This window comes from Lepeophtheirus salmonis, chromosome 10 (genome assembly GCF_016086655.4).
Source record: "Lepeophtheirus salmonis chromosome 10, UVic_Lsal_1.4, whole genome shotgun sequence".
In the NCBI taxonomy this organism is placed as follows: Eukaryota; Metazoa; Arthropoda; class Copepoda; order Siphonostomatoida; family Caligidae; genus Lepeophtheirus; species Lepeophtheirus salmonis.
The window spans coordinates 17,867,922-17,940,010 of NC_052140.2; the positions used below are offsets into that span (position 1 = coordinate 17,867,922).

At 31.1% G+C, this 72,089-nt stretch overlaps 5 protein-coding genes, 2 long non-coding RNA genes and 1 pseudogene across 7 annotated transcripts; 4 read left to right on the top strand and 4 right to left on the bottom strand.

The window, feature by feature from the left end:
• The first annotated feature begins 8,325 nt into the window (after positions 1-8,325).
• On the top strand, positions 8,326-10,124 carry LOC121125438 (low choriolytic enzyme). The gene is made up of 7 exons (XM_040720638.2): positions 8,326-8,456; positions 8,531-8,865; positions 8,924-9,207; positions 9,268-9,464; positions 9,531-9,671; positions 9,740-9,829; positions 9,881-10,124. The coding sequence occupies exons 1-6, from the start codon at positions 8,399-8,401 to the stop codon at positions 9,787-9,789; spliced, it is 1,065 nt and encodes a 354-aa protein (XP_040576572.1). The 5' UTR covers positions 8,326-8,398; the 3' UTR covers positions 9,790-9,829; positions 9,881-10,124.
• Positions 10,125-15,994: 5,870 nt separating this feature from the next.
• LOC121125437 (low choriolytic enzyme) lies at positions 15,995-17,769 on the top strand. Its single transcript, XM_040720637.2, has 7 exons — positions 15,995-16,143; positions 16,218-16,552; positions 16,611-16,894; positions 16,955-17,139; positions 17,211-17,375; positions 17,444-17,534; positions 17,594-17,769. The coding sequence occupies exons 1-6, from the start codon at positions 16,086-16,088 to the stop codon at positions 17,491-17,493; spliced, it is 1,077 nt and encodes a 358-aa protein (XP_040576571.1). The 5' UTR covers positions 15,995-16,085; the 3' UTR covers positions 17,494-17,534; positions 17,594-17,769.
• A 6,226-nt stretch (positions 17,770-23,995) lies between these two features.
• Positions 23,996-25,637, bottom strand: LOC121125552 (zinc metalloproteinase nas-15-like). The gene is made up of 5 exons (XM_071891479.1): positions 25,359-25,637; positions 25,128-25,303; positions 24,781-24,903; positions 24,289-24,441; positions 23,996-24,230 (listed from the first exon to the last, which is right to left on the bottom strand). The coding sequence occupies exons 1-5, from the start codon at positions 25,616-25,618 to the stop codon at positions 24,106-24,108; spliced, it is 837 nt and encodes a 278-aa protein (XP_071747580.1). The 5' UTR covers positions 25,619-25,637; the 3' UTR covers positions 23,996-24,105.
• A 6,837-nt stretch (positions 25,638-32,474) lies between these two features.
• On the top strand, positions 32,475-34,810 carry LOC121125313 (zinc metalloproteinase nas-15). The gene is made up of 7 exons (XM_071891389.1): positions 32,475-32,537; positions 32,598-32,932; positions 33,160-33,443; positions 33,499-33,674; positions 33,902-34,024; positions 34,365-34,517; positions 34,576-34,810. The coding sequence occupies exons 2-7, from the start codon at positions 32,885-32,887 to the stop codon at positions 34,698-34,700; spliced, it is 909 nt and encodes a 302-aa protein (XP_071747490.1). The 5' UTR covers positions 32,475-32,537; positions 32,598-32,884; the 3' UTR covers positions 34,701-34,810.
• A 4,773-nt stretch (positions 34,811-39,583) lies between these two features.
• On the top strand, positions 39,584-40,393 carry LOC121125551 (cytochrome c oxidase subunit 1-like; annotated as a pseudogene).
• Positions 40,394-45,839: 5,446 nt separating this feature from the next.
• LOC121125550 (uncharacterized) lies at positions 45,840-46,742 on the bottom strand. Its single transcript, XR_011782105.1, has 3 exons — positions 46,625-46,742; positions 46,133-46,285; positions 45,840-46,074 (listed from the first exon to the last, which is right to left on the bottom strand). It is a non-coding gene; the product is annotated as an uncharacterized lncRNA (long non-coding RNA).
• Positions 46,743-66,305: 19,563 nt separating this feature from the next.
• On the bottom strand, positions 66,306-68,379 carry LOC139904731 (uncharacterized). Its single transcript, XM_071891497.1, has 5 exons — positions 68,235-68,379; positions 67,992-68,179; positions 67,010-67,132; positions 66,519-66,670; positions 66,306-66,460 (listed from the first exon to the last, which is right to left on the bottom strand). Exons 1-5 carry the CDS (start codon positions 68,252-68,254, stop codon positions 66,398-66,400), a joined length of 546 nt encoding a protein of 181 aa, XP_071747598.1. The 5' UTR covers positions 68,255-68,379; the 3' UTR covers positions 66,306-66,397.
• Positions 68,380-68,479: 100 nt separating this feature from the next.
• Positions 68,480-69,203, bottom strand: LOC121125549 (uncharacterized). The gene is made up of 3 exons (XR_011782052.1): positions 69,141-69,203; positions 68,746-69,080; positions 68,480-68,517 (listed from the first exon to the last, which is right to left on the bottom strand). It is a non-coding gene; the product is annotated as an uncharacterized lncRNA (long non-coding RNA).
• Positions 69,204-72,089: the final 2,886 nt, after the last annotated feature.

A 72,089-nucleotide genomic window follows, 5' to 3' on the forward strand; every position in this document is an offset into this window, starting at 1 on the left:
CAGTCGATTGTTTTGTATACAAAATTATAAAAATAAACAAAAAATGGCCTATGCTCCAAATAATTTTGATAACGCCTTCTGTGTGAGTAACATTATTTTTTAGTTAATAATATTACCATTCAGGGAGTTGTATTATTTTGCTGCAAAATGATGCCACTCTCTGTCATTGTGACAAGACTACTTTCCATTGGTACTGCATTGACTTTGTAATGACGTAGTGATAATCACAAAGATTGAAAGAATAATGATGACAACTTTGGTAATTCAAAACATATATTCAGACAAGGGGTACTCTCCCAGATTCAGCTAACAACTGCAAAAAGTCGGGTCCTATATTAAATTAGCATTTTTTACATTTCTGGTTATGTATAATAATGAAAATTTGGTGTATTTTTAGGCTTGCCAGTTTTTTATTTTTTTTTTTTTTTTTTTTTTAAATGGTAATCTGAAGAAGAAATTTTCTTTTCTTCAGCTCTTGTAATTGTTACTATAGATATAACTCGTGAGTAATTAACTTCCTTATTTACTACATTCAATTATTTTAAAAACCTGATTGAACATTGGTCTATGCTCATAAAGGACTAGAGCAACCTGAAGGATTTGTTGTAGAGTTTATAAGTCCTTTTGGACTTAAAGTAAAATTGAAGATCGACATCGGAGTAGTATTTCTAGACATTGTTCTTGTTTATCCCCCCTCTTCCTTCGTCACAGCTGATTGTAGCTGATCTGTTCAAACGTCATGACAGCTAAGCTGCTCTCCTTCAAAACATTAATCAAGTTGTCAGGTTTACCATATTGATTTTCTGTTTCATTTTTTGACATGTCCAAAATACACACGATTTCATGTATCTATGCAGTCCTAAGATAAACTTATAAATGACACATACAAACAGATAGATTCGTTTATTTAATAAATAATATTAGAGGCATTAACGGTTAAAAATATAGATAAATCAACTCCAATCTCTCATAAATATAGACTCTAAGTGATATAATTACGTATTTTAACATTTGATAAACTAATGTACTTAAATAATACTATTGATATAATATGTTTTCACGTTGAGCACATCTTATTTTAAAAAAAATTATGTGATGACAATGTATACATACTAAAAGAGTACTCGTCATTCCTCATACAATATATATAGCTACCATATATTTATAATCAAGGACGCTGAATTTTCGAGCAAGAGTTATCACAATCAACATAACCGGACGGAGATTAGGGGATCATATATCATATATGAGTTGATTTGTATCCAGAGTAGATGCTTCAACTTTTCTTTTATTAATAAAATATTGTTTCCTTTTAAATATTTATTGTACAAATCCATATATAACATCAATATAACTTTGAATACTTAATATTTTGACTTACAAATTTTAAATTAACTGATATGATGAAACTCAATGCAATACTTGGAGATAATGAAAAAATACATTAATACTTTATAACAAGCTAAATACTATTTAAAAGGATAGTATGAAGTTATTTAAATTTATTGACTTCATAAATGAAGTTTTCTATTTACTTTGATAATACATTTTTTTAAAAGCTAAAATATATATTGGAAACTTCTTGTTAGTTATTTTATAAAAATATTTTATTTTTGAAATTTTACTACTATGATTTATAACAAAACATAATTATTACTTGCAATATGTTAAGTAAATTGTATTTTACTTGTATTGTTTTTAGTTATGAACAAAAATTAAACTTCATTTTTATGCCAAATAAATGAAATTCCTTTTTTAGGCTTCCAAAAAAGATAAATCAGTATCATGGTCTAAAAAAATTTCAGACATTTAATCATGATTATTCGTTATTTTCAAATTTGAGAAGAATAAAAATAAACGTACTAAAATGATAAACAAATATGCTTACAAGACCTCTTGTTACAATTTTCCTCTTGAAAAATTGAAAATATTAAAACGTTTACCCTTACATAAGATCAACTCTATAGTTATTTCACGTTCTTTTAATTCATTGAGATATTTCTAATACGTTTTTGTCAATTCATGTCTCTTTTTTTAATTTCATAACTCTTCTACTCATATAAAAAAGAGCTCATTTGTTCAAATAACAGATGGGGAATAAATAATACTAAACATACACAGCATTATTCATGCATTCACTCAAACATATAATTAGGACATCAATTTTACTAAAATGATAGTTTTTCCTCATTATTTGACATATGTATATGTATGATTTGAAGGCTAACATAGATAAATAACTCCTGCAGCGTGCCAATTATAGTATTGTAGCATATAATGTTAGTCATAAAGGTAAATAAAACGACTCAAGTTCATTAAACTTTTGTTACTGCACTTCCTATCCAATACACAAGTACTTCCTCTTTGGGTTGTTTAGCCACTCATACATAAAAATGGTTATTATTATTTCAGTTTGATCAATCACAGTAGTGTTACCTCACTAACACAAAGATACCCCTATGTATTTTGATCTCAGCTGTCGATTCACTCATCTCACTTGATATGTTTCATAATTTATTTTTTTCTTTGAAAAAAAAGACAAAATGATAACTTATTTTATGGCAATGCTCCGTTTACGCTTCTCTTATAAAATTACAAAGTACTATTATAAAACAGTATTGAAATCCTACAAAGTAGGATTTCAATATTATAAAATATTACATATGATAGTCTGGGAGTAGATAAGAGATACATGACAGCTGGTATGATTGACTTATAATGCTATCTACTAGATCACTATGACCTTTTTTGTGTTTCTTTTTGGAGGAAAAGTTGCATGATACAAAAAAGGTTATGGCGAGTAATATATAACTACTTTATTTGCCTTTAATATTTAGTTTCGCTGTAGTGTCTAACTTTTCGACTTTTGGTTGGTCTATCAAATGAATATATTTATAATGCTTAAAAATTGATCTCGACTAATATGATTGGCTAAAATATGAGGAACATCTTCAGAGTTGGATCAGTATCTTTTCTTATCCAGTGAAGATAATATGCTGTATAAAAAAAAAGGCCACCAATAAAGACAAAAAGCTCATCTTATGCCAAATCCAAGGTGGCTTTGTGTTAGATTGCGTACATATTACTTTCAAGAATGATGAGATCTCTCAGGTTCTGGTCAAAGAAAAAATAAATAATCTTATGGATTCTCCAATGTGAGGGATGTTTCGTCGATGTTGAAAGATGTAGGGATAAGAAAATCTGTTTATTTCTTTCTTCCATTTTAAATCTCTTTCATCTCTTGTGCGTTTTTTTTGTATTAGCAATTATTTCCTCTTAATTCCCATCACTTTGACGAAGAAAACAGGGAGCTGAAAGAATACCCCTTTCGAGACTGTATAAACCCCCATCGTCGTCTTCACAATTGTCCTGATCTGACCCATCCTTTTCAGGGAATCCAAGATTTATTACTTCCACATTGACATATGACAGAGTTTCCAGCAATCCCAACATCTTATCGGCTTTTAAACTGCAATTGAGACGATCAAAGCAAAAATGTAGGAGCTCAATGTTATAAAAAAGTATAGGAGTAGAATCATTTTTTTTGGATGAAGGGGTATTTTAATACGCATCGTACTTTATTGTTCAAAAAAATAAATATATATAATTATGCATGTAATTTTTTGTACACTAATTGAGAGATATACATCCTGTCGTTAGGGTTGTAGCATTTTAAAGTAGTTACTTATGACATTTGTACTAAAAAACCAAAAATGACTTACTTTTTACCCTTGAAAAAAAATTCTGGGACGTAATTACAAACTGACTGATAATGCAAGAACTATGCACCAAATCATATTCATTCTTTATAATTTTTTATTACCAACGTACTCAGGAACCACCACGTGTACACATCTCATCTATTTAATAAAACAAATTCCGAAGTAATGGTGAAATATTTCATTGGGTATTTTAATGTCCCTTGGTCATTAGTGGGTTATTGTTCCTTTGATTGATCAGATGGAATTGCACAGATTAAGTAAAAGTAAACATTATAGTATTATAATATTTACTCCATCTGACCTCAGAATTGTCTTAAAAGTCCCTAAAAACAATGGATACATAGTTTGTAATTGAAAGCTAGACATTTCGAATCTGTAATTTTATCCAGTTTAATTTGGGAAACTAGGAGTGATACATTAACTAAACTTTGTACAGAGGTTGGCATATCTGTTGTTATTTCTAATCTTCAATATAGCTTCTATCGACTTTCAAAGTGGTGAGAATAAAATCCTTTTTTTTTCTTTTTTTGGAAAAGTAAATAGCTTAGGCTAAAAAATGGTTTCTAATGATACAAAAAATATTGAAGAAAAGATTGAACAGTTCTGAAAAATATTTTTAGATGAAGCCCAATGGACCTAAAGTGTTGAAAATTTACATTTAAAATGGAAAAACTGAGTATTTGCTAAAATACTGTCCATATTCCTTAAATTAAAACTTTTTTTTGTAAAAACAATAAATTGAGATGACTAAATTTAAAATAAAATATATTTTTTTAATTATTTAAAATATTGTATATTTGATCAAATTACGTAGTGGAATATGTTACCTACGAAAAAATAAATCCTTTGGATACATTTTTGTTCTTTTTACTTGATGATGTATCAAATAAATTATGAGGGTGTTTTAAATTGAACAAAAAAAATAATTTGAGAATTTGTGAATAATTTAGAAAATAATCAAGTCTCATCCCTAAATAAATAAAACTCGGAAAGATATGGTAAATTAAGAAACTTGCATATTTGGAATTGGAAAGTTGTTGTTGTTCTTCTTTTTTTGGTAGGAAGCTCCATCCTTCTGTTATTCGGGGAAATTGGCTTTTAATCAGGACAAGCTATTGTATCTAAGCACATTGTAAAAGGCATCCGTGTCAAGAGAATGTCCTTTTTTGAAAAAGTAGGGGGGGGGGCATTCTCTTTCCGTCACTGCAGATTACTCCAAAGACCTTGATGGAGACAGAATGCATTGTCTGGTTATCCGATGAATTTCTGATTTTGTTCTTATGAATTAATTTTTCAAGCTATCTGAGCTAAACTTGTAGAAAAGAAGAAAAAATGATAGTACTTTATTATTTTACTTAAGCTAAACTGAATAAAGGTTTGCTGGATGTTGTAAATTAGCATCAAAAGCCATTTGAGTTTATTTTAGGCTACTCTAACTATAAAACCTAATATTTGATAGACATACTTTGATTTTTTCAGAGTTTTGCGCTCCTTTCATAACCCTGGTGTAACATATATATCACCATCAAAAAAAGTGCTTAATTAATAAATATTCTCTTGAATCACGTTGTATATTTAAAGCCGATCATCCATATACTAGTATAAATTTAATAACACAAACTAATTGTTAAAGTTCTCATTATCAAACTAATTTACTAACTATTAAACATAAGTATAATAAAAAAAATACAACTTTACCTAAAACCACATTAGTATAATGCACCATGAATGAGGACTCTTGATCCTTTTATAATTTTTTTTTTCATTTTCCGTTCTTCTATTTTTCTTCTTATCAGCCTACAACAGGGACATCTAAAGTTATAGTATAGTATTCTTTTTATTAATGGCTTCCTAAATTGACATCAAATAAAAAATGATTCACGTAATTATGTATAATATCTATTAATATGCATTAAACATTAAATGGATTAATAATTATTCGTTATTACTTAGTATTTAATCTGCCTACTTTATATAGCTATGTAATTCCTCAAACTTATGTTTGAAATAGTTTGCTTGATACCTAAACAATAATAATAGTTATATAATTTTATGTTCTTTTTTTTGAAAAGGTTACACTCGCTTTTATATTTTAAAAATAAATTAATTTAAAAAAATCAGGGACTTCTGCCAAAAAAATTCCCCGTTGTGATTGGAAAAACGATTCGTGAAAATATGATATATATATAGTACATCAACACAAAAGTAAGATTTAAATTTTTTTCTCGAAATTGAGCTTATAGTGTATCAACATAAAAACAATCTTGAACAAAAATTAAGATAAGAGGAAATTCTATTTTATTTTTTTAACTCATATTTATACAATGTTCAATATTTCATAGGTATATTGGAGTAAAGGTTTTGTTTTCACATTTGTGAGATGAGTTAAAATAAAGATACTTAAGAATTTTAGCTACAGGGATTTCCCTTTAGCTAAAAGAAAATCGGTAAGACCGGATCTAAAGATCAAAATCGGTCCGCACAGAGAGCGTCATTAGGAGTGAAAGATACACGCCAATCCTCCTTACAACATGGCTAGGAACCTCAGCAATTTCATCAATAATAAAAGATGACACTTCTTGTTATGATAGTTTTTTTTTTTTTGCATTAGTTACTTATTAGAAAATGGTTTTATTAGGCCAAAGGTGGATTTTGGAATGTGTAGACTTGCAACTTAAAAATTTTATTCGTTTTGAATTAAATACCGAAGAGAGGCGCATTTTTAAAGACTTAAACTATGATTCTGCGTCCCAAATTTTGACATTTTTCTCCTTCAACTTATTTTTTAATTCCTTTATTTCTGCTTCATAGGCTCCAAGTTGGATTTGTGTGATGGTACTTATTTCCTTTAGATGTTTTACTTCAGGATAAATATCTGCAATACATACAATTATTATTTTCTAATGATACAGTAACTTATGCAAAAAAAATATAAATATATATATATCACTGTAAGAAGTTTCATCTTCTATTGTTGATGAAATTAGATTCATGTCCACTAAGTCTATTTCTCTATTTTCGGAAGTAAGAGGCTCCAAATAAGGAGTAAAGTACGTATGATCCTGAAATTGTGGAGATCTTTTTTACCTGAAATTCGAAATAAAAAGTTGCTTGAGATTTACTTAATTATTAAATTGTCTTAGCATCAGCATTGTTCCCCCCAATGAAAATGGGATTGTTGGTATTCTTGGTGAGCTTTTAGGTTTTATATATTTAAACAATGTTGGAATGGCTTGAGAGTTGTAATTCCTTATTTCTTCAAAATGTTTAGAGCACAATCGAAAATAACATTATGGTTTCCAAAGATTCCAAATATTAATTCCTTCACTGAACCATTGGTTCAAACTATAGCTAAACGATAGGGCAAAAATTTGTGAAAATATGTGAAAAATGAATGCATAAGGCGTCCTAAAAGCATTAAGAATGACAGAATGTATGCAGAAAAATATAAAGGAGTACCTGGAGCAATAATTTTGGACGGTCACTGGATACTCATGACATGTTCGATGAAAAGAGAAAAAAAACCCAAAAAATTGTAGAAAGTTCTAATATACGATAATCATTATGGTCATTTTCCTTGGGCGGAAGCAATGAAGAACATAATTATAAATATAATTTACTTCATTATCGCTTAGAGTAATATTGAAGAGTTGAGAGGAAAAAAAGAATAAGGGCCATCGAGGAATTAATGGCATCAAATAATATAACTGATCCAGTCCTAGCACTACTTAAATTATAAATAAACTCTAGGCATTAAAAGGAGTTAAGAAATAAGGCAACAAATTATCCTAACCAATTTATGAGGAGTAAAATATTGGAGGGAAGGGAAAAAATAAGACGCATTTTCTACATCTTTGAAAAAGAACCGGAATTGAGGGAGGCCAGCTGATGAATTTATGTTATGGAATCTTTGACAAGGAAATAACTTCTAGCCACATGCTTACAAGATATAAAAGTGACAAATAATCACTTTATGTTGGAAACACACATCCTTTCACTTAAGAAGAATGTTGAGACATTTACTGGGAAAAAAATATCAGAGTCTTAGATAAAGTTTGGGGTAATTGTAGATAATGAGAGGTTTGGATTGAAGGAATCTAGGAAAAGAGCTTATAAAGAATATATAAGGGCAAGAAATAAGGCATTCATCAACACTCTACAGCTATTGCGTCCACTTATATATAGTTGCAATTCTCTCATGATTTAAAATGGTTATTTTTTAAAAAAATTGTTGATACAGCGCCGTAAAGGTTAGACGGATAATCTTTTAGATCAAGGAGTTTTGAATATGGACCAATGTCACTAGTGTCCGAAATGAAAAAATAAACACACAGATGTGTCTTAATTTAGTTTAAAAAAAAATATTTTGAGATAAATGAATTCATATTTTCTGATGAAATGAATATAATACATTGTCAATAAGACTAAAATTGTCGAAAAAAAGATTATGACGAGTCAAGAACTAATAGGTAGCAATGCATGAATAGTAATTATTGACTTTGTTAGCTTCAATTACTAAAATTAGTTGTTTTATTCATATTATCATTGACTCACTTAACTATTATAGGTACACAAAATCAACAAACACTGGATACACTTGACACAGAAATGAAATAGTATAGTATATATAAATAGCTTGAACAAGACTTCAACTTACCATTAGATGTTAAAATAGCATGTTACCCATCAAGTTACTATTGTTATTTATTGTCACTATTCAAAGAACATATTCTGGTAACGTATATAAAATAATTAGTAACATTATTGTAAAATTACAATTTATTCAAAAAATTGTATTTATATGATAGAGCTTCAACATGCAGCATGTCAAATTTTATACGATAAGTATAACGTTGAAAGAATTGGATCCAGAAATATGTTGAGTGGTGCAGTGTGGCCGAATAATATAGTTCCTTACGAAATAGGTCCTGGATTCAGTGATGGTAATTTGGATATTGTAAAGTCGGCAATGAGGGAGATTGAATCTAGAACGTGTGTTAAGTGGAGGCCGCGAAATTCTGAGAAATCTTACGTTTATATCAGCAATGACAAAAACGGTTGTTATGCTAACCTTGGTTATAATTCAAATAGACAGAAACATTTGTTAAACTTGCAAAAATGGGATGGTTATAGCTCCTGCATGGTGAAATTTGAATGAAGTTATATTATTCTGCGTATAATTGATAAAAATTACACCTTAGGTTGAAGGAATTGCGGTTCACGAAATGTTTCATATAATGGGGTATGCTCATGAACAGAACCGACCTGACCGAGATGAATTTGTTAAAATACACTGGACAAGAATTATACGACGATACGTTCATAATTTTTTCAGATCTATTAACCCTGGAGAAGCAGATGTGCCACCCATATGCAATTCATGGAGTAATGCTACAACATTTGACAATTGCTATTCAGGTTATGAAACTGAGACTTTTGGATACCGCTATGACTATGGATCGATTATGCATTATGGTCTATGGGAGTAAGTACATTTGATATAATATAAAGAATGATTAAAACTGCAATTGCATTTATGAAACAGCTTTAGGAAGGCAAAGGACAAAGTCATGGATACAACTATAGGAGTATCTCCAGGAGTCAAAATTGGTCAGAGAGTGAAAATGACAGATCTTGATGCAGGAAAAGTTAATGCCAAATATAAATGTCAACCAGCATCAACATTATTTCCAATTTCGACAACAGCGACTTCAAAAAGTACCTCAAAAAATAAAAAACCTGGTAATAGTATATTTCAAACAACGATCTACCTCAATTTGTCTAAATACGTATATTATATATTCTTAGATTGCTCTAAAGAAAGTGTTCTGTGTCCATATTTAAAAATTAGCTGTGATTCTAAGTATATGCAAGGTAAATGTCCAAAAAAATGTGGTTTGTGTCCAACAACCCCAAATCCAACTACTACAACCACAAGAGCTATTGAAAGTATGTTTCATTACTGAATTATTTTTCTGCACTTTTTTATAATGATTTACTATCTTTTTTTTTTCTAGCCTGTCTCTTTAAGGAAGAATTATGTCGCATAGGAAAAAATGATTGCTGAATAGCTTTCTGTTCCGACCATTAAATAAATCAATCACTAAGTTAGTTTAGTTAACTCTTTTATTGAATCTCTAATAATTTCATATTTTTAGATTGCACCACAAAAATGACTTTTTTTAAAAAGAACTTGATATTTTCTACGATTGGCTTACATTTTCAACAGCCATATTTTTCTATATTATATTTCATGAATTTATATTTATGTATATATAAACACGTTCTTTAATATTACTTCATTAATTTTTATATGTATTAAAAACTGCGATGAATAACTCAAACTTTAATAAGAAGAGTATCCGTTTCTTGGAGTTGTCAATAAAATTTATTCAAATTAAATACGTGAAAAGGAGTAGGGAACAGTTGCAAGACGGAATGATTGCAACAGTACTTTTTTTATTTTATTTACATAAACAAGGCTAAATCCCTACAATTTACATCACAATTGAATAATTAGGAAAAATGTGATAATTTATGTCAAGTTTTCTTTGATGTATTTGGTTAACACTGTTCATGAAGATCAAAAGAAGCCATGTGAGAATCATGGGTTTGTAATATTGCTGTTGATTTTTCATTAGTTTTCCTTCAACATATATCAATTGAATAACTGATTACTTTGCTATTAGTTTATATTGTTTCATTAAAATTCCAAATTTTCTCACTGAGAAGAAATTTGATCTAATATAACACTCAGTACAAAGGGGACAGATGGACGCATGGTTTATTCTTTTTTTCCCTTAAACTTTAAATCAACCATGATTTTCATCTAGAACTGGATCCCAAAAATTTCTTAAGAACGTATTTCTCTGATTTATAATATTAATATATCAAAATCTACAATAATACATTCACATGTAATAATTCAACATTATGGAAGGCCTTGCTATTTATTTCAAAACAATAGCTCGAAGGTATTATTTGAGAAAAAAATGGCAGTGTAAAAAATTGCGGGGTAAAAATAAACCAAAAAAAAAAAGACAAAGTGGGAAAAAAGGTGAAAATATTTTAAGCTGATAAATTGTACATTATTTTAAAAGTTTGGCATTTGTAAAACTGTGTTATAATTATATTCAAATCACTCTCGAGTACATGAATTTTGCCATTTTTTTAAATTTTTCCATGTTTTTTCCCCTGAAATTTTTTTTCGTGTTACTTTTTAATTTGCTCTTTTTTTCTTACACTGCAGGCATATGTTAGCATGTTGTCTTCAAATCATACTAGCTTGTAATAATTGGACAGATAAATTTAAGTATTGCAAGGGAAGTTCTTGCTTTATAATTAATTTTTATATTAAGAAAGTACTATTTTACTGACTGTTTCAGATAAATTGTTCTCAGAAAATAATAATAACTATTAATATGTATTTTTTATTTTATTAACAGTTCCTTTTATATTTACAAAGTAATTGCATAAATAAATATACATAAATAAACATTATAGGTTAAACTTATTGCTTATAAATTCTATTTTATTTTTTTAACTCATATTTATACAATGTTCAATATTTCATAGGTATATTGGAGTAAGGGCTTTGTTTTTACATTTGTGAGATGAGTTAAGATAAAGATACTTAAGAATTTTAGCTACAGGGAACTTCATGGACAAGGACTCATAAGTCCTTGCACACTTTTTATGAAATAACAAAAAAAACCGATTTCCCTTTAGCTAAAAGAAAATTGGTAAGACCGGGTCTAATGATCAAAATCGGTCCGCACAGAGAGCGTCATTAGGAGTGAAAGATACACGCCAATCCTCCTTACAACATACAGCAAATGGCCGGGAACCTCAGCAGTTTCATCAATAATAAAATAACTTAAAAATTTTATTCGTTCTGAATTAAATACCGAAGAGAGGCGCATTTTTAAAGACTTAAACTATGATTCTGCGTCCCAAATTTTGACATTTTTCTCCTTCAACTTATTTTTTAATTCCTTTATTTCTGCTTCATAGGCTCCAAGTTGGATTTGTGTGATGGTACTTATTTCCTTTAGATGTTTTACTTCAGGATAAATATCTGCAATACATACAATTATTATTTTCTAATGATACAGTAACTTATGCAAAAAAAATATAAATATATATATATCACTGTAAGAAGTTTCATCTTCTATTGTTGATGAAATTAGATTCATGTCCACTAAGTCTATTTCTCTATTTTCGGAAGTAAGAGGCTCCAAATAAGGAGTAAAGTACGTATGATCCTGAAATTGTGGAGATCTTTTTTACCTGAAATTCGAAATAAAAAGTTGCTTGAGATTGACTTAATTATTAAATTGTCTTAGCATCAGCATTGTTCTCCCGAATGAAAATGGGATTGTTGGTATTCTTGGTGAGCTTTTAGGTTTTATATATTTAAACAATGTTGGAATGGCTTGAGAGTTGTAATTCCTTATTTCTTCAAAGTGTTTAGAGCACAATCGAAAATAACATTATGGTTTCCATAGATTCCAAATATTAATTCCTTCATTGAACTATTGGTTCAAACTATCAAACTATAGCAAAACGATAGGTCAAAAATTTGTGAAAATATGTGAAAAATGAATGCATAAGGCGTCCTAAAAGCATTAAGAATGACAGAATGTATGCAGAAAAATATAAAGGAGTACCTGGAGCAATAATTTTGGACGCTTACTGGATACTCATGACATGTTCGATGAAAAGAGAAAAACACCCAAAAAAAATTGTGGAAAGTTCTAATATACGATAATCATTATGGTCATTTTCCTTGGGCGGAAACAATGAAGAACATAATTATAAATATAATTTACTTCATTATCGCTTAGAGTAATAGTGAAGAGTTGAGAGGAAAAAAAGAATAAGGGCCATCGAGGAATTAATGGCATCAAATAATATAACTGATCCAGTCCTAGCACTACTTAAATTATAAATACACTCTAGGCATTAAAAGGAGTTAAGAAATAAGGCAACAAATTATCCTAACCAATTTATGAGGAGTAAAATATTGGAGGGAAGGGAAAAAATAAGACGCATTTTCTACATCTTTGAAAAAGAACCGGAATTGAGGGAGGCCAGCTGATGAATTTATGTTATGGAATCTTTGACAAGGAAATAACTTCTAGCCACATGCTTACAAGATATAAAAGTGCCAAATAATCACTTTATGTTGAAAACACACATCCTTTCACTTAAGAAGAATGTTGAGACATTTACTGGGAAAAAAATATCAGAGTCTTAGATAAAGTTTGGGGTAATTGTAGATAATGAGAGGTTTGGATTGAAGGAATCTAGGAAAAGAGCTTATAAAGAATATATAAGGGCAAGAAATAAGGCCTTCATCAACACTCTACAGCTATTGCGTCCACTTATATATAGTTGCAATACTCTCATGATTTAAAATGGTTATTTTTTATAAAATTGTTGATACAGCGCCATAAAGGTAGGACGGTATAATCTTTTAGATCAAGGAGTTTTGAATATGGACCAATGTCACTAGTGTCCGAAATAAAAAACTAAACACACAGATGTGTCTTAATTTAGTTTAAAATATAGCCAGTAATATAATATAAAATATTAATTTGTTTTTCAGATAACACAGTATCTTCTTGTAGCTGAGAGTTACTTCTTGAAGAAAAGATGCATTATACAATTTGTCTAATTTCTTTCTTCTTTTCCTTAAACCTTCTAAGAAATCAATTAGATATTCGCTATCATCATATTGATAATTGCAAGATACATTTTCCTTCATGAACTGAGTTAGAGCAATTATTCTTGTGTTAGGTTGAGCCTCTAATTATATTGGTGTTGGACTCTTGTATCGAATTAGGCTGAATACATTTTCTACAGGATCTTACGTAAAGATCCAGGTAAAATGAAGGAAAATTCATCATCAATTCGATTTTGGAAAATTAAGCATTTTCATGTGTGATAAGTTTGGATATTTTTTTACTCAGAGTTAATCAATTATTACAATACACTGCACTACATCTTACCGTTATGAAAAATATATTTCAATTAATAATTATTGGCAATTTATGAGAAAAAAATGAATACATCCCACAAATTAGTACATAAATTGTCTTCAACACCTTTAAAATAGACTTTATGGCAGCTTACAATTTTAAGCCAATCAGCAAAGACAAGGAAAATTATGCTCTTCTTCTAATAATTGCCCACTCTTTCCCTTGAGTCCTTTAATGTACATTAGCTTATAAATGTATTGTTAAATTCCATAGGATCGTTGTTGCTGTAATGGCAAAAGATTTGTGACGGCAGCAACGAGGAAGCTCCTAGAGAACACCTCCAATGATTCAATACAACTGATTGCAGAAAAATATAGGAGTATAGAATACTCTCCCTAGAAAATTCTAGAAGAAAAAAATATTTAAAATATTTACTTATAAATATTTATGCCAATACGGCAATTGCAAATTAATTCTACATTCTCTTACCCTTCATTTTCCCCCTCAAAATATCTAAAAGTGTATGATGAATCCCAGGGACACATTTAAATTTTGAAATCTATTTTCTCAAAGTTTATAAAGCTGGCAATGTGAGGGGAATTTCTTCTGAAGATAGTTATATGCATTTCCTCATATAACAAGTCATAACGTGTAAGAAATTCTGGAAGATTTTTCGAAGAGGAAAACGGTTGGATATCCAACTCTTTTTAAATTTATGTAATGTAATTTTATAAACTATATGATTCTTTTATCCAACTACCTCACACGTCAGTTGTTCTTCTCTTCAACAAATCAAAAATTGTTCTGAAGAACATACCTTCTATTCTAAATACCTTGGTTGCTACTACCACACAGATGCGCACCAGAGGCGGCTCAAGTCAAGTTTACAGTCGGAACCTTCCGTATCACCTCTGCGACCTTTCTACTTCTAGAAACATAATTGCAAAATAAATTGCTGTGTTTCAAGGGTTGGGTATGAGTGAAACGCTTTATCACCATCTACTTTCAGGGCTAATACAAATCTTCCCCCTCCCCCAATACTTCCACCTATGTGCAAGTTTTTCTGGCACAGCCTCATCCCACCCCAACTTTAACTTCAAGGTATCCCGAAATATAGTCATTGCCAGAAAAAACATGGGAGAAAATTTAAAACTTGAGGTTCAAGACTGAATCAGATAAAAGCATACGTTTTGTAGAATAGGTATTCAGAAAATTTAGTACAAAAGTAATTTTTTGCAAATATGATATGATAAAATAATTTTATAAACTTTTTCGAATAATGAGGCGCGTTTAGGAATTTCGAGTCTGAAAAATGTTAATTAGAGGTATTTTTGTAGGTTAAAGTTGAAAATGGGTCATTTTAAACCCGTAAGACGAAATAATGTTTAAAACTATAACTAAGTATTTGTAGAGTCAATTTAATATGTGAAATAAACATAAATCGACATTTAAAAATAATATAGAAATTCAATAGTTTTCCTGCAATAATGCTATTTTAAATGTAGAAAGTTCTCTTCTTTGTAGAAGTAATTCATTTTCTTTCCTCTCTAAATCATATACATAACATGCAGCTGGTATTAACAGGGGTCTTAATTCATGTGTACCATAGTATATCTTAATTAATATTTCTCTCCTTATTTTGACTCAAATTACTTTTTAACCCATGAAAAAATAGAAATGATTAAACAAAAAAGTCTCCAGTCAAGCAAGTATCGAGTTCAAGACAGTTATTGAGTATTTGTCTAAAGTTTTTAAAACACATATTTGAGTCCAGATTCCCAATCCGCCACAAATCCAACAGAACCTTAATTTAAACATTGAAAATACATTCGAAGTAAAATTTTGTAGAAAAATACTCTATAATTTTTTTATTAGGGAAAATTATAATCGCTTGGTTTTATTACATACTTCTTTTTGAACAACATTCCATGATTTTTAAGTCGCCTTTATGTAATGGAGCTTCTGTAGCGTAATAGCGTAAATAAGATAACTTTTTAGGGTTTTTGAACCATTTCTATTTTCCAATATTTTTTGAGTAACTATTATTTATTTTGAGATAAATGAATACATATTTTCTGTTTTCTGATGAAATGAATATAATAAATTGTCACTAAGACTAAAATTGTTGAAAAAAAGATTATGACGAGTCAAGAATTAATAGGTAGCGATGCATGAATAGGAATTATTGACTTTGTTAGCTTCAATTACTAAAATTAGTGTAATATATAATTGTTTTATTCATATTATCATTGACTCACTTAGCTATTATAGGTATACAAAATCAACAAACACTGGATACACTTGACACAGAAATGAAATAGTATAGTATATATAAATAGCTTGAACAAGACTTCAACTTACCATTAGATGTTAAAATAGCATGTTACCCATCAAGTTACTATTGTTATTTATTGTCACTATTCAAAGAACATATTCTGGTAACGTATATAAAATAATTAGTAACATTATTGTAAAATTACAATTTATTCAAAAAATTGTATTTATATGATAGAGCTTCAACATGCAGCATGTCAAATTTTATACGATAAGTATAACGTTGAAAGAATTGGATCCAGAAATATGTTGAGTGGTGCAGTGTGGCCGAATAATATAGTTCCTTACGAAATAGGTCCTGGATTCAGTGATGGTAATTTGGATATTGTAAAGTCGGCAATGAGGGAGATTGAATCTAGAACGTGTGTTAAGTGGAGGCCGCGAAATTCTGAGAAATCTTACGTTTATATCAGTAATGACAAAAACGGTTGTTATGCTAACCTTGGTTATAATTCCAATAGACAGAAACATTTGTTAAACTTGCAAAAATGGAATGGTTATAGCTCCTGCATGGTGAAATTTGAATGAAGTTATATTATTCTGCGTATAATTGATAAAAATTACACCTTAGGTTGAAGGAATTGCGGTTCACGAAATGTTTCATATAATGGGGTATGCTCATGAACAGAACCGACCTGACCGAGATGAATTTGTTAAAATACACTGGACAAGAATTATACGACGATACGTTCATAATTTTTTCAGATCTATTAACCCTGGAGAAGCAGATGTGCCACCCATATGCAATTCATGGAGTAATGCTACAACATTTGACAATTGCTATTCAGGTTATGAAACTGAGACTTTTGGATACCGCTATGACTATGGATCGATTATGCATTATGGTCTATGGGAGTAAGTACATTTGATATAATATAAAGAATGATTAAAACTGCAATTGCACTTATGAAACAGCTTTAGGAAGGCAAAGGACAAAGTCATGGATACAACTAAAAGAGTATCTCCAGGAGTCAAAATTGGTCAGAGAGTGAAAATGACAGATCTTGATGCAGGAAAAGTTAATGCCAAATATAAATGTCAACCAGCATCAACATTATTTCCAATTTCAACAAAAAGTTTCTCAACAAGTCGAACCCCTGGTAGTAGTTGTTTATGTGAAAAAACGATATAACACAATTCGTCTAAATACGTATTTTTACTGTATTTTTAGATTGTTTAGATATTTCTACACTGTGTCAACATTTAAAAGATAAGTGCAGTTTTTCCTTTATGCATAAATCATGTCGAAGAACATGTGGGCTGTGTCCCCCCGACCAAGTAACAACAGCAACCCCGAAACCAACCAAAGCCAACACTACAGCAAAACCTATTAAAAGTAGACTTTTTTTACTTAGCTCTCCCATTTGATAATTATTCACACATTTTCTGTTTATTTTATAATAGTTTGTTTCAAGGAAAATTTATGTACCGTAGCAAAACGGCATTGTACATAACTTACGATTGAGTTACAGTAGATTATATGAGTCAATAACTGGTTTGTTTGAAATTTATTTTAATTGAAAAATTAACTTTATAATAATTTCATATTCTTAGGTTACACCGTAAAATGACTTGCATAACAATTTACAGAATGTTTCTAACGATAAATATTTAATTGTATTCAATTTATTTATATATGTAAAAATCATACACCATTTTTAAAATTATTTTATTAACCGTTACGTTTGTAAATTTTTTTTGATAAATGAAAATATATTTAACTAGCAGAATATCCGTTGCATGTGGTTATAAATGATTTTTTTTAAAGCATGGATTGGAAAATGAGTGGGGGCAATGTAATTTGCTATCTCCCGTCCTTTTTTTTAAATAAAATATAACTTTTTTATTATGTGTTACGTCGGATCAGACAATAAAGTGTTGTAAAGGTATAAGTGTATACTATAACCACATTTTGGGTGGTATTGTACTTCTCCAGTTCAGTCGTGAATTATCGTGCGTCGAGAATGGAGGTCTTAAAGGAAGAAATTCACCCTATTTTACATTTTTAAAACCTGAAAGAAAAAAACTCGTAGAAAACGATCCAAAAAATTTGCAATGTATACGGCGCTCTTTTGGTTCGTGTTGCACAACATTGATTTTAGTGACTTTTTTGTCACTCAATTCATCCCTTTATTGGAATGAGTCCATCGTTTGATGCTTCCAACCGAACAGAAGCAGCCAGAATTGTTGAATAGGAGACAACAAGGAATTATCAAGACAAAGCCAGACCGCAAACATCTTTGATGCCGCACCAGAAGCTCCCGGAACTCGACTAGAAAGTTCATATGCGTTCACCCTATAGTCTGGACCTGGCACAAAGATACCAATTCCTCCCTATGACTAACGCACTTGGGTGTACAAATTCTGACTCAACAGAAGCCCGTAAAAGTTGGTTGTTTGAGTTTTTTTTGGCAATAGGGACTTCTACGAGAAGGCTATTATTAAGTTGGATTCTCGTTGGAAACAAGTTATCAAACAGAACAAGGCATACTTGGCTTAAACTGGATGCTTATATCACTTCTGAAAAAGCATTAAAATAAAGCGAAAAATATATGAAGTACTTTTTCCTAACCTATTATAATGTATATTATTGTGGAAAACACCCTAATTTCTGTCAACTTCTGTCAAACAGTTTTTAAAAAGTAAAATTAGTTTTGGAGGATCATTATTTTTGTACTACAACAGTCAGTTTTTCATTGTCGTTAAAGTATCTACTTCTGTTTCAATTATGTATTATTTTTCCATAAATTTATATAATTAAATCAAAACTCAATACACAGTCAGAAAGGAGAAATTTAAGATATTGTAATACTTAATACAAAAAAAAAGTGTTCCAACAAGAGCTGCATTTTCACAGCATTCTTTATTATTTTATAGAATTACACAACGGATCCTACAGAGTTCTTTGATTGTAAATTACTCTGACCTAACTTATAACAATGATCTAGGTCATGCCATTCTATTGGTTCAGGAGATGAATAGAAAAGGAATCGGTGTGGGGTAGGATTTTTTTAAGAAAAACTGTGAACATAATAGATTGTACGATTGAAAAGATGGAAAGTATAAGCCTATTCCATGTCATTGATATTTCAAGGGAACCAAGGAGATAACAATAAAAACGCTAGCAATAATGGAATGGCAAGAATCAGTGGAAGATAATGGAAGGCTTACGTCCTTAGCTCAAACGTCAATTAAGAAGAATGTAAATTATGTTGGGAATGTCTTTAATGACATATCAAATTAGAATCTTAGTAAAATAATTGATAGAGAGAAAGAGTTTTAGAGAAGGAAAAAACAAACACAGAATAAGGACCAAGAATCTCTTACTTTCCTTAAATCAGAGGAATGGAAAAGGTTGATTGAGATAAGTTTTGGTAGAAATTCTATTAATTCGGTATTTTTGGGCCAGATCTAAATAGAAAGATTGCAAAAGAGGCATGAAGATCACTTCACTACAATTAATTAGTAATCTAGGGGTTGTTTGATGGACATCCCTCTTTACTGGTTCAAGTATAACATCATTACCAGGACTCTTTCTCTGGAAGTATATACAGCAAACCTTATAAAGAGAGTATCTACTTTTTTTTTTTTTTTTCAGAAAGTCACTATAGACTACACAACATTTATACCGGTCCAGAAACGGAAATAATTAATTTTAACATTATCAAATTGCAGTGTATTTTATGTAAGTCTGGAGTACAAAAACTTTATTTTCTGATATTTCAATTTTTACAATTAAGATAATTATAAATATTTTGTTGGATTGTATTTCATGGGAGCCTGCACTGTTGGGCGTAGGAGGCTGAAACTTTGCATGGATGGCTCTTTTGAATCTAGGCAGGCTAAGACGGGAGTGCCGATTTTTTGGGGTGTCATATCAGGGGGGCTTATTCTATATCCGAAAGACAAAAAAGGTTTTTTGGAGCTCAAAGAGACTAGGGAAGGGGTTGAGTTTTACATGAAGAAGTGACCGGTGTCTCAAAAAACAACTATATGAGTAAAAATGTTTCTAAATTAATTTAAAATCATAAAAGTTATGGGCAAAATATGAAATTGATGAAAATTAAGCTTTCATTTTTTTTTCAGGTGTAAAAAAATGGATTTCCAATATAATATTGAATTCTGAAATAAAATAAACTTGCAGAAATTGTCTGGAAATTCGTTAGAATATAAATTTGACACATAAATATTCATGTTTAATTGAAATATCTATCATTTTTATTAGTTCATATTTTTTTCTTGAGAGGACGTGCAACAAAAAACATTAACATAGATAGGATTATTCCATTTATATGGTTCCAATTTTTTTCTGGCTAATTTTCAGGCCAAAAGCCATAGAATAAGTGCTCAAAAGCACTATATCTATAATATAAAATTTATTATATCTTATTCCATATATACTCTATATAAAATAGAGTTTCTGTCTGTCTGTCTAGGTTTGTGTTCAATATAGGCACCTACACTATTGAAAATTGGAGGTTGAAATTTTGCGTGGGTACCTCTTTTGAACCTGCTGAAGCTAAGACGGGGTGCCAATTTCTGAAGGCAATATACATGGGGGTTATTTATTGCACAAAACACAATAAACATTGTTTGGAGCACAAATAGACTAGATAGGGGATTAATTATAAGACAAAAAATAACTGGAGCCTCAAAAAAAAAAAAAAAAAAAAAATTATAGGTGTAAATACGTTTTCTAAATGTATTCAAAAAAGTAATCAGTAAAAATTGCGATTTCCATTTTTTCAGGTGCAAAAAAAAAAAAAAAAAAAAAAAAAAAAGGAAGTTCAATTAAAATTTTGGACTCGTGAAATAAATGAAGTTTGTTGAAATTTATTTGTATGGAAATTCGGTTGAATATGCATTTGGCGCATAAAAATTGATGTTTAAATAAAATATCTGTTATTTGCCGAATAACTTTTCAATTTCAATCATTCTGTTTTCATCAAAACGTCAGTTTTAAGAAGAAATGCGATATTTTGTACATAACATTTTAGACTCTACAATTGCAATGTAATATTTTCAATTTCTGAACATTTCAATGCATAATTTCTGCAATATTTTTAAAAATGAAACAGATTATTTTTTCGACGAAATTATTCTCCTTATTTTGTTTCGTTTTTGCAAGTACAAAAAAAAAGGAGTAATTTTCGGTTCCTCTTTACAATTACAATAAATGTTATTTACTATTTCTTTTTTCAAAAGTGTTGCAAAAAAGTTTTTTTAGATTTCATTCAATAATATCGATTTGGTAATTTTTGACGAAACAACAAATGGACTTCTGATCGTGACAATTTTTGGATGTAGTATAGCACATATATTATAATGCTCGCCCGCGCTGAAGGGGTCTAAATATTAAAAAGAAATAATATTGACCATTGTCAATGTGATTTCCCTCTCCCTCCATCGCCCAAGCAATGCCGGATAATTATTTGCTTGTCTATTATAATACATTAAAATTTACTGATTCAACATCAGGAAATGCCTTGTTACCTATTTACAATACAAATATTATATTTTTTTTAATTTCTTCCTCAATTTATATCTTTTAACTGATGAAAACAGCCCTGTCTACGTACATAAGATAAGCCTCATTCACGTGTAATTTTTTGGAAAATTACTGAGTGTTATAGCATTTAAAGTATTTCAAACAACAGAAGATAGATGTAGATATAGTGAGTAAGTTACTTTGTAGATTGAGAAAATTTAATGTCCTTCATAAAAAAAAAAAAAAAAAAATAGAATTAAATAGATATTTAGACAGTTTTCAAATTAAACTCAAAACTTCTGAAAAACATCAAAATATAACAAAAGTAATTTAGTTTATCATAATTAATAAATAGCAGAGTAGTTAGAAGAAAAATTTCAGGAAAATCAAATCCTTGTTTTGGCCGTGAATCCCGGATATCCTCATAGAGGCATTTGCATTTATTATGTAGATATCTGTCTAAATCCGCCTAAAAAAATTACTGTGTCACCTGATCATAAAGTCATAGGTAGCTAGAAAAATAAGTTAAATTCCATTTTTTCCTAACTTATTCTTACCAGTGTATAAGTGGCTATTTTTTTGTCTATCGATGTGTTTGTCTCTCAGGAGCTATTTTATTTTAGATTGTTTTATTCCTAATAGATTCAGTTGTTCTAATATAAACGTTGAATCAATCATAATATTGATAATATTTTGAAATAATAAAACTTTACTCTTAAAATTCGTTATTTACGTTCCCAAGATACTAATATCCTTATACTGATTTTAGTACCAATATAGTTGTAGATATTTGAATCCTATTCGAACATCGTAAAAAGCCCAATTTAAGTTTGGGGTGGGGCATGGCTCAGAAATGTGATGACTTTTTTAATAAATGTTTTGCCCTTGTACATCTATGTACTATGCAGTAATGAATCACTGGATGTCAATGGTCCTCCTAAAAATTGGATGTAGCTGTAAATTAACTTTGGGAGTTGCATAGTAAGTGTTTGGGCCTCCCTATAACTTAAGAAGGAGGATAGTGTCTTCTCTGAGGGGGATCAATGATGATAAAAAGTTTACTGTTCAGTTACAAATCTAAACAAATTGTAATTAATATGCTTGGCCCAGTAAAGACTGCGGATGGATTATATGATAACACACTTCATGCGTTTGTGGACTACCCTGCCATCTTTATCTTTTAATATTTTGTATCTATAAACCTATGAGAGTCACAAACTTTAACAATATAAATATGTTACAGGTATTATTCTTTTTGGAATTTCATCGAAGAACAATGGAACTTCTCCGGTAAGAAGGGCCCTGGACTTTGCAATTCTTAAATATAAATCCCTCATCGCCAGCCAGCTAACTACCCATTAGCCTATTCGGCAAGATGAGTTGAGAGGTATCATCTTGGCAGCTTCCACCCGCTATGTCTCTCTCACAAGAAAAAATTCTAAGTCAGGATGTGAGTAATTGAATATTGCAGGAAAATAAATCCGGGTTTAAGCCTTTCTAAATAGCTTGTCTAAATTATTTTAGAGCAAGAATATCTTGGCTGAAAACATCTAATAAAAATGTACTTGCACAGCCCCTTCAAAAATATTTATATTGGATGTTCCTAATCCTTTATTCTTCAAAAGGTTAACTTTATAAAGATAAGTTAAATGTGTCTTTCCTATTTAAATTAAAGAGAAAAGATAGAATTAGCAAGAGCAAAGTCCAAAGTCAATAAAATAACATACTTTTGGCGTATCCAACCCTCGTATTGTAATCTTTGCATTCACTTTGGACATGGTAATTGGTAATATCCAATGAACCAACGGATTTTTTTATATAAATTCTCTGAATAACGACGGCAATTCTTGAGAATACTCATAAAAAAAATGACAAACATCTCTTCACCGTCCCATAATACCCAATTCAGAACAACATGAACAAAATGAAATAGCCATGACGTCTCCAGTTATTTGATACGCAAGGGCTATTTCAAAATTTATTATTTTTGAGAAATAAAGGAATTTTTGCTGCAAGTCATGGAAAAGGACAATGTGATGGTTTGGGAGATACAGTTCAAAGGTTAGTGAGTAAAGCAAGTCTACAGCATTGTTCAAAAGGAAATAACTCCCAACAAATTTTAACTCCTATGGAACTTTATAAATATTGTGAAGAAAATATAGAAAATATAAATTTTGTATATTATTACGTTTTATTTTTGGAATCTATTTTTTATCCGGTTCACTAACTGAATTATAAAAAGATTCTAAATAATATTTTTGATGTATTATTTTCATAATTTATTAAATTTATTTGAATATTAGTTTTACTTTATATAAAAATTGAAACAGATAGAATAAGTTAATAATAATTTTTTTTATATTTAAACCATAAATATATAATCATTTTAATTGAAAATCAATCATCCTTATTTTCAAAATGATTGGAAATGTGGATTTTGTTGGTTTCAATCTTAAACAAAATTAGTATTTGGTTTTAATAAATAATTTATTAAACAGAAGTAAATAGTTAATAATATATATTATACATTGAAAATTCTAAGCTCATTACTTGTGTCAGGCTTTTAAGTTGTTACTTTTTATGGTATTGTGGTTTTTTCTTGTGCAGGGCACAACTTACATGAGCTTGGACAATTGTCTGTCATAATCTTATCGGAACAATGAGATAAATATTTACCGCACGTTTCGTATTTGTCAAAGCAATCTGAAATATAAGACATTTGACATTTTTGATCATGTTGCAAAGTTTAACTAATAATTGCCTGAAGTGGTTGTAATAGCCGTGGTAGAAGTTGTTGTTGTAGTATTAATGTCTTCTGGACACTTTTTACATGTCTGTGGACAGTTTTCACTTGTATATTCAGAGAAACACCATTCCTTCAAAATGTCACAATATGGCAATTTATCTTTACAAACTGAAACGAGAAATTTACATTTAGATGTTTAATTTATTATGATAATGCATTCGAGATGGATTTGGGTATTATCCATTCTATACATTAGAACCCGTAATATATATTAAAAAAATACCCACGTATTACACAAAAAAGTTGGTGCCTGACGGATAAAATTAAAAAGAAAAAAAACCATAGAACCTCTTTCATTAATTAACTATTTCCATGAATAAAATAATGGAAGAGTCTTTTTGAAGATGCTACCTGAATATATGCTTTTTTATTCTCTAAATATTTTCGAGTATTATTTCCTTCATGATTAGAAAACATATAAAATATAAAAAAGTCTAAACGTATTACTTGTTGTTGTGGTACTAATGTCTTCTGGACACTTATTACATGTTTGTGGACAGTTCCCACCAGTATATTCAGAGAAACAATATTTTTTCATTGAGTCACAATATGGCCATTTGTCTTTACAAACTGAAACAAGAAATTTACAATTATATATTAAATTTATGTACATTAAGCAAATATGTGAATAAGTGAATGTAATATTCTTTTGAAGAAATAAATTACTTATGATTTTTAAAATACCGATTCTACCCGAATCCTAAGTTCAATTTTCCGTAATTATTCGGTTCTGAAAAAATATATAAAGCCCATCCCTATCATTCTTATATTTTTATACGTACTATTCTTTGAACCTTTTGTTGTAACCTGTGTCGGGCGAGTAGTAGAAAGAGTTGATAGTTGATCGCATTTATATTTTGCTTTAACTTTTAATGCATCTAATTCCGTCATTCCATTTCTTTGACCAATTTGAATTCCAGATGGTACAAATCTTAGTGCATCCATTGTATTATTATCGGACGTTTGAAAACTATTTTAAAATTATATAAACATAAAAGGAATTGATACATTATTTAGCTACTCACTCAGCCAATCCATAATGCATCACAGATCCATAATCGTAAGCATACCCAAAAGTGTCTATAGTAAAACCTGAATAACAATCATCAAAAGTTGTTGCATTTGACCAGGGTTGGCATTTGGGTGGTATGACAGTGGCATTATCATATATGCTTTTAAAAAAATTGCTTAAAGAATCTCTCTGAATCCTATCCCAATGTATTTTGACATAACTATCTCGGTCAGGTCGTGTTTGCTCATGAGCATATCCTAGAATATGGAGCATTTCGTGTTGTACAATTCCTGAGACCTAAAGGAAAATAAAACTTTTTATTGTATGGTGGTAACGACGATATAAGATTTATAAACTAAAATGAATCAGAGTGGATAGGATCTTTACTCCAGGGGCTCCAGAGTAATATTAAAATAAATAAGATCCTTCTATTTATAACTATGTTGTCCGTTTTAAGAATAATTATTAGGTTCTTAAAAAATCATTAGATTCTCCAAAATAAAATTTTCTAATTTTTCTACGTACCATGCAAGTAGAGAATCCATTGCTTCTTTGCAAATTTAATACATGCATTCGTCTATATTGATTATAACCAAGGACAGCAAAACATCCTCTCTCATTGTTCTTAATGTAAACATAATTTTCTCTCCATTCCTAGGAACCCATCGCACACATGTTTTATTTTCTATTTCATCCATAGCAGATTGGATTAAACTCAAATCTGTCTTACTGAATCCTTGAGCTAATGTATAGGGAACTGTATTGTTGGGCCACACCTTTCCTCCTAAAAGATTTCTTGATCCAATTCCCTTGTAGCTATACTTATCATGGATGATTCGACATTGAGCATGGCTCAGTTCTATTTAAAAAAGATATTGATTACTTGATGAAGATTTTGACTAACACAAAATGAATCTACCAGAATACGTTCCTTCAAAAGTTGTGAAAAGAAATAAAACAATATACTTGTACCACATCTTACAAATTATTGGTAAATTGAAGAGCAAGACACACGTATTTATACATAAAATGTAGATCATTCGTTTGTATCATATGTTTCACTTAATTGATATTCATATTTACCAGGATAATCGCAAGTAGATCTGAAGTGCTTATAACTATGTGTCGTTGGCTTTGTTTACAAATATAATTGTGATGTACTTTATGACTAACTATCTTGTGACATAATTTTCTATATTTTGTTGGCATTGTATATTTAGAAATATTCAAAAACATTTTGTTACATTCATGAAAAACAATACAAATTAAAATAAGCTTTGAAATAGCCAAGTGACTTGATACGGCATGGCTATGTCATAATTTATTAAACTAAGACGAATGAATTGATAACTGACAACCAAATATATATAGGGCATTTTTGGGTTAGCAAGGAAACGTTGTATGGTTGTAAAAAGAATGGAGCTAGACGAAACGCATGGCACCTGACACACTTAAATTTTATAGCAAAGTTCTACCAATTGTGTGTCGACCCTTTTACAGAATAACCCCCTACATATAATGATGAAACAGCTATTGAGAGTCGTATTTAAGAAGTATTTCAATCCTCCAATTATTTACATCCCACGTTTAAATGGGGATTATACCTGTTCTGAGTTGTGATACATTTTTCTGAATTTATCCTTCATGTCGTATTTATGAAAATTTTACAACTTTTTAATTTTTATATATATAAATGTTGTTTATGATCCTGTAGGTTCCTACCCCCAACTTGTGAACCGAGATGCTTGATTTTGGCGTCAAATACCAACAGCAAAATTGGTATTCCATTCCATTTGGTGCTTAGTACAGTGGTTCTGATCGTTTGAGTATCCGAAGTACAATTTGATTTTCTTCAAAATTAAAATAAGGATTATATTCTTATGTATCAATTAAAAAAATCAACTTTAATGAAATTTTTGAAATTCAAAAACATAACTTCAAATTTTAAACTTTTGATTTTCTTCCATAATTTTTGGTAATTCTTTAATGACAAGTACATCTTGGCAAATACTTCATTACGTGTTTTACTCGTAACCCATCACTAAAGTTGATCATTAATGGTGTCATTGTTTGAAATACTGATGTGATTATCAGCTGTCTGCTTTATTATGATTTTTGTGGGTATAACGAAAGTATTTATGATCAAAATATATAATGAATATATACTACGTATCATTGACTTAGATATTTTTTATCCGTTACAGTAGATTTAAAAACGTCATATTCCATAAAATTGTAATTCATTATGAACCATATTCTCAGAATAATAACTAATGAAACGACAAAGTAGAGTATTTCAAAATATATTTAAAGAGAAGGCTTAAATTAAATATAATCTACATAATAAGAAATAAACCATCATATATTTATGTTAAATATACGAAATTAAACAATTGTAATCATATAACTGATAATAACAATAAATTATAAATATAAAATATTGAAATAATAGATTGATCCGAATAATATTTTCTTGCTCATAATTTATAATCGGGGGATATCATTACCAACATCCTCCATTAATTAATAATGGTTCTTCAGGAAGGGGAAAATTTATCCGTGTTTTTCTACATAAATTCTTTTGAACGTAGGATGATTAGCAATGGAAAGGTTATATTACATGCAATAAGCATCTTTATGAGATCAAAGTTAAAGTCTAACTTGATGTATTCATCGTTAACTTGATTTTATAGATGAATATCCATACTCTTGATATGAGATGAGGATAATGAGTGGCGTGTAATTCTAGACAAGGTACTAAAGGCACATTTATATCGACAAATCCGACAAACCATCTATTTTTCATCTGTTAAGTATTTTCCAAATTTCTGGACCTCCATTTTCAGATATACAGACAGAAGGGGACGTTATTTTCGGCATTTTATTCAGTTCTCTATCGACGATAAGCATCTAATATTATATTAATATTACATAATAAAGGCGGGAATGATAACGTTCTTGATAGAAAAAAGAGGTATATTATTTAATCAATGATGCCATAAGTATATCTTCCCTTCTCCTCGCACGCCTTTGTATTTTTACCAAAATTATCAACCTTATCCATCACCAATAACTAAATGTTTATGACGGTATCCATTAGCAAAATTGTATTAAATTTCTATATTTAAAGGGATTTGCAGGTAAATTGGGACATTATTTAATAGGCTATAACTCCTGAAATATTTATTTTACAGAATTTTAGTAAAAGGAAAGTTTTTCATCCATCAATGGAGAAATGGATCATTCGATATGTCCACCGTTGACGGCAGACTTCGTCGAGGTGGATCAGAATGAGGAGCAGGCCGAAACGACGTGTGTGGAATTTCCTTGACCCTGTACTTTAAATCGATTTCTTGAGGTAAGCCAAACTGTTGTTGGGCCTTGAGAGGAATTTCTTCTTTAACTCCCCCAAAAAGAAATGGTCCATAAGGCTCAAATCGGGAGAGCTTTATTGTTGGTTTTCATCCACGTGTTGATTATGTCCTTCAGCACCTTGCAGTAATTGTCAGCGCCTCCCCACTCTTTTTGATTGAAGAAGATCGACAACATCACCGTCCGTAAGATCCGATGAACACTAGCGTCATGATTGAGACCGAAAACTTGGTTGTGTAGACCATGGGGACCTTCTCCTTCTTGTCAGCTAAGAAGCCGTTGTTTTAGCTGTTGTTCACCATTTTTACGGCCCACTTCTTTTCGTCGCTGAAGAATGTTACAAGACGGCGCTTATGATTGAGGAAATTCAATAATTTGCGCATCCTAGTCGACCAGACTTCCTTCATCTTCGATTTCAAGATGTGCTTCTTTAATTTTTTGTGGGAGATTAACTTTATGTCGATCTTTACCACCTTCTGGACTGTCCGTGGGGTGACTCCGCTGTTTTTCTGCGGGTTCGCCTCAATCCATCGTTTGAAGCTCCCCAGACACATGGGATTCCTCTTCTTGTCGCTTCTTGCCTTGTGGAACTTCCGTTCAGACTGGCCGGTTAGCTTCCACTATTCGTAGATTCTGTAAACCTTCGACCTGGAGTACGATAGCTTCTAATTCTACGAAGACTCTTCAGTATTTTTGAAACTTAATTCAAATTTTAAATACCTAAAATACAATAATGCTCTAATATATTTCAATAAGAAATATCTACACTGTGCATATCCAAATTTCTTTAAAATACGATGCTTAAAATTCAGGACTCATAAATTTTTATTATCTGGGAGAATAAATATGTACCATTCTTAACTTGCAAATAAATGGATGCATTAGGAATTAATTAACTTAATGTGTCCTCTTTAGTCTTTATAATAACCTCTAAGAAGTGACTGAATGTGTCAAAGGCATTGAGGATAATCTCTTCGGAATACAAGACCTACTCCATCACACTGCTAGCCTTGAGGGACTCCACATTCGGATGAGGAATAGCATTGTTATTGTCCTTTATAACACCTCATCATAAATAGTCCAACTGGTTCAGGTACGGGGAGTTGTGAGGCCTCAAATACGTTATGGCATTCGTGCATAATTTATGGTTCTTGTAGGTTGTGTAGTGTGGTATACAGTGTTACTACTATATAAAGCCTATATAGGGGTTTCAGCTGAGGGAAGACAATGTACTCCAGGACCTTGAAGTAGGACTCAGTGGTAACTGACTCTCGCGACATAAAAAAAATACAACAGTATATTTTACCATGACCCGGGCCGGATGCCTTTTCCTGAAGATGCCCTGGACTTCTTTATTTGCTCTGCAAGCCAGCGATCGTTGTGGCGAACCTGGCCATCTATGATAATCTTCTTATCACTGATGATTTTTACGTTTGAGCCGTGCCCCTTTAAATATTTGGTGAGTGATTTTTGAGCGTAGAACAAAGTTTATTACTTGAATCAAGATATAAGAGTCTGAACTTTGCATCTGAAAACAAGTTAATCAGCTGATTAAAACACTTAACATGTAATATTCGAACAAATCTACAGGACAAATTTATTTCAACACCCTGTATACCAACAGTTTCAACACGACTGAAATATAACTTGATTGCTACGTATAAAGTATATATCCTTAGGTATTTTAAAATGTACATCTAATAAGGTTTGTTATAATTATATCAAAGTACCTCAGTCGATTTTGGAAAACATCAATGATACGAGCGTTTTTTTTTAAACTGAATAAATTTCATTTAATAATGGTATAAACATAATCTGAAAACTTTGTTAAAATTAACAAATTAGTTTTATTTTCAAAATTTACTAATTTTAGGCTGTTTTTTTTTTAATTTAGCTAAATAATTTATGAATTGTCTAATTTTTGAAAATAAATAAAATGTAATGTCACGTTTTCTTCACGTATTAACATTATACTCAAGTACAACTATTAGTACATGTATATCATTTAAAGGTAAAACAATTCAATTAGAAAAAAAATAAAGAACTATACTTTTCAGAATTGATGAAACTTTAAATATTTTACTTTCAATTTGCTTTATAGAGCAAAGTACCCATAAGAAGTTATAAAAAATAAAAACATGAAATTTTTTTGATCCGTTGTTTTGGAACTAACTTAGCACTTAGTACAATAATTCATAAAACAAACAGTTTTAACAGTTTAATGAAAGTTTGTCATTAAAAATTTTTACAGCTGTCTTTAAAGTTCGTACTAACTGAAAATTAGGCTAAAAAAAAGTTTTGTATCAGTCAAAAGATGTAATTTTTTTTTTGTTGGTTAAATTAATTTATTTATATTCTACAATTCTAACAGTGTAAATAATGAATACACATAAAATAAAAGTAGATCATATAAATAAAAGGCCACCGGACAATTACGTTTAAAAAAAATAAAAAATAAAAAGGAACATTATAGTTCATATTTACTGACCTGATATAATATTCAAAAAAAATCTAAACATCAGCTAAGGTTAATAAAAAACGAAAATGTCTTCTTTTCATTGATTTGATGAGATTAAAATATTGCACGGACCTCAAAGGAGCAAATCTGATGGTATTTCCGGCCAATGCCCACAACAAAGATGATGAAAGAAGGATTTTGATTCAAAGTGCTGAATATCGAGCAGCTGCGATTATCCTTATAGCTCTTAATTCTTCCAGTTATAGTTATTTTTTTAGTAATCTATGATTTAATATTTAATAAAGCAAACTCCACGGCTTTGTGACCAGGAGAAGTATTTTTATTTCTCTTATATCCTCAAAATAATATATTTGTCTTTATTAAGTTAGAAGAAAAATGTTCTCTCACACAAACGTTGAATTGGAAAAAATATTTGACAACTCTCAAAAATAGGCAATCAGCTAGAGCGTGGAGGGTAAAGTGGAACGTAGAACAGCAGCTCTGTTGGTACGGCGTTACCTCGCTAACACAAAAATACCCTATATATTTTGTTGTCAGCTATCGATTCTCACGTCTTAGTTGAATAAATGTTGAAATAGCCATGACGTATCAAGTTTAATAATTGATAGTCCTTATGCTCCTTATGCAAGACCAAGAATACAATTTCATACTGATCCATCCTCAGAAATACATATGAAGACCATTTAATTATTTATCAAATAACTATTGTACTATTGTATTACAGTTTCGAATAAAATACTATGATGGATTTTAATTATTATTAGTAAATATATATTTATAACTCATTTGAAAAATTATTGAGAAGTAATATGACAGTTTATTTATTAAGTTTACATATCAGAGATAAATAGTAATTGGTGTGATGATATTATTTGACAAGCCACAACATTGCCCCGAGGAGTATATTTTACCAGGATTTGAGAAATAAAATTCTTCTTAGACTCAATTTTTTAAGAAAATCTTGCAATTTTGTTTTACCAAGATACAAATTTGAATTTGTATTGTTTTTCATGAAGGTAACGAAATGTTTTTGAATATTTCAAAATATACAATGTCAACAAAATATAGAAAATTATGTCACAAGATAGTTAGTCATAAAATGCATCGCAATTATATCTGTAAACAAAGCCAACGACACATAGTTATAAGCACTTCAGATCTACTTGCGATTATCCTGGTAAATATGAATATCAATTAAGTGAAACATATGATAAAAACGAATGATCCACATTTTATGTATAAATACGTGTGTCTTGCTCTTCAATTTACCAATAATTTGTAAGATGTGGTACAAGTACATTGTTTTATTTCTTTTCACAACATTTGAAGGGACATATTCTGGTAGATTCATTTTGTGTTAGTCAAAATCTTCATCAAGTAATCAATATCTTTTTTAAATAGAACTGAGCCATGCTCGATGTCGAATCATCCATGATAAGTATAGCTACAAGGGAATTGGATCAAGAAATCTTTTAGGAGGAAAGGTGTGGCCCAACAATACAGTTCCCTATACATTAGCTCAAGGATTCAGTAAGGCGGATTTGAGTTTAATCCAATCTGCTATGGATGAAATAGAAAATAAAACATGTGTGCGATGGGTTCCTAGGAATGGAGAGAAAAATTATGTATACATTAAGAACAATGAGAGAGGATGTTTTGCTGTCCTTGGTTACAATCAATATAGATGAATGCATGTATTAAATTTGCAAAGAAGCAATGGATTCTCTTCTTGCATGGTAAGTAGAAAAATTAGAAAATGTTATGTTGGAGAATCTAATGATTTTTTAAGAACCTAATAATTATTCTTAAAACTGACAACATAGTTATAAATAGAAGGATCTTATTTATTTTAATATTACTCTGGAGCCCTGGAGTAAAGATCCTATCCACTCTGATTCATTCTAATTTATAAATCTTATATCGTCGTTACCACCATACAATAAAAAGTTTTATTTTCCTTTAGGTCTCAGGAATTGTACAACACGAAATGCTCCATATTCTAGGATATGCTCATGAGCAAACACGACCTGACCGAGATAGTTATGTCAAAATACATTGGGATAGGATTCAGAGAGATTCTTTAAACAATTTTTTTAAAAACATATATGATAATGCCACTGTCACACCACCCAAATGCCAACCCTGGTCAAATGCAACAACTTTTGATGATTGTTATTCAGGTTTTACTATAGACACTTTTGGGTATGCTTACGATTATGGATCTGTGATGCATTATGGATTGGCTGAGTGAGTAGCTAAATAATGCATCAATTCCTTCTATGTTTATATAATTTTAAAATAGTTTTCAAACGTCCGATAATAATACAATGGATGCACTAAGATTTGTACCATCTGGAATTCAAATTGGTCAAAGAAATGGAATGACGGAATTAGATGCATTAAAAGTTAAAGCAAAATATAAATGCGATCAACTGTCAACTCTTTCTACTACTCCCCCGACACAGGTTACAACAAAAGGTTCAAAGAATAGTACGTATAAAAATATAAGAATGATAGGGATGGGCTTTATATATTTTTTCGGAACCGGATAATTACAGATAATTGAACTTAGGATTCATGGGTAGAATCGGGTATTTTAAAAATCATAAGTAAGGTATTTCTTCATAAGAATATTACATTCACTTATGCACATATTTGCTTAATGTACATAAATTGAATATCTAATTGTAAATTTCTTGTTTCAGTTTGTAAAGACAAATGGCCATATTGTGACTCAATGAAAAAATATTGTTTCTCTGAATATACTGGTGGGAACTGTCCACAAACATGTAATAAGTGTCCAGAAGACATTAGTACCACAACAACAAGTAATACGTTTAGACTTTTTTATATTTTATATGTTTTCTAATCATGAAGGAAATAATACTCGAAAATATTTAGAGAATAAAAAAGCATATATTCAGGTAGCATCTTCAAAAAGACTCTTCCATTATTTTATTCATGAAAATAGTTAATTAATGAAAGAGGTTCTATGGGTTTTTTTTCTTTTTAAGTTTATCCGTCAGGCACCAACTTTTTTGTGTAATACGTGGGTATTTTTTTAATATATATTACGGGTTCTAATGTATAGAATGGATAATAACCAAATCCATCTCGAATGGATTATCATAATAAATTAAACATCTAAATGTAAATTTCTCGTTTCAGTTTGTAAAGATAAATTGCCATATTGTGACATTTTGAAGGAATGGTGTTTTTCTGAATATACAAGTGAAAACTGTCCACAGACATGTAAAAAGTGTCCAGAAGACATTAATACCACAACAACAACTTCCACCACGGCTATTACAACCACTTCAGGCAATTATTAGTTAAACTTTGCAACATGATCAAAAATGTCAAATGTCTTATATTTCAGATTGCTTTGACAAATACGAAACGTGCGGTAAATATTTATCTCATTGTTCCGATAAGATTATGACAGACAATTGTCCAAGCTCATGTAAGTTGTGCCCTGCACAAGAAAAAACCACAATACCATAAAAATTAACAACTTAAAAGCCTGACACAAGTAATGAGCCTAGAATTTTCAATGTATAATATATATTATTAACAATTTACTTCTGTTTAATAAATTATTTATTAAAACCAAATGCTAATTTTGTTTAAGATTGAAAACAACAAAATCTACATTTCCAATCGTTTTGAAAATAAGGATGATTAATTTTCAATTAAAATGATTATATATTTATGGTTTAAATATAAAAAAATATTTATTATTAACTTATTCTATCTGTTTCAATTTGTATATAAAGTAAAACTAATATTCAAATAAATTTAATAAATTATGAAAATAATACATCAAAAATATTAGTTAAAAAATTATTAGTGAACTGGATAAAAAATAGATTCCAAAAATTAAACGTAATAATATACAAAATTTATATTTTCTTCACAATATTTATAAAATTCCATAGGAGTTAAAATTGGTTGGGAGTTATTTCCTTCTGAACAATGATGTAGACTTGCTTTACTCACTTAACGTTGAACTGTATCTCCTAAACCATCACATGGTGTTTTTCCATGACTTGCAGCAAAAATTCCTTTATTTCTCAAAAATAATAAATTTTGAAATAGCCCTTACGTATCAAATAACTTGAGACGTCATGGCTATTTCATAATTTATTATACTAAGACGAAGGAATCCATAGCTGACAAAAAATATATTTAGGGCATTTTTGAGTTAGCAAGGTTAGGCCTTACCAATTGAGCAAATGGAGCTAGACGAAATGCGTCTCAATAATGGGAAATAAGAGTCAAGACTCCAATATTAGATCTATTTCCACAAAAAAAAAAAAAACATGTAATCTATTATGGAAGCAAATGGTACAGTTATTATAGCAAGAAGAAGAGATCTCCGATTTAATCAATGAAGACAAACGATGTCAGGATCCATTGACATCCAGTGATTCATTACTGCATGTCAAGATCTTCTATCTTAAACCCTTTTTGTATTTAAAGAAATTATGTTATTGATGCCCATATTCAATTTAAGTTCCTTGGAAGTTTAATTAGGTCAGAATTCCACTATTTTGGTCAGTATTTTTTCTACGGAAGATTGGTTTTACAATGTAAAAAAAAAAAAAAAAGGAGCGGTCGACCAACTATCAAGAAGCAACAGACTCAAAGTTCTTTGAGTTATTTATCATTCTTAGTTTCGTTCTATAAATAAATCCAAAAAATATTTGAGGTGAATACGGGTTTATTTTTAGAGAACCTTCAGTTTTATTGAGTAAGAGTGTGTTTTTAGTTCTCCAACCTTTCATTAAAATTTAGGGATTTAGTGAATAGATCTATCACGTGACTCGATCCTGCTAGCTTTATACCAAATCCACCAAATTTTTAAACAGGTCCTCGACTGCATCAAGTAATTTGTTCACTTTCCCTCCATTAACTGATATAGATGATATTTTAGTATATAATCATGCCCGTTCAGGATTAAAAAAGCTTCCTTGGTAGGAGCTTTTTAACAGCTTTTGGTATTTGTTCCTGTGTAATAGAATCGAACGCTTTAGAGAAGTCGATTGCAATTACAGCTCTAAATTTTGTCTTTCTGCGACCGAGTAAATACAAGTAAATATTCAAGACATTATATATTTTCCTTTCTTTAAAAACTGATGAACCCAAATCCTTTTATTTGAACTATTTGTTCATATAAACCTAGACAGAATTTTTTCCATTGTTTTACCAAATGGGTCTCCAGTGGCTAAAATTGGAAACATTTCTTCAGAATTTGTGTTATTACTTCCAGACATTGAAAGGCATCTTACTATCTTTATTGTTTTTTGAGCATACTTTGCCAATAATACCTGAAGCTTTACTATCTTTATATTTTTTGAGTAATATTCTCCTTAATAAACACTTTTTGTATATGATTCTGCGCCATTTTTCGACTTTTTGAAAAAGAAGTCTTCCAGACCCAACAATCGCCTAGAATTCAGAATGGAAGTAGCTTATAATATCTTAAGGTTTAATTTCTATGGGATGTGTTGTTTCCTACAATAACTTTGGCTTCCTTTTTTGCTTCCACAAACTCTGTCACTCGAAAAAAATTAATTGAGTCTTCCATAATCGAACATGCAAAAATTGAATTTCTATCTATTTGAGGTTGGTTAATCTTGGAATTCCTTCGTTTTCATTAAGATAGGCGATCAATATAAGTGGTATAGAATTATCCACGTCACATAAAATAGAACACCAACGTTGACGAATTTTGTGCCACTCGCTAATAATAGAATATTCTTTTCTGCAGGATGTTACTTTAATTTTTTTTTTCATTTATTAAAATCAAGACACCTCTTCTTAAACCATTACCCGTAAAAATTGAAAGAAATTCGTCGGTAGAACTTTTTCTACATGTAGAGGACCAATGATAAAATTTGTTTCTTTAATGCATGTCTTTCTCTCCGGTACCTTTGACCCCTGACGTTGACGGAGATTTTTTTTTAATGGATAAGTTCATTTTCATTGATAATTTTTTTTCTGTTTTCTTTTCAATGAACATTGTGAGCAAGTTCGATATCCTAAAATAAGATGCACCAACCAGTCCATGTTTGATTCATTTGCATTGCTTTGTCCATTTTTCTTAGATATATTATCAGATTCAATATAAATTGTTTCCCCCACGGAGGACATTTTTTTTATGCGATCTTTGCACGCTGATATACTTTTTTTTTCTCCAGCAATTTCTTCCTTAACCGTTGCTCTCAACCATAGGAAGTTCTGGTGTAAGACGATCAGCGATTGTCATTTTAAGAGCCTGTTCATATTTGTAAGTTTTCAATCTTTTTTCAGTAGAATATTGTTTCGTATACCCAAAATTGAAGCATTTTTGACATTGAAGTTTGACTCCAGAAAATATGGTTTTTATTCAGATGTATCATTTACATTCTTTACATTTAACTTTTTTTTTCTTTAAGATCAACGATCATTCTTCTGACATTAAAAGGGAATCTGGTATAAAAGCAGGCTTGAGACTTTTCCCAAATCTCAGTTTAGATCCAGCTGGATTGTGTTCAATAAATTCATAATTCACAGCAATATCATACCCATCAATATGCTAAATATTATCCTCTTTATTGGGTAAACTTTCTTTATGTTCCATTAAGAGAACAAACGTGTCCTATTTAAAAACTAATTCCCAGGATTACTCGAATGCAGTATTGTTATGAAAGGAATTACATATTTTCAGAACATTTGCATATCCTTTGCCATTTGTTTTTGACTTTGAAGTCTCATCTGAGATATTTTCGGCAGGTTATAGAAATTGTATCATTGCAAATGTTCCGTTTAATTTTTCTCGTATATTACTCATATACAACTCTTTAGATAAAGAGAGAATGAGAGAAGAATAACAAAAAGGAACAATCCCTAGATATGATTTAAATCCACTAAAGTGGAACACCATTATACAAAAATCCTAAATAACGGCGATAATGGAGTCTCCTGGCACTTAAAACTTTTTAGATGTATAAATCAAAATTATTATTAAACAACAAAAGAAAAAGTGTACACGTTATACATAAACATAAGTCACGGCTGTGGGAGTTGCTGACTGAGTCAAATCCAAAAAAAGGAGAACTTTCCTATTGCGTTTCTTTAATTTATTAAAGAGGATGTTAGATCATTCCAGCCTCTTTTGTCTGTGTAAAGTCCTGAGCTTTTGTGACAGCCCAAGACTTGAGGCCCAAATCCTCCTTAAAGATGAAACCGGATAGCCATTTTGTGGACCCTGGGATACCTGGCCGTTTGGTGGATGTTATAACTTTATAATTGTTTGTATACGCACAATAGATTCAAAAGTGCGTGGTCCAAATGATCACTTGTTTTTAGATGAATTTTTCTATTCTAGTATGTATAACTTTCATGTCATAGAAAGTTTATTCCATCATACTGCTACCCTTGGAGATTCCACATTCGGATGAGGTATGACATTGGTCTTGTCTTTAGTGAAACTCATCAAAAATAGTCCAACTGGTTCAGGTACTGGGGAGTTGTGGGGCCTGAAATAGAATATGTTTTTGGTGCATAATTTATGCTTTTTGTAGGTTATGTAGGGTTGTATACAGTGTTGCTGCTATATAAAGCCTATATAGGGGTATATTCTTCGCTCCACTAAGTATCCCTACGCTTGACTTACCAAAGTTATTTCCTTATTATTAGGTAGCAAGGATTGAATTACAACTATCCTTTGTTGTTGTCTCTAATTTGGAGATAGAAAGATAAAATAAGATGCCAGGTTAAATGTTCTAGAGTATGCTAATGTGCTGAAGTGGAGAACCCAAGGAAAGCCCTAAAAAAGGATCAACTTGTGTAGGAAACCGTACCAAAAATAATATGCGAGGAGGATAATAGTCGTGAAACCAAGGAGGACCCTAAAAAACGAAAAGCGTATTTTACTTAATTAAAATAACATTGTTCCCTCTGCGGTAATGGTAGAGAATATTGCTTCAATTGACTGCTCCACAGCGAATACAATTGAAGAAATTATTGCACCTTCGGGTGTTCAAATGGAAGATGGAAGAAAAAATTCAAAGGAAAAAAATATGGACTCATCAACATAATAAGCTTCTAAAAAATTAATTCTTCATTTTTTTGATAAATCAAATTTTCGATACCTTAGTCTTCAAATATTCAAGATGTTAAACACTAGAGTTAAGCTTAAACAGAGTAGAGCATAGCTCAATACTTATGTTGCAGCGAATTTGCTCAATTTAGGGTTGCCACCCAAAAGTAGGGTACCACTAAGGCCTAAGGTACCTACTGGTGATTTATAAAAAAAAATCAATTATATTACAAATGAATGATATGTTTTCTGAGGGAGTTAGTCTTACAGTATAGGGCAACAAAAAGTAAGTGCCTGTACAATGAGAAAGGCGCGGGGTGAGGGCAACCAGGTTTCGGAAATCCCTGATTTTGGTAAAATTAACATTACTGAGGGTTGGGTTCTGAATGGTTCACACATCAGAGGTAGAGGAATATTTTGGAGGTCTACAATTAGGTGGATTGGGCAAGGCGTCAACCCGGTATAAGTGAGTTTGGGAGATGTTACACCAAATGGCCCCGTGGTTCATTAAAGCCATCAAAGAGAAAGCCTATTTATTTAAATAAATTGTATTATCTGATGGGCTGTATCTAGAGGCTGTCTCAGCCTGGGGCGTACTTGGGGGACTCTCAAATTTATAATGTTATTATGACCGCTCATGCTTTTATCATAATTAGTTATACCTGTATTAATTAGGGGGGGTTGGTTAATTGGCTGGTCGCCCTAATATTGGGGGTTCCTGACATGGCTTTTCCTCGCCTAAATAACAGAAGATTTTGGTTATTGATGACTTCCTTGAGTTTACTATTAACTAGGGCATCAGTAGAAGGTGGGGCAGGTTGGACAGTTTACCCCTCCCCCCTATCTTCAGGAGTTTTTCATACAGGTGCTTCTGTGGATTTCGCGATTTTCCCTCCACTTAGCTGGAGTGTCCTCATTATTAGACTTTATTAGTACAATTGCCAACTTGCGATGCATAGGTCTTTTTGTAGGGTAGATACCTATATTTCCATGGTCTGTCTTAATTACTGCTGTATTAATATTACTATCCTTGCCCGTACTGGCTGGAGCTATTACTATACTTTTAACTGATAGAAACTTCAACACAACCTTCTTTAACCCTAGAGGATAGGAAGGGGGGGAATCCTATCCTATACCAGCATTTATTGTGATTTTTGGGGCACCCGTGAATCGGATTAGTATATTTTAAGTTTTTTACCTGGGTTTGGGTTAATCTTCCAGATTATTACTTAAGAAACGGGTAAAGACGAGGCTTTTGGCTATCTGTGTATAATTTATGCAATAATTGCAATTGGGGTGTTAGGATTCATTGTTTGAGCCAATCACATTTGTAAAGTTTTAGGGATTATCTGGCCTATTTTACGGTGGCCACTAGTCCTTTTATTGTGTTTGATATTTCTATTTATTGAGTAGTGGGTGGCCAATGTCTTTTTTTTTTATTTACTGTGGGGGGTTAATGGTAATCATTGTATTAGCTAATTCTGCTTTAAATATATCTTTACACGAGACTTACTACGTAGTTGCTCATTTACATGGGCAGGTTGTACAGGAATAATGGGGTATGAAATGGGGGCCTGCACGTCTTACTTTATCTTTTTTTATACAAATACTTTATTTGTTTAGAGAAGTTACATATATAAATAAGCATGTTATTATGAGTAATACATTTTCTATACTTTTTAGATCAAAAGTACAATCATTCATGAAATGTTTCATATAATGGGAATTAATCATCAACAAAAACGGTCTGATAGAGATGATGAAGTCAATGTACACTGGAACAGAAGTAAAAGAAATGTATTTCCAATTTTTTTAGAATGATTGATGCCAACACTTCAATCAAACTGCCGATATCCGAACAATGGTCCACGGCTGAATATTTTGATGATTGTCATTCAGTATATGCTAAGATAACGATTAGCTTAGGAGTATCAATGTGTTATTCATTATAGACTGACCTCGTGAGTTTATTAAATTTTTAAAACAGGCTCCTTATTTACACGTGGTTTGTCAATTAGTTATAAAATTGTCAAAATTGGGCAGATAGTAAAAATGACAGAATGGAACAAAGTCTGTTAAAAGTATGTTTCACAAAATGAATTATCCATCTATACTTTTTAATAATTATTTGTAATATTTTCCTTCATTTTTCTGTCTGTCAATTCAAGGAAAAATTATATCACATAGAAAATAAATCATGCTAATTAACTTTCGATTCAATCAAATTGGATTAATCAAATCAATAGCTACTTCATTATCTTTGTATTACATTTCACCAGTTTATGTACAGGTATGCGTCATAAGTCCTTGTCTTTTTCTTTTTTTTACAGATAATAACTTTTAAACTTATTGCGTTCCATAAAAATGGAGAAGTAACAATTACCGGATTCATTTTAAGCGTTTAATGAAGAAATAAAAGTACTTAAATTAATTCAAACAATAGAAGATAGATGTAGATATAGTGAGTAAGTTACTTTGTAGATTGAGAAAATTTAATGTGCTTCATAAAAAAAAAAAAAACATAGAATTAAATAGATATTTAGACAGTTTTCAAATTAAACTCAAAACTTCTGAAAAACATCAAAATATAACAAAAGTAATTTAGTTTATCATAATTCATAAATAGCAGAGTAGTTAGAAGAAAAATTTCAGGAAAATCAAATCCTTGTTTTGGCCGTGAATCCCGGATATCCTCATAGAGGCATTTGCATTTATTATGTAGATATCTGTCTAAATCCGCCTAAAAAATCACTTAATGTCGAACCGGGAAAAATGTATCTTGGACAGAGTCTCATATTCTCTTTCATGGGTGAGTATTGTATTTTGATTGGTGTTTTCATCATTTATCAAAATGAAAGTAAATGTGTTTTTCCTGAACAGGGCAGACTCAATATATTAGATACAAACAGGGCCGCAGCTACCTTATATATAGAGTAATTAGTACCCCAAGTTCCAGTAGGGGGCCCAAAAAACTAAAGTTGCTGAAGACAATGGTTTACAAATCTATAGCTACCCTTTTAATAAAATATTACTTGGCAATATTATAAAAGAATAGCAAATAAAATACTATGTATGATTTTAATATTATAAATATATATGTTTAATTCTGAATTCATTTTAAAAATTGCGAAGAAATAATGGGACAATAATAGTATTTTAGTACTTAAGAGAAAAATAGCAGTTGGTATGGTTTACTTATTTGGCTAACTAACAGATGATGTAGTGCCTTTTTTTTCTCTTTCTTTTTGGAGGAAAGTTTGCGTGATGCAACAAAGGTGACGACGTGTTTCATTTACAAAAAAAAATATGTACATGGAATATTAAAAGGTTATAAATATACCAAAAAAAAAAATTAAAAAAAATAAGCACAAGAATCGAGACAAATAAGAAATATATTGCTGTCTTGATTCGATTTTATCAGTTGTAAAAAAATCCTTCTTTGTCTTTTTCGTCAATTTTTATATCTTTATCAATATTTTTTATTTTAAACCGGTGAAAATTATTATGAAAAAAAATATATCTACATAATAAATATTTTTAATTATTTGTCTGCAAAAATCCAGCTGGGCAGGCTTAATTTCACCTATAATGTTTTTCCCTGGCAAGTATGAGAGAGTGGCAGTTTATTCCTTCAGAATGATTTACAGTCTATCCTGAAGACACAAGTCATTCATTCTGGACAGAGATTAATGGAAAAAAAGTTTGTTTTCCAACAAAACAAGCATCCAAGCTCTGCAAAAACTTTTTGGAAAAGAAAGAATCCTCTCACATCTGATCTATTATGCAATGGCTACCTCTATCTCCTGATTTGAGCTCATAGAGCTATTGTGGGAACATCTGGAGAGAAAAGTGCCTCGCAAGTAAGTTGAACATTTTGAAGAATGCTTGAAAGGATATACCCCTGCCTATCTTGAAAAACTAACAGCAATAATGCCAAAAGTCTGCAAGGTAATTATAGCGGGTAGGGAGGATTTTTTCATGAAGCTAAAGATTTCAACAAAAATTTTGATTTTTTTTTCTTTTTCTTCATTTTAAAGGCAAAATTACTGTGTTACCTGATCATAAAGTCATAGGTAGCTAGAAAAATAAGTTAAATCCTTTTTTATTCTTACCAGTGTATAAGTGGCTATTTTTTTGTCTATCGATGTGTTTGTCTCTCAGGAGCTATTTTATTTTAGATTGTTTTATTCCTAATAGATTCAGTTGTTCTAATATAAACGTTGAATCAATCATAATATTGATAATATTTTGAAATAATAAAACTTTACTCTTAAAATTCGTTATTTACGTTCCGAAGATACTAATATCCTTATACTGATTTTAGTACCAATATAGTTGTAGATATTTGAATCCTATTCGAACATTGTAAAAAGCCGAATTTTAGTTCGGGGTGGGGCATGGCTCAGAAATGTGATGACTTTTTTAATAAATGTTTTGCCCTTGTACATCTATGTACTATTTGTTAGAGTTTGAATGCTTAAGCACGATCTCAATTTATGTTGTTCTACAAAAATTTAGAGTCTTAAACTATTTGACTTGTCTAATATTAATAAACAGTCTACAGTCATGGGTGTAACTCAATATATTGTTTTATAAATAAGATGTTTGTCAAATAGAATGTGTCACTATATTATCTATATGTTTGCAAACATTAAGTTTATTCTTTGAGATGAAATATTGAGCCATAACTTGTTTTGAATACAAGTAGAACAAAAAGCCGTATTCTCCCAAAATATTTGTTGGATTTATTTATAGAACGAAACTAAGAATTGTAAAAAAACTCAAAGAGATCTGAGTTTGGTGATTTTTGATTGTTGGTCGATCACTCTTGTTTTTTTCTATTATTATAAAATGAAGCATTCAAACAATAAAAGTACAGACCTAAATTGTGGAATTCTTTCCTAATAAAATTTCCAATGAGCTAAAATTCAATATGTGCATCAATAGCATAATTTCTTTAAATACAAAAGGTGGTAAAGATAGAAAATCTAGACATGCAGTAAAGAATCACAGGATGTCAATGGTCCTCCTAAAAATTGGATGTAGCTGTAAATTAACTTTGGGAGTTGCATAGTAAGCGTTTGGGCCTCCCCATAACTTAAGAAGGAGGATAGTGTCTTCTCTGAGGGGGATCAATGATGATAAAAAGTTTACTGTTCAGTTACAAATCCAAACAAATTGTAATGAATATGCTTGGCCCAGCAAAGACTGCGGATAATTATATGATAACACACTTCATGCGTTTGTGGACTACCCTGCCATCTTTATCCTTTAATATTTTGTATCTATAAACCTATGAGAGTCACAAACTTTAACAATATAAATATGTTAAAGGTATTATTCTTTTGGAATTTCATCGAAGAACAATGGAACTTCTCCGGTAAGAAGGGCCCTGGACTTTGCAATTCTTAAATATAAATCCCTCATCGCCAGCCAGCTAACTACCCATTAGCCTATTCGGCAAGATGAGTTGAGAGGTATCATCTTGGCAGCTTCCACCCGCTATGTCTCTCTCACAAGAAAAAATTCTAAGTCAGGATGTGAGTAATTGAATATTGCAGGAAAATAAATCTGGGTTTAAGCCTTTCTAAATAGCTTGTCTAAATTATTTTAGAGCAAGAATATCTTGGCTGAAAACATCTAATAAAAATGTACTTGCACAGCCCCTTCAAAAATATTTATATTGGATGTTCCTAATCCTTTATTCTTCAAAAGGTTAACTTTATAAAGATAAGTTAAATGTGTCTTTCCTATTTAAATTAAAGAGAAAAGATAGAATTAGCAAGAGCAAAGTCCAAAGTCAATAAAATAACATACTTTTGGCGTATCCAACCCTCGTATTGTAATCTTTGCATTCACTTTGGACATGGTAATTAGTAATATCCAATGAACCAACGGATTTTTTTATATAAATTCTCTGAATAACGACGGCAATTCTTGAGAATACTCATAAAAAAAATGACAAACATCTCTTCACCGTCCCATAATACCCAATTCAGAACAACATGAACAAAATGAAATAGCCATGACGTCTCCAGTTATTTGATACGCAAGGGCTATTTCAAAATTTATTATTTTTGAGAAATAAAGGAATTTTTGCTGCAAGTCATGGAAAAGGACAATGTGATGGTTTGGGAGATACAGTTCAAAGGTTAGTGAGTAAAGCAAGTCTACAGCATTGTTCAAAAGGAAATAACTCCCAACAAATTTTAACTCCTATGGAACTTTATAAATATTGTGAAGAAAATATAGAAAATATAAATTTTGTATATTATTACGTTTTATTTTGGAATCTATTTTTTATCCGGTTCACTAACTGAATTATAAAAAGATTCTAAATAATATTTTTGATGTATTATTTTCATAATTTATTAAATTTATTTGAATATTAGTTTTACTTTATATAAAAATTGAAACAGATAGAATAAGTTAATAATAATTTTTTTTATATTTAAACCATAAATATATAATCATTTTAATTGAAAATCAATCATCCTTATTTTCAAAATGATTGGAAATGTGGATTTTGTTGGTTTCAATCTTAAACAAAATTAGTATTTGGTTTTAATAAATAATTTATTAAACAGAAGTAAATAGTTAATAATATATATTATACATTGAAAATTCTAAGCTCATTACTTGTGTCAGGCTTTTAAGTTGTTACTTTTTATGGTATTGTGGTTTTTTCTTGTGCAGGGCACAACTTACATGAGCTTGGACAATTGTCTGTCATAATCTTATCGGAACAATGAGATAAATATTTACCGCACGTTTCGTATTTGTCAAAGCAATCTGAAATATAAGACATTTGACATTTTTGATCATGTTGCAAAGTTTAACTAATAATTGCCTGAAGTGGTTGTAATAGCCGTGGTAGAAGTTGTTGTTGTAGTATTAATGTCTTCTGGACACTTTTTACATGTCTGTGGACAGTTTTCACTTGTATATTCAGAGAAACACCATTCCTTCAAAATGTCACAATATGGTAATTTATCTTTACAAACTGAAACGAGAAATTTACATTTAGATGTTTAATTTATTATGATAATGCATTCGAGATGGATTTGGGTATTATCCATTCTATACATTAGAACCCGTAATATATATTAAAAAAATACCCACGTATTACACAAAAAGTTGGTGCCTGACGGATAAAATTAAAAAGAAAAAAAACCATAGAACCTCTTTCATTAATTAACTATTTCCATGAATAAAATAATGGAAGAGTCTTTTTGAAGATGCTACCAGAATATATGCTTTTTTATTCTCTAAATATTTTCGAGTATTATTTCCTTCATGATTAGAAAACATATAAAATATAAAAAAAGTCTAAACGTATTACTTGTTGTTGTGGTACTAATGTCTTCTGGACACTTATTACATGTTTGTGGACAGTTCCCACCAGTATATTCAGAGAAACAATATTTTTTCATTGAGTCACAATATGGCCATTTGTCTTTACAAACTGAAACAAGAAATTTACAATTAGATATTAAATTTATGTACATTAAGCAAATATGTGCATAAGTGAATGTAATATTCTTTTGAAGAAATAAATTACTTATGATTTTTAAAATACCGATTCTACCCGAATCCTAAGTTCAATTTTCCGTAATTATTCGGTTCTGAAAAAATATATAAAGCCCATCCCTATCATTCTTATATTTTTATACGTACTATTCTTTGAACCTTTTGTTGTAACCTGTGTCGGGGGAGTAGTAGAAAGAGTTGATAGTTGATCGCATTTATATTTTGCTTTAACTTTTAATGCATCTAATTCCGTCATTCCATTTCTTTGACCAATTTGAATTCCAGATGGTACAAATCTTAGTGCATCCATTGTATTATTATCGGACGTTTGAAAACTATTTTAAAATTATATAAACATAAAAGGAATTGATACATTATTTAGCTACTCACTCAGCCAATCCATAATGCATCACAGATCCATAATCGTAAGCATACCCAAAAGTGTCTATAGTAAAACCTGAATAACAATCATCAAAAGTTGTTGCATTTGACCAGGGTTGGCATTTGGGTGGTATGACAGTGGCATTATCATATATGCTTTTAAAAAATTGCTTAAAGAATCTCTCTGAATCCTATCCCAATGTATTTTGACATAACTATCTCGGTCAGGTCGTGTTTGCTCATGAGCATATCCTAGAATATGGAGCATTTCGTGTTGTACAATTCCTGAGACCTAAAGGAAAATAAAACTTTTATTGTATGGTGGTAACGACGATATAAGATTTATAAACTAAAATGAATCAGAGTGGATAGGATCTTTACTCCAGGGGCTCCAGAGTAATATTAAAATAAATAAGATCCTTCTATTTATAACTATGTTGTCCGTTTTAAGAATAATTATTAGGTTCTTAAAAAATCATTAGATTCTCCAAAATAAAATTTTCTAATTTTTCTACTTACCATGCAAGAAGAGAATCCATTGCTTCTTTGCAAATTTAATACATGCATTCGTCTATATTGATTATAACCAAGGACAGCAAAACATCCTCTCTCATTGTTCTTTATGTAAACATAATTTTTCTCTCCATTCCTAGGAACCCATCGCACACATGTTTTATTTTCTATTTCATCCATAGCAGATTGGATTAAACTCAAATCCGCCTTACTGAATCCTTGAGCTAATGTATAGGGAACTGTATTGTTGGGCCACACCTTTCCTCCTAAAAGATTTCTTGATCCAATTCCCTTGTAGCTATACTTATCATGGATGATTCGACATTGAGCATGGCTCAGTTCTATTTAAAAAAGATATTGATTACTTGATGAAGATTTTGACTAACACAAAATGAATCTACCAGAATACGTTCCTTCAAAAGTTGTGAAAAGAAATAAAACAATATACTTGTACCACATCTTACAAATTATTGGTAAATTGAAGAGCAAGACACACGTATTTATACATAAAATGTAGATCATTCGTTTGTATCATATGTTTCACTTAATTGATATTCATATTTACCAGGATAATCGCAAGTAGATCTGAAGTGCTTATAACTATGTGTCGTTGGCTTTGTTTACAAATATAATTGTGATGTACTTTATGAATAACTATCTTGTGACATAATTTTCTATATTTTGTTGGCATTGTATATTTAGAAATATTCAAAAACATTTTGTTACATTCATGAAAAACAATACAAATTAAAATAAGCTTTGAAATAGCCAAGTGACTTGATACGGCATGGCTATGTCATAATTTATTAAACTAAGACGAATGAATTGATAACTGACAACCAAATATATATAGGGCATTTTTGGGTTAGCAAGGAAACGTTGTATGGTTGTAAAAAGAATGGAGCTAGACGAAACGCATGGCACCTGACACACTTAAATTTTATAGCAAAGTTCTACCAATTGTGTGTCGACCCTTTTACAGAATAACCCCCTACATATAATGATGAAACAGCTATTGAGAGTGGGGATTATACCTGTTCTGAGTTGTGATACATTTTTCTGAATTTATCCTTCATGTCGTATTTATGAAAATTTTACAACTTTTTAATTTTTATATAGATAAATGTTGTTTATGTAAGATATATTTGTATTTGATCTAAAAGAGTTGCTATAGTGTTGTGATATTTTGGGGCCATGTATATTTAAATTTGTTGTGAGTCAAACAGTAACTTAACCCTTGAATGTTGGAATGGTTTTATGTTGTAACAGCATAACGAATCAAATAATATTACTTTTTGATTAAATTATTGGGAAGGGGGGGGGGGAACTTTTTTTTTTAATAAACTGATCAAAAAATTTATTTTTGATTAAAAATTAAAAATAAACAATTCTTTCGAATTATATCATAAGTATATTAGGACATAAATACATTCATGTTATTTATTAAGTTTTTTAAGCGTCAAAAGTTGCATATTGTTTTGATTTTTGAACAAAAAAAATATCATGTGTAAAATAATAGGTTTGGGGAAAAGTGTTTGCCTATTGTATGCTTTATTTAAATGCTATATAAGAAGTATTTCAATCCTCCAATTATGTATACACTCCCACGTTTACAACGCCGTATCGTATGATCCAATTTAAGAAATAATGAACAAGATATATTTAGTTTTAAAAAAAGAGCAGGAAATAGAAATTATTTTTTAGCCAAAAAATATATTTTTTATATGTTAAACAATCTGCCCATAAGTGATTCCTTTTTTCTTTCTTAAGTTCCAAGCCTGTAGGTTCCTACCCCCAACTTGTGAACCGAGATGCTTGATTTTGGCGTCAAATACCAACAGCAAAATTGGTATTCCATTCCATTTGGTGCTTAGTACAGTGGTTCTGATCGTTTGAGTATCCGAAGTACAATTTGATTTTCTTCAAAATTAAAATAAGGATTATATTCTTATGTATCAATTAAAAAAATCAACTTTAATGAAATTTTTGAAATTCAAAAACATAACTTCAAATTTTAAACTTTTGATTTTCTTCCATAATTTTTGGTAATTCTTTAATGACGAGTACATCTTGGCAAATACTTCATTACGTGTTTTACTCGTAACCCATCACTAAAGTTGATCATTAATGGTGTCATTGTTTGAAATACTGATGTGATTATCAGCTGTCTGCTTTATTATGATTTTTGTGGGTATAACGAAAGTATTTATGATCAAAATATATAATGAATATATACTACGTATCATTGACTTAGATATTTTTTATCCGTTACAGTAGATTTAAAAACGTCATATTCCATAAAATTGTAATTCATTATGAACCATATTCTCAGAATAATAACTAATGAAACGACAAAGTAGAGTATTACAAAATATATTTAAAGTTCCATGTTTAAAGAGAAGGCTTAAATTAAATATAATCTACATAATAAGAAATAAACCATCATATATTTATGTTAAATATACGAAATTAAACAATTGTAATCATATAACTGATAATAACAATAAATTATAAATATAAAATATTGAAATAATAGATTGATCCCAATAATATTTTCTTGCTCATAATTTATAAGCGGGGGATATCATTACCAACATCCTCCATTAATTAATGATGGTTCTTCGGGAAGGGGAAAATTTATCCGTGTTTTTCTACATAAATTCTTTTGAACGTAGGATGATTAGCAATGGATAAGGTTATATTACATGCAATAAGCATCTTTATGAGATCAAAGTTAAAGTCTAACTTGATGTATTCATCGTTATCTTGATTTTATAGATGAATATCCATACTCTTGATATGAGATGAGGATAATGAGTGGCGAGTAATTCTAGACAAGGTACTAAAGGCACATTTATATCGACAAATCCGACAAACCATCTATTTTTCATCTGTTAAGTATTTTCCAAATTCCTGGACCTCCATTTTCAGAAATACAGACAGAAGGGGACGTTATTTTCGGCATTTTATTCAGTTCTCTTTCGACGATAAGCATCTAATATTATATTAATATTACATAATAAAGGCGGGAATGATAACGTTCTTGATAGAAAAAGAGGTATATTATTTAATCAATGATGCCATAAGTATATCTTCCCTTCTCCTCGCACGCCTTTGTATTTTTACCAAAATTATCAACCTTATCCATCACCAATAACTAAATGTTTATGACGGTATCCATTAGCAAAATTGTATTAAATTTCTATATTTAAAGGGATTTGCAGGTAAATTGGGACATTATTTAATAGGCTATAACTCCTTAAATATTTATTTTACAGAATTTTAGTAAAAAGGAAAGTTTTTCATCCATCAATGGAGAAATGGATCATTCGATATGTCCACCGTTGACGGCAGACTTCGTCGAGGTGGATCAGAATGAGGAGCAGGCCGAAACGACGTGTTTGGAATTTCCTTGACCCTGTACTTTAAATCGATTTCTTGAGGTAAGCCAAACTGTTGTTGGGCCTTGAGAGGAATTTCTTCTTTAACTCCCCCAAAAAGAAGTGGTCCATAAGGCTCAAATCGGGAGAGCTTTATTGTTGGTTTTCATCCACGTGTTGATTATGTCCTTCAGCACCTTGCAGTAATTGTCAGCGCCTCCCCACTCTTTTTGATTGAAGAAGATCGACAACATCACCGTCCGTAAGATCCGATGAACACTAGCGTCATGATTGAGACCGAAAACTTGGTTGTGTAGACCATGGGGACCTTCTCCTTCTTGTCAGCTAAGAAGCCGTTGTTTTAGCTGTTGTTCACCATTTTTACGGCCCACTTCTTTTCGTCGCTGAAGAATGTTACAAGACGGCGCTTATGATTGAGGAAATTCAATAATTTGTGCATCCTAGTCGACCAGACTTCCTTCATCTTCGATTTCAAGATGTGCTTCTTTAATTTTTTGTAGGACATTAACTTTATGTCGATCTTTACCACCTTCTGGACTGTCCGTGGGGTGACTCCGCTGTTTTTCTGCGGGTTCGCCTCAATCCATCGTTTGAAGCTCCCCAGACACATGGGATTCCTCTTCTTGTCGCTTCTTGCCTTGTGGAACTTCCGTTCAGACTGGCCGGTTAGCTTCCACTATTCGTAGATTCTATAAACTTTCGACCTGGAGTACGATAGCTTCTAATTCTACGAAGACTCTTCAGTATTTTTGAAACTTAATTCAAATTTTAAATACCTAAAATACAATAATGCTTTAATATATTACAATAAGAAATATCTACACTGTGCATATCCAAATTTCTTTAAAATACGATGCTTAAAATTCAGGACTCATAAATTTTTATTATCTGGGAGAATAAATATGTACCATTCTTAACTTGCAAATAAATGGATGCATTAGGAATTAATTAACTTAATGTGTCCTCTTTAGTCTTTATAATAACCTCTAAGAAGTGGCTGAATGTGTCAAAGGCATTGAGGATAATCTCTTCGGGATACAAGACCTACTCCATCACACTGCTAGCCTTGAGGGACTCTACATTCGGATGAGGAATAGCATTGTTCTTGTCCTTTATAACACCTCATCATAAATAGTCCAACTGGTTCAGGTACGGGGAGTTGTGAGGCCTCAAATACGTTATGGCATTCGTGCATAATTTATGGTTCTTGTAGGTTGTGTAGTGTGGTATACAGTGTTACTACTATATAAAGCCTATATAGGGGTTTCAGCTGAGGGAAGACAATGTACTCCAGGACCTTGAAGTAGGACTCAGTGGTAACTGACTCTCGCGACATAAAAAAAATACAACAGTATATTTTACCATGACCCGGGCCGGATGCCTTTTCCTGAAGATGCCCTGGACTTCTTTATTTGCTCTGCAAGCCAGCGATCGTTGTGGCGAACCTGGCCATCTATGATAATCTTCTTATCACTGATGATTTTTACGTTTGAGCCGTGCCCCTTGAAATATTTGGTGAGTGATTTTTGAGCGTAGAACAAAGTAAGATATAAGAGTCTGGACTTTGCATCTGAAAACAAGTTAATCAGCTGATTAAAACACTTAACATGTAATATTCTAACAAATCTACAGGACAAATTTATTTCAACACCCTGTATACCAACAGTTTCAACACGACTGAAATATAACTTAGGTATTTTAAAATTGCTACGTATAAAGTATATATCCTTAGGTATTTTAAAATGTACATCTAATACGTATTAACATTATACTCAAGTACAACTATTAGTACATGTATATCATTTAAAGGTAAAACAATTCAATTAGAAAAAAAATAAAGAACTCTACTTTTCAGAATTGATGAAACTTTAAATATTTTACTTTCAATTTGCTTTATAGAGCAAAGTACCCATAAGAAGTTATAAAAAATAAAAACATGAAATTTTTTTGATCCGTTGTTTTGGAACTAACTAGAGTAGCGTAGCACCTAGTACAATAATTCATAAAACAAACAGTTTTAACAGTTTAATGAAAGTTTGTCATTAAAATTTTTACAGCTGTCTTTAAAGTTCGTACTAACTGAAAATTAGGCTAAAAAAAGTTTTGTATCAGTCAAAAGATGTAATTTTTTTTTTTTGTTGGTTAAATTAATTTATTTATATTCTACAATTCTAACAGTGTAAATAATGAATACACATAAAATAAAAGTAGATCATATAAATAAAAGGCCACCGGACAATTACGTTTAAAAAAAAATAAAAAAATAAAAAGGAACATTATAGTTCATATTTACTGACCTGATATAATATTCAAAAAAAATCTAAACATCAGCTAAGGTTAATAAAAAACGAAAATGTCTTCTTTTCATTGATTTGATGAGATTAAAATATTGCACGGACCTCAAAGGAGCAAATCTGATGATATTTCCGGCCAATGCCCACAACAAAGATGATGAAAGAAGGATTTTGATTCAAAGTGCTGAATATCGAGCAGCTGCGATTATCCTTATAGCTCTTAATTCTTCCAGTTATAGTTATTTTTTTAGTAATCTATGATTTAATATTTAATAAAGCAAACTCCACGGCTTTGTGACCAGGAGAAGTATTTTTATTTCTCTTATATCCTCAAAATAATATATTTGTCTTTATTAAGTTAGAAGAAAAATGTTCTCTCACACAAACGTTGAATTGGAGAAAATATTTGACAACTCTCAAAACTAGGCAATCAGCTAGAGCGTGGAGGGTAAAGTGGAACGTAGAACAGCAGCTCTGTTGGTACGGCGTTACCTCGCTAACACAAAAATACCCTATATATTTTGTTGTCAGCTATCGATTCTCACGTCTTAGTTGAATAAATGTTGAAATAGCCATGACGTATCAAGTTTAATAATTGATAGTCCTTATGCTCCTTATGCAAGACCAAGAATACAATTTCTTACTGATCCATCCTCAGAAATACATATGAAGACCATTTAATTATTTATCAAATAACTATTGTACTATTGTATTACAGTTTCGAATAAAATACTATGATGGATTTTAATTATTATTAGTAAATATATATTTATAACTCATTTGAAAAATTATTGAGAAGTAATATGACAGTTTATTTTCTAAGTTTACATATCAGAGATAAATAGTAATTGGTGTGATGATATTATTTGACAAGCCACAACATTGCCCCGAGGAGTATATTTTACCAGGATTTGAGAAATAAAATTCTTCTTAGACTCAATTTTTTAAGAAAATCTTGCAATTTTGTTTTACCAAAATACAAATTTGAATTTGTATTGTTTTTCATGAAGGTAACGAAATGTTTTTGAATATTTCTAAATATACAATGTCAACAAAATATAGAAAATTATGTCACAAGATAGTTAGTCATAAAATGCATCACAATTATATCTGTAAACAAAGCCAACGACACATAGTTATAAGCACTTCAGATCTACTTGCGATTATCCTGGTAAATATGAATATCAATTAAGTGAAACATATGATAAAAACGAATGATCCACATTTTATGTATAAATACGTGTGTCTTGCTCTTCAATTTACCAATAATTTGTAAGATGTGGTACAAGTACATTGTTTTATTTCTTTTCACAACATTTGAAGGGACATATTCTGGTAGATTCATTTTGTGTTAGTCAAAATCTTCATCAAGTAATCAATATCTTTTTAAATAGAACTGAGCCATGCTCGATGTCGAATCATCCATGATAAGTATAGCTACAAGGGAATTGGATCAAGAAATCTTTTAGGAGGAAAGGTGTGGCCCAACAATACAGTTCCCTATACATTAGCTCAAGGATTCAGTAAGGGTGGATTTGAGTTTAATCCAATCTGCTATGGATGAAATAGAAAATAAAACATGTGTGCGATGGGTTCCTAGGAATGGAGAGAAAAATTATGTATACATTAAGAACAATGAGAGAGGATGTTTTGCTGTCCTTGGTTACAATCAATATAGACGAATGCATGTATTAAATTTGCAAAGAAGCAATGGATTCTCTTCTTGCATGGTAAGTAGAAAAATTAGAAAATGTTATGTTGGAGAATCTAATGATTTTTTAAGAACCTAATAATTATTCTTAAAACTGACAACATAGTTATAAATAGAAGGATCTTATTTATTTTAATATTACTCTGGAGTCCCTGGAGTAAAGATCCTATCCACTCTGATTCATTCTAATTTATAAATCTTATATCGTCGTTACCACCATACAATAAAAAGTCAAGGGATACTGTATGTATTAATCCATATGCATGAAAGTATTTATTGATTGTGCAAACAAAGTGTTTCTTATTTTTGTATCGTAATAGTCATAAATGAAAACAATAATATCCACTGTTTCTTTTAAAAAAATAAAACATAAAGTAAAGTTGTCACTCTGACAAATTGAAGAAAATTTTGGAGGAGAGCTCCTTAGCTGTCCTGACCTTTTATTATATCAGCTTTAATCAGCTATAAAATGAAGGAAATAAACACAAAATGCATTCCGTATCTTACAAATATAACCGATTTTGATCCTTAATTCAACTCCGAGTCCAACAAGGGTTTAAACTTATAATTATTCAGCGTTACTCTCCATAACACATACACAAATACATTGTTGCTTGCACTTTATGGCTTAATGTACATAAATTGAATATCTAATTGTAAATTTCTTGTTTCAGTTTGTAAAGACAAATGGCCATATTGTGACTCAATGAAAAAATATTGTTTCTCTGAATATACTGGTGGGAACTGTCCACAAACATGTAATAAGTGTCCAGAAGACATTAGTACCACAACAACAAGTAATACGTTTAGACTTTTTATATTTTATTTGTTTTCTAATCATGAAGGAAATAATACTCGAAAATATTTAGAGAATAAAAAAGTATATATTCAGGTAGCATCTTCAAAAGACTCTTCCATTTTTTAAACATGAAAATAGTTAATTAATGAAAGAGGTTCTATGGGTTCTTTCTTTTTAAGTTTATCCGTCAGGCACCAACTTTTTTGTGTAATACGTGGGTATTTTTTTAATATATATTACGGGTTCTAATGTATAGAATGGATAATAACCAAATCTATCTCGAATGCATTATCATAATAAATTAAACATCTAAATGTAAATTTCTCGTTTCAGTTTGTAAAGATAAATTGCCATATTGTGACATTTTGAAGGAATGGTGTTTTTCTGAATATACAAGTGACAACTGTCCACAGACATGTAAAAAGTGTCCAGAAGACATTAATACCACAACAACAACTTCCACCACGGCTATTACAACCAATTCAGGCAATTATTAGTTAAGCTTTGCAACATGATCAAAAATGTCAAATGTCTTATATTTCAGATTGCTTTGACAAATACGAAACGTGCGGTAAATATTTATCTCATTGTTCCGATAAGATTATGACAGACAATTGTCCAAGCTCATGTAAGTTGTGCCCTGCACAAGAAAAACCACAATACCATAAAAAGTAACAACTTAAAAGCCTGACACAAGTAATGAGCCTAGAATTTTCAATGTATAATATATATTATTAACCATTTACTTCTGCTTAATAAATTATTTATTAAAACCAAATACTAATTTTGTTTAAGATTGAAAACAACAAAATCTACATTTCCAATCGTTTTGAAAATAAGGATGATTGATTTTCAATTAAAATGATTATATATTTATGGTTTAAATATAAAAAAATATTTATTATTAACTTAATCTATCTGTTTCAATTTGTATATAAAGTAAAACTAATATTCAAATAAATTTAATAAATTATGAAAATAATACATCAAAAATATTAGTTAACATCTTTTTATAATTCAGTTAGTGAACTGGATAAAAAATAGATTCCAAAAATTAAACGTTATAATATACAAAATTTATATTTTCTTCACAATATTTATAAAATTCCATAGGAGTTAAAATTGGTTGGGAGTTATTTCCTTCTGAACAATGATGTAGACTTGCTTTACTCACTTAACGTTGAACTGTATCTCCTAAACCATCACATGGTGCTTTTCCATGACTTGCAGCAAAAATTCCTTTATTTCTCAAAAATAATAAATTTTGAAATATCCCTTACGTATCAAATAACTTGAGACGTCATGGCTATTTCATAATTTATTATACTAAGATGAAGGAATCCATAGCTGACAAAAAATATATTTAGGGCATTTTTGAGTTAGCAAGGTTAGGCCTTACCAATTGAGCAAATGGAGCTAGACGAAATGTGTCTCAATAATGGGAAATAAGAGTCAAGACTCCAATATTAGATCTATTTCCACAAAAAAAACAACAACATGAAATCTATTATGGAAGCAAATGGTACAGTTATTATAGCAAGAAGAAGAGATCTCCGATTTAATCAATGAAGACAAACGATGTCAGGATCCATTGACCCCCAGTGATTCATTACTGCATGTCAAGTCTTCTATCTTAAACCCTTTTTGTATTTAAAGAAATTATGCTATTGATGCCCATATTCAATTTAAGTTCCTTGGAAGTTTTATTATTTGTTCAGCCATAAACCTAGACAGAATTTTGTATGAATTGTTGAGTACTGTAATGGGTCTCCAGTGGCTAAAATTGGAATGGTTTCCCTTCTTCAGAATTGGTGTTATTCTTCCCTTTGTCATTGAACTGGGCATCTTACCTTTATTTTCCATTGTTTTACCAAATTCTCGCATGGAAACATTTAGTAAACTTTGCCAATAATTACATCCAGACCTGAAGCTTTACTATCTTTATATTTTTTGAGTAATATTCTTCTTAATAAACATTTTTGTATATGATTCTGCGCCATTTGTCGACTTTTTGTAAAAGAAGTCTTCCAGACCCAACAATCGCCTGGAATTCAGAATGGAAGTAGCTTATAATATCTTAAGGTTTAATTTCTATGGGATGCGTTGTTTCCTACAATAACTTTGGCTTCCTTTTTTGCTTCCACAAACTCTGTCACTCGAAAAAAATTAATTGAGTCTTCCATAATCGAACAAGCAAAAATTGAATTTCTATCTATTTGAGGTTAGTTAATCTTGGAATTCCTTCGTTTTCATTAAGATAGGCGATCAATATAAGTGGTATAGAATTATCCACGTCACATAAAATAGAACACCAACGTTGACGAATTTTGTGCCACTCGCTAATAATAGAATATTCTTTTCTGCAGGATGTTACTTTAATTTTTTTTTTCATTTATTAAAATCAAGACACCTCTTCTTAAACCATTACCCGTAAAAATTGAAAGAAATTCGTCGGTAGAACTTTTTCTACATGTAGAGGACCAATGATAAAATTTGTTTCTTTAATGCATGTCTTTCTCTCCGGTACCTTTGACCCCTGACGTTGACGGAGATTTTTTTTTAATGGATAAGTTCATTTTCATTGATAAATTTTTTCTGTTTTCTTTTCAATGAACATTGTGAGCAAGTTCGATATCCTAAAATAAGATGCACCAACCAGTCCATGTTTGATTCATTTACATTGCTTTGTCCATTTTTCTTAGATATATTATCAGATTCAATATAAATTGTTTCCCCCACGGAGGACATTTTTTTTATGCGATCTTTGCACGCTGATATACTCTTTTTTCTCCAGCAATTTCTTCCTTAACCGTTGCTCTCAACCATAGGAAGTTCTGGTGTAAGACGATCAGCGATTGTCATTTTAAGAGCCTGTTCATATTTGTAAGTTTTCAATCTTTTTTCAGTAGAATATTGTTTCGTATACCCAAAATTGAAGCATTTTTGACATTGAAGTTTGACTCCAGAAAATATGGTTTTTATTCAGATGTAGACTTGAGGCCATAATCTTCCTTAAAGATGTACCTGGATAGGCATTGCGTGGACCCTGAGGTCCTTGGCCGTTTGGCAGATGTTGGCCAGAGGGTTATCGTTTATCTTCGTACACACACTCCTTATGAGGCTCTGTATGGGCTAACTTTAGTATTCCCGACCTGTTATGATTGACAAAGGATTCAGTTTCGTTGTAGAGCTTGTTGTTGTTATATATAGTAGTCCTACTGATCCCGAAGTTACGTGCAATTACGAAGGGATGATCACCAGCTTTGATACGTAAAACGATTTTGTAACGACCTGCCCCACCTTCTACTAATGCACTAGTTAATATTAAACTCAAAGAAGGCATCAAAAACCAAAATCTTCTGTTATTTAGGCGAGGAAAAACCATGTCAGGAGTCCCCAATATTAGGGCGACCAGCCAATTAACCAACCCCCCAATTAATACAGGTATTACTAATTATGATAAAAGCATGAACGGTTATAATAACATTATAAATTTGAGAGTCCCCAAGTACGCCCCAGGCTGAGACAGCCTCTAGATACATCCCCATCAGCTAATACAATTTATTTAAATAAATAGGCTTTCTCTTTGATGGCTTTAATGAACCACGGGGCAATTTGGGGTAACATCTCCCAAACTCACTTATATCGGGTTGACTCTTTGCCCAATCCACTTAATTGTAGACCTCCAAAATATTCCTGTACCTCTGATGTGTGAACCATTCAGAACCCAACCCTCAGTAATGTTAATTTTACCAAAATCAGGGATTTCCGAAACCTGGTTGCTTTCACCCCGCGGCACTTACTTTTGTTGCCCTATACTGTAAGACTAACTCCCTCAGAAAACATATCATTCATTTGTAATACCATTGATTTAAAAAAAAAAAAAAATCAACAGTAGGTACCGTAGGCCTTAGTGATACCCTACTTTTGGGTGTCAACCCTAAATTGAGCAAATTTGCTGCAACATAAGTATTGACCTACTTTGGTGATGTCAACCCTACTCTGAGCAAATTGGCAACAACATAAGTAGTATGTGTCTAGAGATTAGTTAACCCAACTTAGACTATATATTTTGTATTTGTAGCCCTCAAACTCCTTCAAGACTGTGCACCTGGCAAATAACATACCCACACTAGCTATAAGCCTGCTCACATTTAATAAATGCCATATACATTTAATTTTTAATAGCTTACAAGAGTTCCTTATACTTAATTTCTAAAATTAACGCACTTATTATACCAGAAATCTAATACTAATGGATTCTTATAAGCACATTTCCATCTATAACCCTCTCTCCCCACTCCAGCTAATATCACGTTAGGATGAAAGTAAGCTTAGGAGTAAGAGTGTGTTTTTAGTTCTCCAACCTTTCATTAAAATTTAGGGATTTAGTGAATAGATCTATCATGTGAATCTATCCTGCTAGCTTTATACCAAATCCACCAAATTTTTAAACAGGTCCTCGACTGCATCAAGTAATTTGTTCACTTTCCCTCCATTAACTGATATAGAGAACGCTTGTTTGTCTAGGGAAGCCGGAGCAATACAGGCTGTGCCTCAGTTTGGACCTCATGGAGGATATGTTTAGTTTTACAAAAGGGCGGGAAATACAAAATTACTTTTTCCAAACAAATATCCCTTTTACATGCTTAACAATCTGCCAATATGTGATTCTTTTTTTCTTTGTTAAGGTCAGTGGTTCCAAGCCGCTGGGTTCCTACTCCAACTCGTGAGCACAGATGTCAGGTATTTATAGAGCAAAAATGACGGCGTCAAAACATATATTTTATTTTGGTTGCCAATACCAACGCCATAATTGGAGCTCAGTACAGTGATTCTAATCGTTTGAGTATCCCAAGTATTACCCTGAGATACAATTTGTTTTTCTTCAAAATGAAAAATAAGGATTATATTCTTATGTATAACTTAGAAAGATGAACTTTAAAGAAATTTTAGGGATTCAACAACATAACTAATGGGATAAAATTCTCAGGTTTTGCTAATAGTCAGGGGGAGTAGGCGATTAAGCCCCTTATACAGCAAAAAATAAGCCTATCCCCAAAAGTGTCTTTGAAGGTATAGTGAGGATCAAAGGGGATCTTATAATGGTTTCCTGGCATCCCTAGAGGGTTTGAGGATCATATGTAGTGAAGGAAAATTGTATGAGCTATAACTCAAACTGTAGATAAAAGGGAATTACCTAGTCCAAGGGGAAGAATCGACTTAAAGTAGCTTTATCCACCTTAAACCCTCCTCAAAGCCAAACTACAATTTCATCCCGAATGCCGGGGATAACTGCAAAAAGGTTAGTAATTACTGTGGCGCCCCAAAAGGATATTTGGGCCAAGGGGAGGACGTAACCTAAAAAATACCTCCCAGAAATAGTGCATAGGTAGGAAGATTCCGGCTGAGACTAGAGTAACAAGGCATATTCCTAGCAAAGAGCCAAGGTTTCATCCTGACGTGATATTAGCTGGAGTGGGGAGAGAGGGCTATAGATGGAAATGTGCTTATAAGAATCCATTTGTATTAGATTTCTGGTATAATAAGTGCGTTAATTTTAGAAATTAAGTATAAGGAACTCTTGTAAGCTATTAAAAATTAAATGTATATGGCATTTATTAAATGTGAGCAGGCTTATTGCTAGTGTCGGTATGTTATTTGACAGGTGCACAGTCTTTAAGGAGTTTGAGGGCTACAAATACAAAATATATAGTCTAAGCTGGGTTGACTAATCTCTAGACACATACTACTTATATTGTTGCCAATTTGCTCAGAGTAGGGTTGACATCACCAAAGTAGGTCAATACTTATGTTGCAGCAAATTTGCTCCATTTAGGATTGACACCCAAAAGTAGGGTACCTACTGTTGATTTTTTTTTAAATCAATGGTATTACAAATGAATGATATGTTTTCTGAGGGAGTTAGTCTTACAGTATAGGGCAACAAAAAGTAAGTGCCGCGGGGTGAAAGCAACCAGGTTTCGGAAATCCCTGATTTTGGTAAAATTAACATTACTGAGGGTTGGGTTCTGAATGGTTCACACATCAGAGGTAGAGGATTATCCTGGAGGTCTACAATTAGGCGGATTGGGCAAGGCCATCAAAGAGAAAGCCTATTTATTTAAATAAATTGTATTATCTGATGGGCTGTATCTAGAGGCTGTCTCAGCCTGGGGCGTACTTGGGGGACTCTCAAATTTATAATGTTATTATTACCGCTCATGCTTTTATCATAATTAGTTATACCTGTATTAATTAGGGGGTTGGACATGGCTTTTCCTCGCCTAAATAACAGAAGATTTTGGTTATTGATGACTTCCTTGAGTTTACTATTAACGAGTGCATTAGTAGAAGGTGGGGCAGGTCGTTACAAAATCGTTTTACGTACTTCGGGATCAGTAGGACTACTATATATAACAACAACAAGCTCTACAACGAAACTGAATCCTTTGTCAATCATAACAGGTCGGGAATACTAAAGTTAGCCCATACAGAGCCTCATAAGGAGTGTGTATACGAAGATAAACGATAACCCTCGGGCCAACATCTGCCAAACGGCCAAGGACCTCAGGGTCCACGAAATGCCTATCCAGGTTCATCTTTAAGGAGGATTTCGGCCTCAAGTCTTGAGTTGTCACAAAAGTTCAGGACTTTACACAGACAAAAGAGGCTGGAATGATCTAAGATCCTCCTTAATAAATTGAAGAAAAGCAATAGGAAAGTTCTCATTTTTTTGGATGAAAATTTTTCACATTTGACTCAGTCAGCAACTCCCACAGCAGTGACTTATGTTTATGTATAACAGGTAGACATTTTTTTTTGTTGTGTAATAATAATTTTGATTTATACATCTAAAAAGTTTTAAGTGCCAGGAGACTCCATTATCGCCGTTATTTAGGATTTTTGTATAATGGTGTTCCACTTTAGTAGATTTAAATCATATCAAGGGATTGTTCCTTTTTGTTATTCTTCTCTCATTCTCTCTTTATCTAAAGAGTTGTATATGAGTAATATACGAGAAAAATTAAACGGAACATTTGCAATGATACAATTTCTATAACCTGCCGAAAATATCTCAGATGAGACTTCAAAGTCAAAAACAAATGGCAAAGGATATGCAAATGTTCTGAAAATATGTAATTCCTTTCATAACAATACTGCATTCGAGTAATCCTGGGAATTAGTTTTTAAATAGGACACGTTTGTTCTCTTAATGGAACATAAAGAAAGTTTACCCAATAAAGAGGATAATATTTAGCATATTGATGGGTATGATATTGCTGTGAATTATGAATTTATTGAACACAATCCAGCTGGATCTAAACTGAGATTTGGGAAAAGTCTCAAGCCTGCTTTTATACCAGATTCCCTGTTAATGTCAGAAGAAGGATCTATGATCTTAAAGAAAAAAAAAGTTAAATGTAAAAATGTATATGATACATCTGAATAAAAACCATATTTTCTGGAGTCAAACTTCAATGTCAAAAATGCTTCAATTTTGGGTATACGAAACAATATTCTACTGAAAAAAGATTGAAAACTTACAAATATGAACAGGATCTTAAAATGACAATCGCTGATCGTCTTACACCAGAACTTCCTATGGTTGAGAGCAACGGTTAAGGAAGAAATTGCTGGAGAAAAAAAGAGTATATCAGCGTGCAAAGATTGCATAAAAAAAATGTCCTCCGTGGGGGAAACAATTTATATTGAATCTGATAATATATCTAAGAAAAATGGACAAAGCAATGCAAATGAATCAAACATGGACTGGTTGGTGCATCTTATTTTAGGTTATCGAACTTGCTCACAATGTTCATTGAAAAGAAAACAGAAAAAAATTTATCAATGAAAATGAACTTATCCATTAAAAAAAAATCTCCGTCAACGTCAGGGGTCAAATGTACCGGAGAGAAAGACATGCATTAAAGAAACAAATTTTATCATTGGTCCTCTACATGTAGAAAAAGTTCTACCGACGAATTTCTTTCAATTTTTACGGGTAATGGTTTAAGAAGAGGTGTCTTGATTTTAATAAATGAAAAAAAAAATTAAAGTAACATCCTGCAGAAAAGAATATTCTATTATTAGCAAGTGGCACAAAATTCGTCAACGTTGGTGTTCTATTTTATGTGACGTGGATAATTCTATACCACTTATATTGATCGCCTATCTTAATGAAAACGAAGGAATTCCAAGATTAACCAACCTCAAATAGATAGAAATTCAATTTTTGCATGTTCGATTATGGAAGACTCAATTAATTTTTTTCGAGTGACAGAGTTTGTGGAAGCAAAAAAGGAAGCCAAAGTTATTGTAGGAAACAACACATCCCATAGAAATTAAACCTTAAGATATTATAAGCTACTTCCATTCTGAATTCCAGGCGATTGTTGGGTCTGGAAGACTTCTTTTACAAAAAGTCGAAAAACGGCGCAGAATCATATACAAAAAGTGTTTATTAAGGAGAATATTACTCAAAAAATATAAAGATAGTAAAGCTTCAGGTCTGGATGTAATTATTGGCAAAGTTTACTAAATGTTTCCATGCGAGAATTTGGTAAAACAATGGAAAATAAAGGTAAGATGCCCAGTTCAATAACAAAGGGAAGAATAACACCAATTCTGAAGAAGGGAAACCATTCCAATTTTAGCCACTGGAGACCCATTACGGTACTCAACAATTCATACAAAATTCTGTCTAGGTTTATGGCTGAACAAATAGGAGGAAATTCTCAATAAAAGGATTTGGGTTCATCAGAAGGGTTTTTTAAAGAAAGGAAAATATATAATGTCTCTCGGAATATTCGTGCTTGTATTTACTCGGTCGCAGAAAGACAAAAATTTAGAACTGTAATTGCAATCGACTTCTCTAAAGCGTTCGATTCTATTACACAGGAACAAATACCAAAAGCTGTTAAAAAGCTCCTACCAAGGAAGCTTTTTTAATCCTGTACGGGCATGATTATATAATAAAATATCATCTATATCAGTTAATGGAGGGGAAAGTGAACAAATTACTTGATGCAGTCGAGGACCTGTTTAAAAATTTGGTGGATTTGGTATAAAGCTAGCAGGATCGAGTCACGTGGTAGATCTATTCACTAAATCCCTAAATTTTAATGAAAGGTTGGAGAACTAAAAACACACTCTTACTCAATAAAACTGAAGGTTCTCTAAAAATAAACCCGTATTCACCTCAAATATTTTTGGATTTATTTATAGAACGAAACTAAGAATGATAAATAACTCAAAGAACTCTGAGTCTGTTGCTTCTTGATAGTTGGTCGACCGCTCCTTTTTTTTTTTGTTTTTTTACATTGTAAAACCAATCTTCCGTAGAAAAAAATACTGACCAAAATAGTGGAATTCTGACCTAATAAAACTTCCAAGGAACTTAAATTGAATATGGGCATCAATAACATAATTTCTTTAAATACAAAAAGGGTTTAAGATAGAAGATCTTGACATGCAGTAATGAATCACTGGATGTCAATGGATCCTGACATCGTTTGTCTTCATTGATTAAATCGGAGATCTCTTCTTCTTGCTATAATAACTGTACCATTTGCTTCCATAATAGATTACATGTTTTTTTTTTTTTTGTGGAAATAGATCTAATATTGGAGTCTTGACTCTTATTTCCCATTATTGAGACGCATTTCGTCTAGCTCCATTTGCTAGACGTTGGTACGGCCTTACATTGCTAACTCAAAAATGCCCTAAATATATTTTTTGTCAGTTATGGATTCCTTCGTCTTAGTATAATAAATTATGAAATAGCCATGACGTCTCAAGTTATTTGATACGTAAAGGCTATTTCAAAATTTATTATTTTTGAGAAATAAAGAAATTTTTGCTGCAAGTCATGGAAAAGCACCATGTGATGGTTTAGGAGATACAGTTCAACGGTAAGTGAGTAAAGCAATTCTACAGCATTGCTCAGAAGGAAATAACTCCCAACCAATTTTAACTCCTATGGAATTTTATAAATATTGTGAAGAAAATATAAATTTTGTATATTATAACGTTTAATTTTTGGAATCTATTTTTTATCCAGTTCACTAACTGAATTATAAAAAGATGTTAACTAATATTTTTGATGTATTATTTTCATAATTTATTAAATTTATTTGAATATTAGTTTTACTTTATATACAAATTGAAACAGATAGATTAAGTTAATAATAAATATTTTTTTATATTTAAACCATAAATATATAATCATTTTAATTGAAAATCAATCATCCTTATTTTCAAAACGATTGGAAATGTAGATTTTGTTGTTTTCAATCTTAAACAAAATTAGTATTTGGTTTTAATAAATAATTTATTAAGCAGAAGTAAATAGTTAATAATATATATTATACATTGAAAATTCTAGCCTCATTACTTGTGTCAGGCTTTTAAGTTGTTACTTTTTATGGTATTGTGGTTTTTTCTTGTGCAGGGCACAACTTACATGAGCTTGGACAATTGTCAGTCATAATCTTATCGGAACAATGAGATAAATATTTACCGCACGTTTCGTATTTGTCAAAGCAATCTGAAATATAAGACATTTGACATTTTTGATCATATTGCAAAGCTTAACTAATAATTGCCTGAAGTGGTTGTAATAGCCGTGGTAGAAGTTGTTGTTGTGGTATTAATGTCTTCTGGACACTTTTACATGTCTGTGGACAGTTTTTACTTGTATATTCAGAGAAACACCATTCCTTCAAAATGTCACAATATGGCAATTTATCTTTACAAACTGAAACGAGAAATTTACATTTAGATGTTTAATTTATTATGATAATGCATGCGAGATAGATTTGGTTATTATCCATTCTATACATTAGAACCCGTATTATATATTAAAAAAATACCCACGTATTACACAAAAAAGTTGGTGCCTGACGGATAAACTTAAAAAGAAAGAACCCATAGAACCTCTTTCATTAATTAACTATTTTCATGAATAAAATAATGGAAGAGTCTTTTTGAAGATGCTACCTGAATATATGCTTTTTTATTCTCTATATATTTTCGAGTATTATTTCCTTCATGATTAGAAAACATATAAAATATAAAAAAAGTCTAAACGTATTACTTGTTGTTGTGGTACTAATGTCTTCTGGACACTTATTACATGTTTGTGGACAGTTCCCACCAGTATATTCAGAGAAACAATATTTTTTCATTGAGTCACAATATGGCCATTTATCTTTACAAACTGAAACAAGAAATTTACAATTAAATATTCAATTTATGTACATTAAGCCATAAAGTGCAAGCAACAATGTATTTGTGTATGTGTTATGGAGAGTAACGCTGAATAATTATAAGTTTAAACCCTTGTTGGACTCGGAGTTGAATTAAGGATCAAAATCGGTTATATTTGTAAGATACGGAATGCATTTTGTGTTTATTTCCTTCATTTTATAGCTGATTAAAGCTGATATAATAAAAGGTCAGGACAGCTAAGGAGCTCTCCTCCAAAATATTCTTCAATTTGTCAGAGTGACAACTTTACTTTATGTTTTATTTTTTTTAAAAGAAACAGTGGATATTATTGTTTTCATTTATGACTATTACGATACAAAAATAAGAAACACTTTGTTTGCACAATTAATAAATACTTTCATGCATATGGATTAATACATACAGTATCCCTTGACAGCACAAAGGAAGTATTGTATAGATTCTTAACCTAGAGTTAGAAATAATTTGTTTCCTGTGCTCCCACTTTTCACAAGTGGCGCTGGAAACTAATTCACAAGTGGGTTTATATTAAAACGACGTAACATAATGATAACAACATTATCACACAACTTTTAATAAGAAATGTCTTTCAAAGAGTGGCAGGACAATGGCTCCTGTTCCGGCGCCTATAACCGGCTTACTATAACTCAGCTGCATTTGTTCTCAAGTTCCTTGTAATAAAGTCTATGTAATATTCTTATGAAGAAATACCTTACTTATGATTTTTAAAATACCCGATTCTACCCGAATCTTAAGTTCAATTATCCGTAATTATCCGGTTCCAAAAAATAAAAAGCCAATCCCTATCATTCTTATATTTTTATACATACTATTTTTTAAACCTTTTGTTGTAACCTGTGTCGGGGGAGTAGTAGAAAGAGTTGACCGTTGATCGCATTTATATTTTGCTTTAACTTTTAATGCATCTAATTCCGTCATTCCATTTCTTTGACCAATTTGAATTCCAGATGGTACAAATCTTAGTGCATCCATTGTATTATTATCCGACGTTTGAAAACTATTTTAAAATTATATAAACATAGAAGGAATTGATGCATTATTTAGGTACTCACTCAGCCAATCCATAATGCATCACAGATCCATAATCGTAAGCATACCCAAAAGTGTCTATAGTAAAACCTGAATAACAATCATCAAAAGTTGTTGCATTTGACCAGGGTTGGCATTTGGGTGGTGTGACAGTGGCATTATCATATATGTTTTAAAAAAATTGTTTAAAGAATCTCTCTGAATCCTATCCCAATGTATTTTGACATAACTATCTCGGTCAGGTCATGTTTGCTCATGAGCATATCTTAGAATATGGAGCATTTCGTGTTGTACAATTCCTGAGACCTAAAGGAAAATAAAACTTTTTATTGTATGGTGGTAACGACGATATAAGATTTATAAATTAGAATGAATCAGAGTGGATAGGATCTTTACTCCATGGGCTCCAGAGTAATATTAAAATAAATAAGATCCTTCTATTTATAACTATGTTGTCAGTTTTAAGAATAATTATTAGGTTCTTAAAAAATCATTAGATTCTCCAACATAACATTTTCTAATTTTTCTACTTACCATGCAAGAAGAGAATCCATTGCTTCTTTGCAAATTTAATACATGCATTCGTCTATATTGATTGTAACCAAGGACAGCAAAACATCCTCTCTCATTGTTCTTAATGTATACATAATTTTTCTCTCCATTCCTAGGAACCCATCGCACACATGTTTTATTTTCTATTTCATCCATAGCAGATTGGATTAAACTCAAATCCGCCTTACTGAATCCTTGAGCTAATGTATAGGGAACTGTATTGTTGGGCCACACCTTTCCTCCTAAAAGATTTCTTGATCCAATTCCCTTGTAGCTATACTTATCATGGATGATTCGACATCGAGCATGGCTCAGTTCTATTTAAAAAAGATATTGATTACTTGATGAAGATTTTGACTAACACAAAATGAATCTACCAGAATATGTCCCTTCAAATGTTGTGAAAAGAAATAAAACAATGTACTTGTACCACATCTTACAAATTATTGGTAAATTGAAGAGCAAGACACACGTATTTATACATAAAATGTGGATCATTCGTTTTTATCATATGTTTCACTTAATTGATATTCATATTTACCAGGATAATCGCAAGTAGATCTGAAGTGCTTATAACTATGTGTCGTTGGCTTTGTTTACAGATATAATTGTGATGCATTTTATGACTAACTATCTTGTGACATAATTTTCTATATTTTGTTGACATTGTATATTTAGAAATATTCAAAAACATTTCGTTACCTTCATGAAAAACAATACAAATTCAAATTTGTATCTTGGTAAAACCAGTTGGACTATTTATGATGAGGTGTTATAAAGGACAAGAACAATGCTATTCCTCATCCGAATGTAGAGTCCCTCAAGGCTAGCAGTGTGATGGAGTAGGTCTTGTATCCCGAAGAGATTATCCTCAATGCCTTTGACACATTCAGCCACTTCTTAGAGGTTATTATAAAGACTAAAGAGGACACATTAAGTTAATTAATTCCTAATGCATCCATTTATTTGCAAATTAAGAATGGTACATATTTATTCTCCCAGATAATAAAAATATATGAGTCCTGAATTTTAAGCATCGTATTCTAAATAAATTTGGATATGCACCGTGTAGATATTTCTTATTGTAATATATTAGAGCATTATTGTATTTTAGGTATTTAAAATTTGAATTAAGTTTCAAAAATACGGAAGAGCCTTCGTGGAATTAGAAGCTATCGTACTCCAGGTCGAAGGTTTACAGAATCTACGAATAGTGGAAGCTAACCGGCCAGTCTGAACCGAAGTTCCACAAGGCAAGAAGCGACAAGAAGAGGAATCCCACGTGTCTGGGGAGCTTCAAACGATGGATTGAGGCGAACCCGCTTAAAAACAGCGGAGTCACCCCAAGGACAGTCCAGAAGGCGGTAAAGATCGACATAAAGTTAATCTCCTTCAAAAAATTAAAGAAGCACATCTTGAAATCGAAGATGAAGGAAGTCTGGTTGACTAAGATGCGCAAATTATTGAATTTCCTCAATCATAAGCGTCGTCTTGTAACATTCTTCAGCGACGAAAAGAAGTGGACCGTAAACATGGTAAACAACAGCTAAAACAACGGCTTCTTAGCTGACAAGAAGGAGAAGGTCCCCATGGTGTACACAACCAAGTTTTCGGTCTCAATCATGGACGCTAGTGTTCATCGGATCTTACGGACGGTGATGTTGTCGATCTTCTTCAATCAAAAAGAATGGGAAGGCGCTGACTTTCTTTTTGGAGGAAAGTTTGCGTGATGCAACAAAGGTGACGACGTGTTTTATTTACAAAAAAAAGTATGTACATGGAATATTAAAAGGTTATAAATATACCAAAAAAAAAAATTAAAAAAAATAAGCACAAGAATCGAGACAAATAAGAAATATATTGCTGTCTTGATTCGATTTTATCAGTTGTAAAAAAATCCTTCTTTGTCTTTTTCGTCAATTTTTATATCTTTATCAATATTTTTTATTTTAAACCGGTGAAAATTATTATGAAAAAAAATATATCTACATAATAAATATTTTTAATTATTTGTCTGCAAAGATCCAGCTGGGCAGGCTTCATTTCACCTATAATCTTTTTCCCATGGCATGTATGAGAGAGTGGCAGTTTATTCCTTCAGAATGATTTACAGTCTATCCTGAAGACACAAGTCATTCATTCTGGACAGAGATTAATGGAAAAAAAGTTTGTTTTCCAACAAAACAAGCATCCAAGCTCTGCAAAAACTTTTTGGAAAAGAAAGAATCCTCTCACATCTGATCTATTATGCAATGGCTACCTCTATCTCCTGATTTGAGCTCATAGAGCTATTGTGGGAACATCTGGAGAGAAAAGTGCCTCGCAAGTAAGTTGAACATTTTGAAGAATGCTTGAAAGGATATACCCCTGCCTATCTTGAAAAACTAACAGCAATAATGCCAAAAGTCTGCAAGGTAATTATAGCGGGTAGGGAGGATTTTTTCATGAAGCTAAAGATTTCAACGAAAATTTTGATTTTTTTTCTTTTTCTTCATTTTAAAGGCAAAATTACTGTGTTACCTGATCATAAAGTCATAGGTAGCTAGAAAAATAAGTTAAATCCTTTTTTTTCCTAACTTATTCTTACCAGTGTATAAATGGCTATTTTTTTGCCTATCGATGTGTTTGTCTCTCAGGAGCTATTTTATTTTAGATGGTTTTATTCCTAATAGATTCAGTTGTTCAAATATAAACGTTGAATCAATCATAATATTGATAATATTTTGAAATAATAAAACTTTACTCTTAAAATTCGTTATTTACGTTCCGAAGATACTAATATCCTTATACTGATTCTAGTACCAATATAGTTGTAGATATTTGAATCCTATTCGAACATTGTAAAAAGCCGAATTTTAGTTCGGGGTGGGGCATGGCTCAGAAATGTGATGACTTTTTTAATAAATGTTTTGCCCGTGTACATCTATGTACTATTTGTTAGAGTTTGAATGCTTAAGCATGATCTCAATTTATGTTGTTCTACAAAAATTTAGAGTCATTATACTATTTTACTTGTCTAATATTAATAAACAGTCTACAGTCATGTGTGTAACTCAATATATTGTTTTATAAATAAGATGTTTGTCAAATAGAATGTGTCACTATATTATCTATATGTTTGCAAACATTAAGTTTATTCTTTGAGATGAAATATTGAGCCATAACTTGTTTTGAATACAAGTAGAACAAAAAGCCGTATTCTCCCAAAATATTTGTTGGATTTATTTATAGAACGAAACTAAGAATTGTAAAAAAACTCAAAGAGATCTGAGTTTGGTGCTTTTTGATTGTTGGTCGATCACTCTTGTTTTTTTCTATTATTATAA

Coding starts and splice junctions, on each gene's coding strand:
- LOC121125437 (XM_040720637.2), top strand. CDS start 16,086: ATGTTACCCATCAAGTTACTATTGTTATTTATTGTCACTATTCAAAGA. Junction 17,140..17,210: donor CTCAACAAGTCGAACCCCTG/GTAGTAGTTGTT, acceptor CTGTATTTTTAG/ATTGTTTAGATATTTCTACA. Junction 17,376..17,443: donor TACAGCAAAACCTATTAAAA/GTAGACTTTTTT, acceptor ATTTTATAATAG/TTTGTTTCAAGGAAAATTTA.
- LOC121125552 (XM_071891479.1), bottom strand. CDS start 25,618: ATGCTCCATATTCTAGGATATGCTCATGAGCAAACACGACCTGACCGA. Junction 25,304..25,358: donor ATGCATTATGGATTGGCTGA/GTGAGTAGCTAA, acceptor ATTTTAAAATAG/TTTTCAAACGTCCGATAATA. Junction 24,442..24,780: donor CATTAGTACCACAACAACAA/GTAATACGTTTA, acceptor TTCTCGTTTCAG/TTTGTAAAGATAAATTGCCA.
- LOC121125438 (XM_040720638.2), top strand. CDS start 8,399: ATGTTACCCATCAAGTTACTATTGTTATTTATTGTCACTATTCAAAGA. Junction 9,208..9,267: donor ATGCATTATGGTCTATGGGA/GTAAGTACATTT, acceptor TTTATGAAACAG/CTTTAGGAAGGCAAAGGACA. Junction 9,465..9,530: donor CTCAAAAAATAAAAAACCTG/GTAATAGTATAT, acceptor ATATATTCTTAG/ATTGCTCTAAAGAAAGTGTT.
- LOC121125313 (XM_071891389.1), top strand. CDS start 32,885: ATGCATGTATTAAATTTGCAAAGAAGCAATGGATTCTCTTCTTGCATG. Junction 32,933..33,159: donor ATGGATTCTCTTCTTGCATG/GTAAGTAGAAAA, acceptor ATTTTCCTTTAG/GTCTCAGGAATTGTACAACA. Junction 34,518..34,575: donor GGCTATTACAACCACTTCAG/GCAATTATTAGT, acceptor CTTATATTTCAG/ATTGCTTTGACAAATACGAA.
- LOC139904731 (XM_071891497.1), bottom strand. CDS start 68,254: ATGCATTATGGATTGGCTGA. Junction 68,180..68,234: donor ATGCATTATGGATTGGCTGA/GTGAGTACCTAA, acceptor ATTTTAAAATAG/TTTTCAAACGTCGGATAATA. Junction 66,461..66,518: donor GGCTATTACAACCACTTCAG/GCAATTATTAGT, acceptor CTTATATTTCAG/ATTGCTTTGACAAATACGAA.